The sequence below is a fragment of the Phodopus roborovskii genome, unplaced genomic scaffold (genome assembly GCF_943737965.1).
Source record: "Phodopus roborovskii unplaced genomic scaffold, PHOROB, whole genome shotgun sequence".
NCBI lineage: Eukaryota > Metazoa > Chordata > Mammalia > Rodentia > Cricetidae > Phodopus > Phodopus roborovskii.
In genome coordinates, this window is record NW_026126447.1 from 14477413 (window position 1) to 14549501 (window position 72089).

General features: G+C 35.2%; 2 pseudogenes; both read right to left on the reverse strand.

The window, feature by feature from the left end:
* Positions 1-12149: 12149 nt before the first annotated feature.
* LOC127224789 (heat shock protein HSP 90-alpha-like) lies at positions 12150-20215 on the reverse strand (annotated as a pseudogene).
* Positions 20216-40225: 20010 nt separating this feature from the next.
* On the reverse strand, positions 40226-45183 carry LOC127224790 (RNA-binding protein 8A-like; annotated as a pseudogene).
* Positions 45184-72089: the final 26906 nt, after the last annotated feature.

A 72089-nucleotide genomic window follows, 5' to 3' on the forward strand; every position in this document is an offset into this window, starting at 1 on the left:
CATGTAGATGGTATATGTACAACAGGGTCATAAATAAAAATATATTTAAAAATGGACATTTTGTGACTTATAGTTAGAGCTATCATTGAGATGATACCATTTGTCATTTGTCATGTCAGACAGTTGGTCTGCTTATATCCTACATAGTATTTGGAAATCCATAATCTACAACCTGCACTTCCAAACACATATCTGTAAGGAGTAAGGTTTTTCCTTCCGGCCGCCAGTCTTGTCCCGCCGCCAGTCTTGTCCTGCCGCCGTGCCAGCCCCAAATAACACACAGAGTTTCTGTATTTGATATAATGCTGTTGGCCAGGTAATAGTTTCTTATTGGCTAGCTCTGTCTTAATTATTAACCCATTTCTGCTGATCTATGTATTTTCACGTGGTCTTCTCTTACTGGTGAGCCGGCCCGCATTCTGCTTTCTCTAGACTCTCCATCTTGACTCCTCCTTACTACTTCCTCTTTCCTCCTTGTCTCTTAGTCCCTCCTATCTCCTTTCCTTTTGGACAACAGTGCTTTATTCATTAACCTTTATGAGAAACATATTTATAGAATGACATCTCCCATCACATAAGCTCAACAGAAACACCCTAGAGCCTCAGCTATAAGACATCAAGCAGGCTGAACAACCAGCAGCAGTGGGATTTCTTAATGACCCATTTTTTCCTGCCATTTTAAATCAGAGAAAAATCAGATAAGAACCTTGAAAAATCTGATCCTCCCAATGCAGAAGGCAGTAGTTCTCATATTTCAGTGTCATAATTATAGCTCAAAATTTATTCTAAAGATCGAATATAAAAGTTATCTCTTTTTGTGAATAAGACAATTACATAGCCTTTCTTTCTATTAGATTCAGAGTAAGTTTACCAAAATCCTGAATGATATTGCTAATTATGTGATTTTATCTCCTGGATTTTCAATTTAAGAAGAGAAATTTAACATAAAAAGTTTTGACAAGCAAGTGTGTATGTATACACAAATATTAACTTTAATAAAAATCATATTAATGTTTGTATATTAAGAATATTCATTTTTTAAAAAGAGGTAGTGGGGATGGGGGTGGCAAACACCTTTAATTCCAGCACACAGGAGGCAGAGGGAGGCAGACCTTTGCGAGTTCAAGGCTAGCCTGCTCCACACAGTGAGATACAGGACAGGCTCCAAAACTGCAGAGAAACCCTGTCTCAAAAACAAAACAAAGAGAGGGGGGGAGTGAGAGAGAGAGAAGAAACACTAGCAATAAATTAAAATAAACGTATTTTAAATGTATGCTTTTAAAATATACTTTTATTAACAAAGTATTTTTATTTGTTGATTTATTTGTGGATTTCACATCATACATCCCGGTATCAATAATCTCCCCACTGCCTTGCTTCTACTTTCTACGCTTGGAACCTCTCCCTAAAACAAAATTTAAAAGTAAATAAAAAAAACAAAGCAATGATAAAGAAAAATCTCACCGTGAAAGCTGTAGGGTAGCCCAATAAATCATACAGTATATCCTTTAATCTTTACACAACTTTACTAAGTGTTTGTTGCAGTGAATCATTGGTTTCATTTAGATCCTCTGGCTTCTGCTAGATGCTCAATTGTGCCGTCACTGGGATTCCTCTTGTATATCCTATCCTTGTGTCATGGAGATCCTAAAGCTTTGGATCTGCAGGTCTCAGCCCTTCACAAGCTCCAGCAGTTAACAGATGAGGTGAGTGTTGGGGTTAGGCCCCATAGCAGTCCTGGTTCTGGGCCTGAGTAGTAGATAGATTGACCATCCTGCCAGCTTTCCCTCATCATCACCATCCAGGCAAGCTCTCCAGGCTAGCTTACCCAACGGAGAAGAGAACAAGGAGTGGGGCAGTTCTCCTGCTCTCATGTCTTCAAGTTCAGTTCACCAGCTCTCATGCCACCAAGGCCAGCTCTGCCATTTAGCCCAGCTGAGGTGTAGGACACACTCTCTGGATTGTTGCTCTTTGTAAGGGGCAGGATTAGCTCTTCAGATTTTGTGCCAACAAGGTCAACTCTACCAACTATGGTCTAAGGCCCCTTTAGCCATTAAAAGAAATGTGAAGTCCCCGGATCTGGGCCCACATCTGGGGCCATGTGGGGGTTCGAGGGCCATGCTGCCATTGGCTCTATACTGATCTGAGTGACCCGCACTGTTAACCAGGATAATGGTGATCTCCCAGCCTGGGCTACTGCCATGAACCATATCTAGGTTCACTGTCCGTGTACAGCTGAAGTCTGTCCTGATGTCCATTGCCCATAGCACCACTAACAAAGTATTTTAAAATCTTGATTTTATTACTCATAAATGTGTTAAAATGTGAAATAAAATTTAATTTCTTCTAAATATCCATTTTCCTAAAAACACATATCACAATATATAGTCCATATTAATCTCTGGATTATTGCCACTTTATTTGGAACCTAGTAAATTTTCTTTGTAAGGTATTTTAGATGTTTATTGTCTCAGTAAAATAGTTGTTGTATATATACTCCCAATAATTCTTCAGCTGTTTTTTTTTTTTTTTTTTTTTTTTTTTTTTTTTGCTCTGTATGTACTGGATCTGTTAGGAGAGGCTTAACTCAGAGATGGGAATGAGAGTTTAGCAAGGTGAACATTTTGTAAACCAATAATTACTATGAAGAATAACAATATTCAAAAGATCACCAACTTAAAGAGCCACCCCTTAATAAAGTGATAATCAAAAGAAAAATATATTTGCCAATATCTCTTTATTCTATAATTTTTATCTTTCCTAAGATTTATTTACTATTACTCCAAGTAATATTTTAATATGTTTTTAAGAAGTTAGTGCACACTTGAACAAGATAGATTTATTAGGTTAAATCTATTTTTTAACTATGATAAATTAACATCATATTTTTAGTTGAAAAAGTTTTTAAGTCATTTTATTTCTTGTAAATCTTTCAACAAGAATAAATTTTGGTCTCATAAGATTGTATTATTACTTGAGAGGCTAAATCCAAGCCTTTATGGATGGGAGTTTGGTTTTTAAGTCAGAAGGAAATGGCACAATGAACTAGAAAGAAACAAATTCAGTGGCACAAAACATCAGTAAGTCATTGTTAATAGAGTAAAGGGGAAATATAAAGAAGGGCAAGAATCTGTTGCCATGATATACCCTAAGCCCTATGCCACATGATTTCTTGCTAGTGCAAGACCCAGAGCTTCAGGATTCTAGCCTGTCTCATGGTTTTCCAGATTCCATCGTTATCATGTCCATTTATATCCCTATGGCAACATGGGAATGGGACAACCAACACTAGACTCTATCTTTGTCACAAGGTGGCCTTGAATAATTCTTCGGATTCTCAGAAATCGCAGCAAGAACAATCTCTAGTACCTGCAGCACATCTCTGAGTGCTCTATTTCTGGTGAGCCTCAAAGGCCATCACAGACATCTTTCTGTTACAGTAAGTAATCCTGAGGAGCAGCTTGGAGCTCTCCTGGAGCCAGTGCTGGGAGAAGGCAAGACCCAAAATGGGCTGTGCCAACAGATTTGTACAGAATTTTGATTGACCTAATAAAGTTTTGTTTGTATGTGTATCTGTGTAGGGGTGGGTGCACAAATGAGATGAAGAACCTAAATGAAAAAAAAATCTAGAATAATTCTTCATCAGATTCATTGCTCTATCATTCTTACTGCCCAACCCCAAAATTAGAGCAGAAGCATAGACAGTCGAATGAGAATGACTGGAGACATGTCTTTCCGACTGTTAACCATTGCCTATTACGGGTTTGGGGCGTATGCAAAGTCCATGTCCATGACTAGCAATTTGGGTTCATCAAATTCAGCTGCCATTACTACCAGATTGTTGTCCTCATACTGCTATAACAACTATGATGTCCCAATTTCGGAGCCCTGAAGGGAGGATGTGAAGGAAGAGAGCAGATATAGACAAAGTGTTCTCAACCCAAGTAGGTTTGGGATATTGTGGGTTTTTGGGAGGGCCAGATATACTGTATACCTAGGGACACCCTGAGGCCCCCATAAATTTTTGGCTGCACCCTGCAAGTAGACATTGCTAACTATGATCAGCATTGCAAACTATCTTTGCCTAGCATGACTGCAATCTATCTTTGCCTAGCAGACAGATTATTTTGTCATAAGACAACACCACATTGTGGACTATGAGGTTTAAGGCCCCATGACTCTATAGGTACCATATGTGCCCAGATGTAGCAAGGGATTGTCCTTGCTTGTCTACAAAGATATGTCCCAGTTTAGCAGTTTATGTCAACACTGAAAAAAGTTAGAGAGACAGGGGAATGTTAACCATAACAGAAATAAAACTGCATCAGTTCAATCCAACAAGGAAAGTTACCCAACTCATTTGACTCCAGTTATTTATATAAGAAGGCCTCAAGGTCATGATAAAGCCTTGAAATGGGAAGAAAATATTAGACAGAAAAGAGGTAGTAGAGATTTCAACATCAAGAGGAACTAGAAGAAAGAAGTCTTACCCAAAGCCTGGAAAGGAGTGTTTCATTAAGAATGAGAAAACTGAGTTTCAAGATGTACAACTAACAGTTTAGAACTCCATGCCCTCTCTCTGGTAACATAATACCAAGTGGAAATACTTAGATTAATAGAAATGGATTAATATTTAAGACAGAGCTAGCCATTAAAAAATGGTAGTAACATCTTAACACCATTATATCAAAGAGAGAGAGAGAGAGAGAGAGAGAATGAGAATGAGAATGAGAATGAAATTGATCCAGGAAGTGAGAAATAACCACCAGTAGATACATATCAAGTAGGAGGCAAAGGAGCATCTTCACAGAGCATCCTTCAACTCTGGACCAAAACTGTGAGGAATATCACACTAATCCCTAAGGCAAAGAAGAGTCCTAATTGTTCTCATAATATTTTTAAGGGTGGCAGCAAGTTTCACATTATATGATTTTGATTCTCATAGCATAGATGACAAGGAGCATGGAGGAGATAGTCACCATAAATTGAGGCCTGTTTGGTAGTACCAGAATAATGCTTGACTCTTGTTTACAAAGAAAGATGTGTGAAACATTACCTGATTCACACTATGAGATTAAACTAAAAATACAAGCAGACCTTATTCTAAAAGCAGGGGGAAAGGGAGAAATAGAGTTACTAATTACAGAAGCTTACTTTTTAGGAACAAAGAGAAGAACAGCATCATAGGCTCTCTCAGGCAGCCATGGATTAGTTAGAAAGTTTGAAAAAGATTCAAAACAGAATTTTTACCTCCTGAAAAATCTTCCCAATAATTATAGGTGGAGACTTGTTTATTATGGATGGCTGCTTGGATTTTCAGGTTCATATGCCCCTGAGGAAAAAAAAAAAGGAATTATGCAGGAATACTTGTATAGTGTTAGAATCAGAGAAAATTGCTTAACAGAGAAATCATCCTCAAAAGGGAAGATGGGTTGTAGCCTAAGTCATTTGCATAGCTTTCTCTGGTTTTACACTGGTTTTACCAGTATGATCTAGGCAAAACAGCAAACATCTTATTCAAATATCTCACAACATCCTCAGTTTCATTCTTAAAAATACAGTCACTGCAGAAGGAAATTATCTGTGGAGTTTTGAAATAATCAGTTGCTTATTGAATTAGTCAAAATTGGTGGGAATGGCACAGTTTGATGAGAACTTTTGTTTATGTAATTGAATGGGTGTTACAAAATTATTTATTTATGCAATATATGTATATTGCATAATGTATATATATACATATGCATTGATATGTAACAATGTTTATATTATAGTAGCTATATATATGATATATACATGATATATATATACATATATATAATGTATATATATATATATATATATATATATATATATATATATGATAACTCAGGTTGAGGCTTCTATGAATTCGTACTAGACTTACAAAGACTTCTACTTTTTCTATGCAGCATTTCCTGCTTTATAAGAGATCTAAAAAGAGACAAAATAGAAGGCTTAATTATGAGCATAGTCAGAAACCAAACAAAATGAGAATAAACAAGGGAAGTTTTTAACAGCATCTTGTCTTTGGAAATGATAACTTTTAAGTGTAATATGTTGTACATATTCATTTTACAAAATCATTATGAAACCTAAAGAACTGAATTTATCACAATATTTCAAGACATCATTTGCATTTGGATTTGTGAGTCTCTAGTTTTCTATATTACTCTAATTAAATTGAATAGCTCCTTTTTTTCCATTTTGATTTAAAACTGTATTCAGAGGGGCTAGAGATAACTCAGGCCTTAAGAGCACTTGCTTCTCTTCCAGAGGACTTATGTTCAGTTCCCAGAGCCCACATTAGGCAGCCCACAGTTTGTAACTCCTGTTCCAAGGGATAAAATGCTTTCTTGCTTCTGAGGACACATGCACAGAGGTAGCATACACTCATTCTGGTGCACATACAAAAACATAAATAAATAATAAATCTTTAAAATAAATAAAATTAAAACTGCTCTCACCTAAACAGAACAGACTTGAAAGGAGATAAATACACATTGCTTGAGAATCATCTCTTGATGTGTAATGTTATTTCAGGACTCAACTAAGAATAACAGCGCAAAAACAGTAAGCAGTAAGTTAATAATAAATAAATAAATAGAGCTGTCTTTAGTCTGTGAATACTGACCCCAGGTTTATTGTGCCTCTGTGTATATCTGAAAGTTTAGTGATTCATCATTCCTTAGTCACTGACTAGCACGGGTTAAGGGGAAGGATTTTGCAGATGTTCAGAAACTTCACATAGTGCCACTACTTTCAAGCCTACTCTGTTGTGATACTCTGGCTGTATCATTATAGAAATGCATAGTCAAACTCTGAGGACCAGACATAGGTGCACTTGCCTGAATAAACATCTTGCCCGAGAAAACATTATTATACTACTTAAACAGATAGTCACATATTTTGAAACTGTAGTTATTGACATCCTTTGGCTATCCTTTAGGAGTGGGCTTCTCAGTCACTTCCAAACTGATGCCCTCCTTCCATCTCATATTTCTCACTCCTTGAACTTCTGAGTTGTGGTTTTCCCCTGCACACAAAATATTACATCTGGCCAGACCCAAAGATAGTAGGTAATATTTCTCAAAAACATCTCTTTAATTTCCTCAGAAATCTTTTTTGTGATGCATATTTTAGACTATCTTGCTTGACTTCATGATAAAAATATAGGATTTACTAAAGCTGCTGGCCACTAGACACTATAAGAAGGATGCTTTGATGATACTGTTCTCTGAACACAGGAGGCTCAACTTTGCACAGCCACAAAGGGGGATCATAATACAAATTGCAGGACCATCTGGAAGGCTTCCCTGGGGCTTCCTGGGAATTGTAGAAAAAGAGAATTAACTTTGAAAAGTTGTCCTCTGAACTTCACAGAGGTGCCACATGTCAAACGTAAATGTATGTGCATGTGCATATGCACATATGTGCCACACACACACACACACACACACACACACACACACACACACACACAAATAAATGTTTAAATCTATTTTTTCACAAAGGTCAGATCAGGTAACTTATTTTGTTGTGAGAAGTCTTCATTTGGATAGACCACCAGTTTCCATGACAGTTGCCTAACTACTTACTCTACACATTTCTTCATTTAGTGATTTGCATACAAGTGTGTTTGTGTGTGTGTGTGTGTGTGTGTGTGTGTGCGTGTGTGTGTGTTTAGGGATACATTGTTTATGATCTGATATACCTTGCCTGGAGAACAGAATGCAAAACTAGCTATAGCCTTAGAAACTTGGCAGTGGTAATACACATCTTTAATCCTAGGATTCAGGAGACAGAAACAGATGGTTCTCTGTGACTTCAAGGCTATCCTGGGCTACATGAGAGTGAATCAGTCTAAAAGAGAAACAGAGCTTGCTCCTTTAATCCCAAAACTAGAGAGATTACAAGGATCCCAATACAGTCTCAGGCAGTAGACTGTGATTTGGTGATGAGGAGTGAAGTCTGGAGATGCAATCTGAGGTTCAGTGAATCACTCCTTCATTATGAACATTGGTAGAGGTGAGAGCTCTCTGACGACTTTGCTACTTTGCTTTTCTGAACTTCAATTTAGACCCCAACATCTGGCTCTGGGTTTTTATAATTTTGCTGTGTGTGTGTGTGTGTGTGTGTGTGTGTGTGTGTGTGTGTTTTAAATGGTGTTTCAATTAGTAGTTCAGACTGACCTTGAACTCAAAATCCCTCTATTTTCACTGAACACATTACTTAAAATTGAATTAACACTTCTATAATACCAATAAAATTATTTAGATCTTCTAATAAATATAAGAAAAATGGTCTATATTCTGTGTGATTTATCATGCAATGTATTATGCACAGTTTTTGAATATGTGTATGCTTTTCAATAATTTTTTTTCTTTTTTATTATTTTTTTAGTTATGTTTCTTTGAGTACGGTCACATTAGTACAGTGTCAATGGAGGGCATCCAGAATTCCCTGGAGCTGGGGTTAAAGACCATTGTGAGCTTCCTGATGTGGATACTTAAAATAAAATTTTGTTCTCTGGAAGAACAATATGTTCTCTTAACCCTCGAGCCATCACTGAATATTCAAAAAATATTATCTTCTGTGAATTCAGGGACAGGCTGGTCTACATAGTGAGTTCCAAAATAATTACTACTGTTTCACAGAGAAACCCTGCTTCAAAAAAACAAACAAACAAACAAACATTTACATAGTGGAGTACTACTCAGCAGAAAACAAAACAAAACAAAACAAAACAATGGGATCTTGAAATCCACATGAAAATGGATGGAACTAGAAGAAAAGATCCTGAGTGAGGTGACCCAGTCACAAAAAGACAAACATAATATGTACTCACTCGAATATGGGTTTTAGACATAGAGCAAAGAATTATCAGCCTACAATCCACACCACCAGAAAAGCTAGGAAACAAGGAGGATCCTAAAAGAGACATATGTGGTCCCCTGGAGAAGGGGAAAGGGACAAGATTTCCCAAGGAAATTGGTACTATGGGAGGAAGGAAGAGGGAGTTAGAGGAAGAGGAAGGGAGAGGTGGGCATGATGGAGTAGGAAAATAATAGAAACAAGTGAAGAGACACCATAATAGAGGGAGCTATTATAGATTTTAAGAGAAATATAGCACTAGGGAAATATCCAGCGATCTACAAGCATGACCCCAACTAAAAATCTAAGCAATAGGTTACTTTAAATGGCCTTCCCAAATAATGAGATTGATAACCACCTTATATGCCATCCTTGAGCTTTCATCTAGTAGCTGATGGAAGCAGAAGCAGACACCTATAGCTAAACAATAAGCTGCACTCCTGGAATCCAGTTGCAAACAGGGAGGACTGATGAGCAAATGAGTCAAGACCAGGCTGGAGAAACCCACAAAACCTGCTGACCTGAACAAGATGGAGTTCAAGGACTCCAGTCTAATAACTGGGAAACCAGCATATGACCAACCCAGATCCCCTGATTGTGGGTGTAAGATAGGAGGACTAGGCAGTCTATGGGGCTCTGGTAGTAGATCAGTATTTATCTCTAGTATAGGAATAGATTTCAGAGCCCATCCCACACAGAGGGATACTCTTTCAGCCTAGATACATAGGAGAGGGCCTAGGCCCTGTTCCAAATGATATGACAGACTTTGAAGACTCCCCTTGGAAGGCCTCACTTTCCCTGGGGAGCAGAAAATGGATGGCATTGGAGTTGGTGTGGGGGACAAGGGTGGAACTCGGACTGACATTTAAAACAAGCTTGTTTCAAATTTAAATTTAAAAATATCAAATAAATAAGCAAATAAAAACATATTTCTCATATTAGAATTTTTCTTCAACACTTTGATGGCATTATAGTCTGTGTGAACAGTAAACATGTCAACAATAACAAAGAAAAGTGTGTTATCCTATCATCTGAGTAATGTTCAAGGTAACACCAGCACATGACTATCAAATTTAATGTTCATATTCCTACTGATAATCTTGTAAGTATATTTCATGTTTATTTTCAAAATATTCAAAGATACTGTAATCATGATATCTGTACTCCTCAAGAACTGAAACCAAATAATTGATGTTAGGCATGATTGCTTGTACTTTCAGGTTCTGAGGGTATTTATTTTTCATTTGTTATAATCATTCATACACTAAGACTTACGTGATTTTTTTGATATTTGAAAAGATTTAGATGTCAATCCTTTGCAATGTTATACCATGTACTAGTCGTGTAATAAATGGAAAGGTGAAATTTCAAATGACTTGAAAGTCTTAAAAACAAGATTTTTGTTTTTAATTAATAGCATCACAGATTTTATTTCTTTTTATTTTAAGGCTATTTTAAAAGATTATTTTTATTTTAGTTTGTATGTGTCTCCATGTAAATTTGGGCACAGTACTGAAGGGTCTTTAAAGGTCAGAAATGTGGGATATGTCTGGAGTTGTAAGACACTTCACAGTATATTTTGGGAAAAGAACATGGATCCTCCGGGAGAGCAGAGAGTTCTCTTAACAGCCAAATCATGTCTCCAAGCCCTATAATGCCATTACTTATTGTTCTGGGAGACAACTGATAGGAAGAACTTGAGATTCTGTTGTGCATCCTGGCACCGTATAATGTCAATTGAAAATTAATGCTGAATTCTATAACTCTTATACAGGCTTTGAAAAATATCTTAGGATCAAAGTATATACATATTTCAATATCATTCTCTAACAATTACTTGAGTAAAATATAAATTAAGATTAAAAGTCAGTAAATTATCTTACAGAACTCTAATTCTAATGTTTATCCATAACTTGCAACCTTGGTGGGCAATGACTGTATGTCCTCTTTTGGATTTATTAATTCTATGTCTCTTTTTCTCTCTTGTGATAAATAAGTATTCACTCATACTGAGGTTTTTATTATACTATTTAAAGACAGAGAAACACTTTCAATAACGATGCCCTTTTACATTTATTATTGAAGTTACTGTATCCATCATTCTACCATTAACTCCAGAAAAGCAAAAAAACCAAAACAATAACAACAAAACAACCTTGCAGTTTTCATGGCCTCCTGTTCTTATCTTACTTTAGTATTTAGTATTTAGTAAATCCTTTTGAATAAAACTTATGACAAACAATGGAAATAAATATTCTTAAATTTAACAGTTATTTATCTCATCAACAGATGGGTATAATTGTTCTTAAACTAAATTCCAAAAAATTTCTGCTCCTATTATTGGCTGACATCAATATATAACATATGTTATATATTTAGTCAACATATATATATTATGTAAAGTATAATATATATTATACATCTTAAATGTCTATCCATTTTCCTGTACTTATTCTAATTGCATTTTTTTAAGGCTGAACTAAATTTCACTGTGTATTTTTACTACATTCTCCCATTTAAAGCAGAATAAATCCAACTACAACCTGAGTGGCCTTTTGGCTACTTTTTTCTACTATAACCCCAACTGCCCTCATATAAGTTCCCCAAACTCATGCAAACAGTTGTTTTCTTCTTACTTTCTCAAGGATCTTGTACTTGCTTTCCCCTCTAAAACACTACTTGTTGCTAATCATCCTATGATTTTTTTTTTTAACTTTGTTTTTGTCTTAAAAGCACTTGAGAAACCTGCACCCAGTTTAAGTAGCCCTCATATCTTTCACAATTCCTTTATTCAATTCCATTGTTTTACTTTCCATTTAGAACCACATGCACTTTTCTTACCTGAGGTGTACATCACTTTCTTTTCTTCTCATTTAGAATCTCAGTGGTTACGCTACTCTGCAATAATGAAGCCACACCATTGGTTCTATAGGTTAAAGCAGTTAATTTTATGGTTTCAAAAGATGAAGCTATCTTAGAACACTTCCAAGTGAAAAATTATTTGTCTACTAAGCTAAACAGCTAAACGGTTCAACAGCTAAACACTTCAGACGAGAAAATTAATAGGTTGCATCTTACAACAAATGTCCTAGAATCTGTTAAATCAAACCCATAAATATCACAATATCACAAGTAGAAAGAATTTTTATCTTCCCCTTAGTTTTCATGCCACACAGATGTTTTAAATGTTAATGAAAATCCTCAATAATATATTTCAGAAGGAATGAAAGTAAGCATCAAACAGATTGCTCTGGTGAAGTTCAGTCTATTTCTTCCCTGAGTGATATGTCATCATCTCTTTCCAGGGGTGGCATTTCTTTAGTAACAGCAGCACTGGTATCATCCACAGTAGGATCATCTTCATCAGTACCAAGTCCAAGCTTGATTATCATGTAGATCCTATTAGCATGTGTCTGGGGATCCACCAGACTGAAACTAGAGCACAGTAGTGCAGTTTTATATAGCAAGATCACCAGATCCTTCACAGACTTGTCCTTCTTGTCAGCCTCTGCCTTTTGCCATATGGTTTCAATAATGGAGTGGTCAGGGTTTATCTCCAGGTGTTTCTTTACTGCCATGTAAGCCATTATTGGGTTGTCTCTGAGGGCTTGAGCTTTCATGATTTTCTCCATGTTTGCTGTCCACCCATTTGTGCTTGGGACTATACACTGTGGGAATGTCAACAATAAGTTTAATATAACCACCTTCTCAAACTTTTTCTTCAAAATATATTTCATAATTTTGCAGAGGTATTAAAATTTTGTCTTTTTCTCTTCCTGTTTCTTTTTCTCCTCTTCATCGTCTGGAAGTTCCAGTCTTTCTTTGGTAACAGACACCAAGGTATTGCCTTCCAACTCCTTCAGCTGTTGCACACAGCACTCATCAATGGGCTCAATCAAATAGATTACTTCCAAGCCATGCTTTCGGAGACACTCCGCAAAGGCCAAGTAAGAAACTTGCCCTTGGTCTCACCTGTGATGAAGTAGATGTGCTTCTGATTTTCTTTAATTCTCAAGCAATAGTCCATGAGAGAAAACATCTCACTTCAGAAGCAGATGTGTAGTATCACAACAGCCCCAAAAACTTCTTCTGATTTTGAGAGTCTTCATGAATTCCAAGATTTATCTTTCTTGAGAAATGTTTATAAAACTTTTTGTAGTTCTCTTTGTCTTCTGCCAGTTTAGTAAGCAGTTCTAAGCATTCTTGACCAAATTCTGATAAAATTTTTCTTTGATGCAGCATTTCACTTGAAATATTAAAGGAAGATACTCAGAATCTACCACTCCTCTAATGAAATTCAGAAATTCAGATATTCAGGGATTAACTCCACACAGTTATCCATGATGAAAAACTCTAGGCACATACAGCTTAATGTTGGTTTTTTTTTTTTTTCTTTTTTTTTCTCTATGTTTTCAAACATGTCAAAAGGAGCAAGTCTTGGGACAAAGAGAAGGTCCCAGGATTTCAATTGTCCTTCAACAGAAAGGTTCTTTAAGTGTATGACCAAATGTTCTTCCCAATTGTTGGTTAGGCTCTTGTAGAACTCTCAATGTTCTTCATTAGTACTGTCATCACGATATCAGGATTTCTTGTCGAAATAAGCTTTTTTTTTTTTTTTCCGGGTCAATGTACTTTTCTTTATCTTTATCTTCTTCTTCATGTCATCATAGTTCCTTCTTTTCTTATTCTGCTTCATCAGAACTGACATCTCCTATTTCTGGCTTGTTACCAGACTCCTTTTCTTTATTTTCCTTCTCTTCCTCTTTATCTTCTTCTTCAGCTTCATCATCACTGACTTCCTTATCTCATTCTTTTCCATGAAGAGACTAGTGGGATAGCCGATAAACTGAGAATGTTTCTTCATAATTTCCTTTATTTCAGTCTTCCAAATATTCACTCAGTTTGGTGTTCTTTCAGGTGTAAGATAACCTTTGTTTCACCATCCATTGGTTTAGCCATGTCAGTCTTCGCTGTGATTGAGCCCCTAGCTGATGACTCCCATGAATGCTGCTAGTCATCATTGTGTCTGGTTATGATAGTTACTTTCTCAGCAATCAAATATGCAAAGTAAAAACCAACACCAAACTGGCTAATCTTAGAGATAATCTGCACCAGCCTGCACTGCATTTATGAAGGCTTTGGTGCCAGACTTAGCAATGTTACCCAGGTTATTTATCAAGTCAGCCTTGGTCATTCCAATTCCATTATCCATAGAGTAAGGGTTAGATCTTATGTGTTGGGAAAAATATTAATGTGCAGCTCCTTCCCAGAGTCTAGTTTACTAGGGTCTGCCAGACTTTCATAGCTGATCTTGTCCAGAGCATCTGAATAGGAAGTGTTGATGATTAAGAACATAAATAAGGCAATTTCTGCCTGAAAGGAAAAGGTCTCCACCGCTTCCTCCTCCACTGGTTGGCCTTAGGTCTGGGTTTCCTCAGGTATCTTTGCAGAGTGACCATGCACAAAATGTGAGTAGCTACACTAGGACACGGAAGCAACTTACAGTTCATCTCTTACTCTGAACAATTTAATGTATCTGATGATGCTTCTTAGATTAAAGTCCCATGTAGTCACATTGAATGTTATTAAAAATTAGATATATACTTTACACTATTTGGATTCAAGCACACAAACTTCATTCCCTTTGGAATGTGTCACTTTGAGCAAGTCATTAGAACCTACTCTGATTGAATTCCTTTGTCACCAAAATATGGACCCAGGGATTAGTTCTCTCATGAAAAACTTGGAATTAAATTCTTGTGGTTAGTCATATAAGAATATATATATATATATTGGGTTTTTGTTTGTATGCTTGTTTTGCTGAAAGAATTAGACGAGTTTGGGTAGTCATTCTACTTCATTGTGAAACACATTAATTTATTGCATTTTAAAAAACAAAATAAACCTGCTCTATGAATTCAGAGTTGATTGATAATATATTTTTCTCATTTCTTCTCTTCCAAATAAATTCAGTGCAAAAGAAAATGCTGTGAACTATGTAGGTGTCACTTGATTTGTTGAGTTGACACAGTAAATAACAGTTGCAGAAGTGATGCTGAAAAAATATCAGATTATGAGTCATGCATTTGAAACCAAAAAAAAAAAAAAAACTAGGGCATGTAAGCTCACACGCATAGATGCTGCAACAAGGCAAGATGAACAAGTTTCCACACATAGGAAAATTCTAACTGAACAAAAACACTGCTGAGAAACAATCTATTATATCTGCTTGTGGCTTAATAGCTTATCCACTAGCAATTGTACTAAAAGTAATAACAGCTGTCCAGGGTTTATGCTTCCCACAAAATGTGTTATGTCCTCTTCTATCTAGAATCTAATATGTATATGTAACTCTCCCATACTTATGCCATACCATTGGTTTTATTGGTTAAAGAAGATAACCAGTTTTCTCTTCAAACCAATAATGGCTCCCTCTTTTATGTTCTCTCTCTGTCTCTCACTCTCTCTTACTCTCTCTCACTCTTGCTCACTTTCTCTCTCTCTTCTGTCTTCTATTCCTACCCTGACTCAATCTTCCTAGTCACACCTACTTTCCTCTCCTCCCCCTCTCTTTCTCCTATTTCTCTCTCTATTCAATGCCCCCCCACTTCCCCTTAAGGTTTAGAGATCTACAAGACTGCCGGCAACTAACAATTTGAGCAACCGTGGAAAGACTACCATAAATTCCCTTCCCTGATAGTGAGACCAAAAACTAACTTATCCATGGAGCCCTCATCTAATAACTGTTGGAAACATAAGCAAACACCCATACCTAAACACTGAGTCAAACTAGAATCCAGATATAGACAGAGAGGACAAGACCAGGTTGCAGAAACACATAGAGACAGATGACCTGAACAAGGAGGAGCTAACGGGCACCCAGAGGGATAGCTGGGAATCCAGCATGGGATTGACTCAGGCCCCATGAATATGGGTCTCAGCCAGAAGGTCTGAGCAGTCTAAGGGATCTCAGACAGTGGAGCCAGGATGTATCCCTGGTGCACAAAAGGACTTTGCGAACACATCTGCCATGGAGGGATACTGCCTTAACCTAGAGACAGGAGAGAAGTCCTATTCCCTACTTCAAATGACCTGGCAGATCTACATGACCCCACCTGGATGGCATTGCCCTACATGTGGAACTGGGGTAGGGGGACAGGAGGGGAGGGTGGTCAGGGTGCATGTGAGGGAGCAGAGAGGGTAAAAGGGAGGAAGGGAGGAAGGGAAGGAGAAGAAATTGGAATGGACATGTAAAAAAAATAAATTAAATTAAATAATTAAATAAACAAAAATAAAAAGAAGTTAATGTCAGGATTTAAATATAGATAAAGAAAATTTATTGAGCTAGACACTCTTGGTGTATTACAGTTTGTCTCTTATTCTGAGCCATTTAATGTACTTGATAATACATCTTGAATGAAAATCCCATATGATCATATATTGGAAGATAGTAGAAAGTATGATCATATATTGCACTGATAATACAACCCCAGTAATATTAGTTCCTAATCTGGATATTATTTTTATGTATGTGATTTTTTGCTGATACTTAGGAAATAGAGAATCAGGATAAGGAAAAATAAGTGTACAAAAAGGATTCCCTAGGGAAAGATGATTTCCTAGGGTGTAGACTTCCTCTACATCAGAATACTCCTTATAATGGTTCTTGCTTTACATTGTGATGGCAAAGGAAGTGAAAAGGAAGAAGGAGCTAGCAACCAAAAGGCATGATCACAAATGGAGATGTACTTGATAGAGCAAGGAAGAAAAGCACAATACAGTTTGAATACATTTCCATTATACAATCTCTTTAGCAACCTGAGTAATGGTTTATACTACTACTATTCAGAAGCTTCACTTACTCTCAAATGTGGTTAAGATCAAAGCAAAAACATTACTGATGTTCTAATAAAATTGTCTTTAAACACACATGAGAGAATTGTAATAAAGCTGTTTCTCAATATATATTAGCAAATATGTTAAGATAGGTTTTGAGAATTATTTGTTTCTATAAAAAAACTAAGGAAAAGAAATGCACTGAGCTTCAACCATACCTGCTGTAATAATGTCACAGTTTGACAAATGTGGTCTATAATTACCAGTTTCCAATCAACTACAGTGCAGTTAAACTGAAATGGACAAACTGAATAATAATTAGATCTCTGCATACTTTCTGGAATGAAAGAACTGACTAAATTTAAGATGTTGTTAATAATTGGCAACATTTATCTTGACAACATATGCATATGCATATATATATATATATATATACACATATATATGTCATAAAAATGTTTCTTGAGCAACTTATTATTTATAGGTTGTAAAACTTAACTTTTCACAAGAAGATTCATAGAATCCAGGAAAATAAGTATATTTTAATATTCCTATTTAAAGATAAGTAAATTACATTTAAAGAGTTGATGTAACTAAATTAAGTTGACAGAATGCTGTAAAACATAACTCCAAACTACGTCTTCCTGTTGCTGTGTATGAAAGACAAAAATGGAATTTGTTTGAACTCCAGAAGATTGAAGAATTATAATCACACCATTAATACACTGCAAACAAATCAGAGTGAATGTATCTATTTCAGACGTGGTGGGCAATCAGTTCTCAAGTTAGAAGTCTATAATGATATAGCCTGTCCTAAAAAAAGCAGAGGAAAATATCTTCTGTGCACAGCAAGGTCTACTGAAAATATTCAAAGGACAAAAATGACGTTTGCTTTTGGATTACTGAGCATATAATTTAAGGGGAAAATGCAGCTAGTTGGCCAGGTAAAATGAAGCGACCCCTGAAAATATCATGCTAGTTCAGAAACAGTAGCTATGAATGTGAATAGGATGCAGTAGGTTCCCCAGCTGAGCACATCATTCCATTCAGGGAGAGCTTGGTGGAGAGTCATGCTTTAATAATATTTTGTTGCCCTGCCACAGGCACTATGATAATCATTGACTTTGTAAAATACAGTTGAAAGTAAATTTTATGCCTGCTGTTTGGAGTTCATTTACAAGACAAATATAACCCTAAAACCCATGCTACTGAAAGGAGAAGATCTTTACCTAGAGTGTCTGAATTCAAATATGTTGAAAACTGATATTTAAGTCTATGTTGTCACTAACTTCTTGCTTAATATAATTTTATGACATCAATTATTTTTGTTAGGATGTTTTTTTAATTAAGTGAAAGACTATTAAGAATTTGATAAAATGTTTTGTGTGATGTAATATGTGGTTCTTGTATATAAACAGGCCAAGGATTTAGGTATCAGTTTCTGACATACAAGAATGGATCATTCTGTTATTCTACAATTCTCACCAAAATAGTTTTATGTACCCTAGCTTAGTATCATGTAGTTTTAGATTGCTGCTTTAGTTTAAGCCTGAATCCTCTTTTCAAGACAAGAAATACAGTGTAGAACCATGAGTTCTTTTGTTGAGTTATTCTTCTTCAAATGTCAAATAATTTTTTAGATTCCTCTAGCTGATTCTAGTGTTGCTGGAGGTACAATGGTTATATGGGTTACCTTTTCCTTTAAGGGAAATGATGAGAGTGTATGGTGTTGACTTATAGAGAGAGACAGATAAAATTAATTGGAGTTATAAATATTTGGATGAAAATTATAATAATCATTAATGCAATTCATCAGTTTTTTTTTGGCTTCCCTTCTCTCAGGACATTAGTTGATGTTATATTTATATATTCATTTGATGATAGGCACTATAACTTACTTAGTCAACGGAAATATAATCCATGAACTGTGTAAGTGTAAACATGGTTTTGACCTACACATTGCAACAATAGGAATAATTAGAAAACTATTGTTATTTTTCATCCACTTGCATAAATATTCCTGTGATATTGAGTTTTTTGAAGACCACAGTCAGAGTATGATAATACAACTACTAGAGGATAGCAGATGGAAACTTGTTTCATGTCATAGTCAATTTCTGGTAAAAAGGAGTTGCATGAAGGAAGGCAAGATATTAAGGAAGAAGCATCAGATGAACAAGACATGACAGCAACAGTAAGAAATTGTATGTGGGTTTTTGTGGGTTAACTTTGTTAAGGTATTTTAAGAGGGAGGCAAATGTGTAAAAGGTGTAAGATTACAGGCACAAATAGAAAGAGGTAATATTTGTAATTTTAGAATACATCTGACATACAGTTCAAAACCAAATAATAGAAGACAAATTTAAGAACTTTTTAGCAATAAAATCTAATTTAAAATCATCTATGAAAACCAAAAAAAAAAAAAAAAAATCTGCCATGTGTCGAGTGTAAATAAAACCTACAGATGTCAAATCCATACTGAAAAGTAGCTAAATTGATTCAGAGGGGGACACATAATAATAAAATAATAACAAAAACAGACTACTCAAGAAGACTAGGTAGCCCTTCCTGATCTTAGAAATGTGATTAATTTTCAAAGTGAAGCCAAAAGATAGAGCTGGATGAACAAATGAACAAGCCAGGTAAAATGGGTATTCAGCACCATTAGAGCATTCGGACTAGTAATGATCTCCGAGGTTTTTTGTTTTATTAATTAGCAGGATATTCTGTTCAGAGGAGTGAATTCTGAAATTCATGTTTTCTAAGATTTGAAAACAAAAACACAATGATTAGACAGAGGGTAGAAGCCTGACTAAAATGTAATTGGGGCAATGCAAATGGTAAGAAATGAGCAAGTGTAGAAATTACAGAACTATCCTTAGTTTATAGAGGGCAGGTAGAGTATATCCATCAACACTATTGGTGGTGAAGCTGTCAATATACTTTACAGAGGTGTGCTAGCTTTCATGTTGTTGGTGGTCTTAAAGGACTTTCTTCAGAAGAAGATGTGAAAGGAGAATCGGAGGGTTTTTTACTCTCTCATAAAGCAGTTACTGTTAATTGTTTAACATAGTAGTTTACCCACAATTTGTGACTTAAATGAGACAATGAGGATTGCAAGGCATTAGAAATGTTATTAGTAGTAGAGGAAAGCAGTGTTAATCAAGGAAGCTTTACAATTTGTTGCATTAATATTTTCAATGAAAACATAGATATGAGATGCTTTAGGAAATACAAACACAGTAACTCTGTATTATCACAAGAATGTCCTCTTGACATTCAGTGTCATGTCAAGAGCAAGACAATTGAGGAAATCTACTTGCTTGAGTTACTGAAGGACACACACACACACACACACACACAAACACACACGATAGTGAAGTATATATGACATGTATGCTACTAAAATAATAAGCACACATTAATGTCCATGAGATGCAGAAGTCTGGTTTATGCTTACCTTCCAAGTCTTCTTGGAGAGGAGCCCCATAAGAATCTCAATTAAAGCCTTATTTTAGGTTTTGGATTTGATATTTACAAGAAATACACCTTTTGTTTAATATGGAAATAACATGTTCCCACCCACACTGACAGGCAAGAAATTGAGTTTCTCCCTTATTTATTAAGTGATGATGTAAAACTCAGAGGTTATATTTGTGTTGCGGGGATCAAGTGGCCATCTAGATATCACCAGAGTACATCTAGACTGACAGATCAGCCAGAGAGAGAGAGAGAGAGAGAGAGAGAGAGAGAGAGAGAGAGAGAGAGAATAAAAGAGAGAGTCAATATTGGTTTGAAGATAAAATTGAACACAAAGAAAGGTCTAGAAAACTACAAGACTGCTGCCAATTAACAATTTGAGCAACCGTGGAAAGGCTACCATAAATGCCCTTACTGGAGAGTGAGATGAGCAAGTAACTTATCCATGGAGCCCTCAACTAATGCCTGTTGGAAACAGGAGCAAACACCCATACATAAACACTGAGTCAAAGAAGAACCCAGATGCAGATGGAGAGGAAAAGACCAGGCGGCAGAAACACATAGAGACAGCTTAACTGAACAAGGAGGAGCTAACGGGCCACCAGACTGATAGCTGGAAAGCCAGCATGGGACTGACTCAGGCCCCCCTGAAAATGGGTCTCAGCCAGAAGGACTGAGCAGTCTAAGGGATCTCAGACAGTGGAACCAGGATGTATCCCTGGAGCACAAAAGTTCCTTGCGAACACATCCCCCATAGAGGGATAACTGCCTTAATCTAGAGACAGGAGAGAAGCCCTAGTCCCTACTTCACATGACCCCAACTGGATGGCATTCTCCTACATATGGAATTGGGGTGGGGGGATGGGAGGGGAGGGTGGTTAGAGTGCAGGTGAGAGGGCAGAGAGGGTAAAAGGGAGGGAAGAAGTGAAGGAGGGAGGGAGAGGGAATTGGGATAGACATGTAAAATAATAAATTAAATAAAAAAATGCTTTGACTCCAAAATTTAAGTTCTAGGACAAGTTAATGGGGAAAAGGATTTCTAGTTTTGTTTCCACAGAAAATGAAAAGCTGTGGATTCCTTCCAGACTAATGTGGTCTCATTAAGTATTTTTTGGTTTCCAAGTACTTTCATTGTCTGTAGATCTTGGGCAGACAGACATACCATTATGCTCCCATGATTTCAACAGTTCTATCACATCTTTAACACAACATTTCCTGGCTTTCTTTCCCATATTCTGTCTTTTAAAATCCTTTTGTCCTTTTAAAATTTTCCATTTGTCATTGAATAGTTAGAAGTCACTTACTCTTAGCACGTTGACCTATTGTTATTTATCTCTGGAGTAACTATTTACCGCTATGGAAAGAAGTTTCTCTGACCCAACTTGCAATAGTCTAGGGGAATAACCATAAATATTTAGAAGGGAGTTTGACTACATGACTTTTAGAATAATGTAAATAGTACATTTCACACTAACACCTGATTTTTATGTTCTTCATTTAGTGGATTTGCTGTTAGAAAACGTTTAAAAACTTTTGTGCCTAGAATCACATCTGAACATTTTTAGGATACATGATGTGAGCACATTTATCAAATAGTTATTTTACGTATGAGAGTCAAAATTAAAGAGACAAATACAGCTCTGAGAAATCAAATACATTTGTAATTTTTATTCATGGTAGTTTCCATAAAGACTATGGTTTCCACAAATAATAAAACCATGAACTATCCCCAAAGCATACCTAACAGATGATTGTCTAATCTTTTGTGTAGCCTGAGAATAGAATGTTATGAGAGGCAAAACTTGTGAGACATCATATAATTTTGCAAAAGTCAAAAGTTTACATTCATTGAGTCTTGAAAATGATAATGGAATATCCAGTTTGTACAGTTTTTCTGAGTAGATAGAAGTCTACAATAATGACAACAACATCTGCATTTGCAAGGGGGAACTATGTAAAAAATGGTTGGGGGATTTGTTTGGATGCTTTAACTGTCTTTTCAGTGGGATGCAGAGAAAGATTAAATGATGGAGATTTTGTCAGAAGATGGTTGTGATGATATCTTGCTAGTACAATAAAGCTTTTCTGAAGATAAGAGGATAGAACTTCTCACTAGCTAACCATACAGATAGACAAATTTCACCACAGATGGTGATACGAGGAAAGAACAAAAATGTTTCAAAACAGATAAAGCTTAAATGCTCAGTTATATCTTTTATTAGCAGAAGGATCAGATCTACATGAAATAAATCAGGGTTAGAGGTAAAGACATATTAAAATTCACCTCTGTCTCTAATTTTGAAATTATCCTACTGCTTGCAATTATCCAGGATAAACTATAGTACAGAATCTAGGATGAAATCAAATTATTCAGTTGTCATGATTTTCATGTCTGGTGAGAAGCCTAAGGCGTGTTATTGTCCTTCTTTCAAACATATGGATAATTGGGAGTCTCTGAAGTAGTGGCGAGGAAGACTAAGGTCATTAGACCTTCAACTGCGACTGCATAATGTGTCTTATTATAGAAGTTCAGGTACAACCTCTTCCTTCATGTCATGTAAGAAAGATATTATGAGAAAAAATTTCATAACTCACATTCTGTAATATCTAGCCAGAACCCTGCAACCTCTTAGCTTAAACCTCCTCTTGTAATTAGGGAAATGTTGGTCTATTTATTATTATTAATATTATTATTATTAATTTGTTATATAATACATTGTAACAACAGTTTTTTGCTTTCTCCATTCCTCCCAGCACCCCTACCTCTACTGCTTCCCAGACCAACTCATCCAATTTTTCCTTTCATAAATGAGTAGCCATCTAAGAAATATCAACATAACAAGGCAAAAGAAGTTACAATAAAGCCAGGATTAAAACCTCATGTGAAGACTGGATGAGCTAGGTTATGAAATTGGCTTCATATGCATACAAGAGAATCATCATGTAAGTGAAATGTATGAGATGGTAGAATATTGAGAAGGAAGATTTTGCACAGTCAATGCTCATTTTACAAAGATTCAAATACAGCTATTTTCAGAGAAGCTATTTCTAGAGAGGTTTAACCATGAAGGGAAGATCCATCCTGAATGAGAGGTGGTACCATCCATCCACTAGTATCCCTAACTAGGTAAATAGTCTGTGTTTTAGTGGTGCACATATATGTATCCAAGTTCCCACTGGCCCAGCTGAAAGCCACCCCTCAATAGGTCAAAATAATAAATTTGAATTTTTCTTTATGTTGCTTCTTGTTAATTATTTCCACAGCAATGACAAAAAGCAAGGACTTTGGGTGAATTTGAGACCAAAGAAATTTAGGTTTTAGTTTTTAATTGAGGGTTGCAAGTGTCATACCATTTAGTAATCTTTTTTTGATTTTCTATTGGCTGTTTAGTCTTGTTTTAATGGATAATATTACTGTATTTAAGGGTTACACATAGAAATAGTGAGTTCTTTGTCTTGGGGTAATACAGCACTTAGAGACCTGTCATTGCTTCATTTGTTAGAAACAGTTGAAAGGGACATGAAGATGCTGGTCTTCACCTTGAGAACAGTACACTTTATAGATGTGCCTCACATCTGTGAGGATTGTGATGAACAGTTTTGAATGTGGAGATTTCCAAGTGCTGGGGAGTGGTGAGAAGGATACGACAATTGAGGTGAGTTAGCAAAGCTGTTAAGAAATAAAGGCAAGCCATAAAAAGTGATGGACTTCAGAGTTACAACTTTAGGTGAAAATAAAATCATAACCTTCTAACGAGAGAGTAAAAGCCCTATCCATCTAAAGGGGCTTTTAGATTTTAATCATGTGTCCTGTGAGAGATCACAGGACCCAAAAGAGATAGGAAATGGTTTAAAAATGGGAATAAAATATTAAATGCTTTAAGCCCATCTCATATTGGTAGACACTTATTAATCTTTGAATTTAAGGATTTCCCAAAGTTGAACTAAACTGGAAAAATACAAACCCCAGAAAGGTTCTTGTTCTTCTAAACTATACATTGTGAGATTTTGTCATTTGTAAAAACACTGTACTGAAAAAACATTGGATCATGGAAAAGAATGCACAGGGTTTTGCATAATCACAGAAACCTCACAAAGAAACTAGGAAAGTACCTACTAAGCAGATAATTGGAAGGAAAATGTCTGCTTAACAGAAGGTATTAAATCTGTATCCATATAATTCCAAGAGTATGCCCATCTAGAAATATTCTTGCACATAAATATTAAATCAATAAAGAATGCCTTTAAAACAACCAAAGTAACACCACTGATCATGGAGTTATCAGCCATGACAGCACATGGTTTCTAGTTTTCCCAGCTACTAACATTGCATAAGCTCAGAGAAATTGACCTGTACATCTTGGACATGGGATGTATGGACAGGGAAAAACTGATGAACCTAGCCTTAGTACCTTTCTCTATTTTCTGTTTCATTGAGATGCCAACAAACAGCCTTCTACTACCATTCCTCCCCAACTTTATAGACTGAACCTCTCAAATTGTAAGATGTACTTTTTCCTCCATTGAGTGACTTTCTGTCAGATATTTTGTCATAGTAACAGGGAAAGCAAGAAATACAGAAGGGTAATTGCAGCTAGCTGTAATTTTTTAAGGAAAAAGAGGACAAGTGATTTGAAGTGAGCAAATAGACAAATTATACAACTAGCTGGTATAGTGGGCATAGTCTGTATCCTAGAATTTTCAAAGAAAATAAGACAGTGATAAGGTATGTGTAGAGAGTATCAGATTCTTGGAGTTGATAAGGACAAAGATAGGTAAGAAAAATTGTGGCTTGGTCACAGAGTTAATTAAAGGATATGTTTCCATATTTTACATTTACAGGGGAATAGCACCATAACACTGTACCAGCTAGTCATACAATTTACCCATTAGCCTCCTTGTCATGTTCTTGGTCCTAGAGGAAAGTATCAGGTTAGTGGCTTAACTACTTTGGACTATAAGGAGTAAATTAAAGAATAATGCTCAGGTAGTAGAGGTTTAGAAAAGTTTAATATGATTAAATCAAAAAGAAATAGGGAAAATACGAAGCCCTAGGAAGTAGTCCAGAAGGGAGCATGTGCATCAAACTTACTGCTGTCTGTGTATCACAATTACCCTCTGGAATTTGATATTTTATACCATCCAATCTCATTTATAAATTATTTTACATATCTAGGATATGTTATTTCTTTTATTACAGTATTTATGAATCTCTTTAAATAACTTTATTTCAACATCTTTGATGAGATTTAGGATAGTAACCCATTATTTTTTGAAAATTTTATCTAATGCTTGATATGCTTACATTCAATATATGTAGGTTTTTTTGTTATTGTCTTTAACTTTCAGGGAAAAAATGTACTTCATGGAAAGTAATTTATATATGAAAAATCTCCCTCCATGCTATTTTCTTACACATATTTTCTGTAACAAAATGATAGGAAAGTAATCATGGAAACCTTTTTAATCACCCAAATTAAAGCCTTTACTTTAGAAATAATTTCATCACAGTTAACAATATTTAGTCTATTAACATTTAGCAAGATTTGAAGAAAATATTCCATCATCTATCCTATCTTTATGTCTAAAGTCTATGTAACACGTTTAATCCTAACTAGGGAAAACTATAACCATAACTATTTGTCTTCAACTCCCTCAAAGACCACAAAAGGATAATATATAAACTCTAGAAATGACAGAGACAACTCACTGCCTAGTCAGTCACCCGAAGTTCTTCTGTAATCTTCCATCTTCAGCCCATAGGCCATAGTTTGTCTGGCAGACTCTTCAGCAAAGTAGGAAAATACTTACAGAATGACATCTCCCATCAATTTTCAAAAAAAGAAACATAGCTTATAGAATATGAATTTCCCTTTAACAAACTCTTCAGTTTACAAAAGACTTTTAAAAATCAATTTGGGAAATTATGTTTTATGGTTTAACCTGTTGCAAAATGATAGGAAAGTAATCATTGAAACCTTTTTAATCACCCAAATTAAAGCCTTTATTTTAGAAATAATTTCATCAATATCCATCAAAATACTAACCAGAAAAACCTTGAGGCTACATGTTCATTTACAAATAGAAACGCCACAAATCTGTAGGAGTGGTTGGGCTCAGTAATTGCACTGTGGTCATTCATTATGTAACAACTTCTCCCTGAACAGACAATAAAGTAATCTACATTCTGTGCTACTTTTCTGACCCATGAGCACTAGGCTGGGTACAGAATTTAATTCCCAGAAGTGCACTGACACCTATAAATATAATCACGATGTAATATTTGCACCTCTGAGTTAAATTTATTCTAAGAATTTCTATAGCACTTTACACATGGCCTGAATTCCTGTGGATGTGTTTCTGTCAGTTCAAGCCTCTTGGTATCTTATGCATTTTTATATATCAATATGTAAAGCCTATATGTCAGGTAACAACCTTCCTCAAAGAAGCACTTTAAAATTTGGTTGTATTTCAGTAAATATGGTTTAGGCTGGGGGTAAAAGTTGTAAAAATGAAATGTGTAATATATTAATTGTTGCATCACATTAAAGTGTAATAAGAGGTTTATTGAGATTGCAAAATACAAAAACTATACACCTATCATCTTAAGATAAAATGTTATAAAAACAAATTAGAAGAAATTTTTTCCAAGTTAATATTTCCTTTTCAAAGCCTCTATCCTGTCTTAATCACTATGTTCATTTGTAACTGTAGTTTCAACTCTAACTTAGATTAAATTGCCTACATCTAAATGTGGTTATATTAGTGATTTTCCATAATTGTGTAGAGACATTCTTTCTCATATAGGAACACAAGTATTAAATCTTGCTATACAAATATTTTCAATTCATGATCTCTAACTATATAGAGGATGACCTCAATGCCTTAAACTAACATCATTGGAGAGTTAATCATACTTTATTCTAATCTGTGGAGACTAACACAAACAAACCACAGGTCTGAGACTTTATCCTTACATTAAACCAATGAAATCATATGGAGAGATACTCAGTTGTTCCTAGACTGAATGTTCTTTGCAGGACCTGGGTTCAGTTCCAAGCACCCAAATGGTATCTCAGACTAGCTATCATTCAAGTTCGAAGGAATCTGATGCCCTCTTCTGCCCCCCACCCCCGCCAGAGCACTAGGCATACACATGCTACATTTAAATACAGGCAGATAAAACACCTATAAAGAGAACAATATGAAGTTTATACTGAATAAATATTTTTAATTATTGAGGCTGTCTCTAACTCTCTTACCTGCTTTTGGGTTCCTTTCTCTCACTGGGTTGCATTGTCTAACCTTAATACAAGAGGAGGTACCTAGTCTTACTGCAGCATGATGTCCCATGATTGGCTGATATACATGGAAGGCTTACCTTTTCTGAAAAGAAAGCGAAAGGAGTGGATGGGGTTTGGGGAAGGGTGGAATTTTGGAATAACTGGAAGTAGAGGAGGGAGAGGGAAATGTATACAGGCTAGGAAAAATAATTACTTAACTAATAAAAGTATTTATTTTAAAGGCTCATATGATGTGTGGTAAATAAGAATCTGGGAAATGATAGTCTGACGGATGTTTATTTGGGGAGAAATCACGTATAACAGAAAGAGATGACCACTGTAGGTTCCAGTTCAAGGATGCCTCCAGATGCTCTCTGTCTCTGACCAGGAAGTAAGAGAGCAAGCTGGGGTCTGGTACCCCACGCCTAGCCCCACTAGGTCATGGCCATGCCTGTCTCTACACCCCCACTAGGCATGGTCAGTGCAACAGATACAGACAGGGTGAATATCTCACTACACTCATAAAATTGTATCAAATGAAAAATACAAAGTTAGGTGATAAATTGAAGGCCTATGCAAGCCAAAATCTCAGGGTAAAGTATGTTATATCCTTAGCATTGTCCAGAATAAATCAACCTCTGATATGGGGCTTCGATGATGATATACAATTGCAGTTTTTTTCTGCTTAATTAAATATTGAATATAAAAGTGAGTCCCTTTTCTTCTAACTCCCAGGGCTGATATTTTCTATATGGATTAAGGTGCAAGGATTAATTCCATAGGCTATCTTTAAATAAGTATTAAAACAGAAGGTATCTCTTAGGCCACCTAAATTATCAGCAAAGTAAAGAAATTACACTTATGCACTGTACACAATAGGCTCACAATTTGGTAAGTAAAATGCCAAAATTCCATGAAGAAATGGAATCAAATCAAAGCAAGAGGCAAATCAAGGTTGGATATGGGGGACAGTAGAAAACAAATAACATGATGGTTAATGACTATGTTAGAAAATCTTTTTTTATAAACAATGGAGGAATCTGTCAGAATTGCAATGAAGTCACAGTGGCCAGAGCAGTCTTTGAATGGAACCCCAGCACTTAATAGGCTAAAGAAGAACAATGACAAGTTTGAGGCCATCCCTGGCTTTATGCCAAGAACTTCTCAAACTGACAAGATGTTATTGCTTGTGCTAGGTCTTCCAGAAACTAAATGCAAGAGGCTAAGTAAGTTACACAAGTTAATCTGATATTATTGGAATGTGTTCTAATCTTGGTTCCTATTTGTATTTTTTTTTAAACTTTAATTGCAGAAACAAATATATTTCACACCAAGGTTAAGGTGTTTAAAAAAAGTGTAGAGAAATATATGAGCTTGGCTGGCAGAAAAACATATACACATAAAGACACACACACACAAACACACACTCTAAACAGACACGTGTGCTCCTCTATTTGGCTATCATATTACTGAAATAATAGAGTCTAAGAACTTATAATTTCCCCAGGAATTTCTTACTAGGGGAGGACAATAGCCAATATAAAGAGTATCAGGATGAGGAACTTGAATTAGAGCATGTCAAATAACTTGCTAAAAGACATGGAGATGATGCAGTAGTGGGCTCTGGCCCTACCTTGCTAGACTGTTATACACATCTCTTGCCTACCACTTAAACTCTCAAAAAATATCAAAATTTCTGAAAATAAGAATTTTAGTCTTATTCTTAATCAAATAGCATATGACAATGATGAGTATACATTAGAAATATCTTGTAAAAACTTAAAAGCTTCATAAAACAAAAAAAAATCTAAAAAATTTAGGTATTCAATGCTTCATGTTACTTACTATAACAATAACAGATTGCAAAATGTCCTCTACATTTCTTGATTATATTAGAATAAAGCATTCAATTTTTCCATAATGCTAAAATTCATTCCCTAAAAGACAGAAATGACTGTGGCTTTCAAACACACAAAATGTTGGGGATCTAATAATTAACCAGTTCTTACAAAATATTATTAAGAAATTCAATACCTGAAATAATGAGAAAGGAAGGTAAATTTGTCTACACAAAAATTAATTTCAAAAATATAATGCTTTACCTGTATAGCCTCTGAAATTCTGGGTAAATCTTAAATGGGCAAATTTTATACATATGAGGATTAATTTTAAGCTCCAACCTAGTCATTGAATATTCAAAGGAGGACTTTTATCGTAAGACTTTATTCTTCATGGCTGTTTTAGATTCACAGTAGAACTGAGAGAGATGAGAAAAGGTATCATACATCCTCTGCCCCTGCACATGCATAGATAGTTTCTCTTCTTATTAGCATCCCCCACAAAAATAATACATGTGTCACTGTTAGTCAATCTATACTGACATGTTTCATTTTAACTTTTATAAAATTTATATTAGGGACTAAAAAAAGATGTTTCTCCACATAATACTAATAGAATTTTTTGAAAGGTTGTTTTTTATTTTCCTCCTGAAAGCCAAGCCCTGGAGACAAGAGACAAGTTAGAGAAGGGATTGAAAATGGAAACTTGATATTGTGACAGTAAACTATACCTTCCTTCAGAAATTGATATAAAATTTTTAAAACCTATATAACTTAATAGTAACACCTTGTTGTTTCTTCAAGACCATTTATGTGATGGACAGTATGGCTTTTGACTTTGGGTTTCCAGTCTCAGCCCCGGTCTAGGCTGGCTGAATGATCCTGCAATACCACTTTTCTCCATTCTCAAAATCTATCAATGGCAAGGATACAGCCTCAAGAATTCAAATGATAACTTCAAAATATTTGGAAAATGCACACTGCTTTCTTTTAAAACTTTCTTATTATCTGTGTTTTCACATCATGCATCTCAATCCCATTCATCCCCTTGTCCCTTTGTCTGTTCTCTGTCCTTGCAACCATTCCCCACCAAAAATAAAATAAAATTTAAGAAAAACAACAAAATAATAATTTTTTAAAAATCTCATAAGTCTCATCATGAATATTGTAATATGGCACAGTGAGTCCATATATCTTTACTCGCAAGTGTTCATTGGTCTGGTTCGAGGCTTCTTGTTTCTGCTACATTATTGATGGTGGGTCCTAATTGGGGCTTTTTTTTTTTTTTTTGGATATCATGTTGTTGCTCTGTGTTATGGAGATCCTGCAACTTTGGATCTGCAAGACATGCCTCTTCTTGCACTTCAGCAAATCATAGATGGGGTGGATGTTTGTGTGGATGCTGAAGTGGACCGACTCTTATTCTTTTTGCTGTGCTGGGCTTGTTGCAGGGTTAGTCTTTGGTCACACTTGCTTTTATATTCATTTACAGAACTAATGAGTTCAATGCACATACTCTGTACCCTTACACTAACATTTTTCAAGAGCAAACTAGAATGCCACTAATTCATGTTGCACAAAATTGTCAGAACTAAAGCAAGGAATTTGCAACTACTTTCTTGTGCCTCAACAGGATGATTATATCCATGCGGTATACTTTCAATATTACTTTTGCAGTCTTTTAAAAAATTTTAACTTACAGAATAGAGTAGTGGTTACTAGAGGCTGAAAAGAGTCCAGACACAGTGTCATAGATACAGAAACTTCTGTTTTATGCTACTGCATGGTGAATGTAGTTAACAATATACATTGTATATGGTAAAATAAATAGTTGATTATGATTTAATGACTCTACATGAATGAAAGGAATTTACAGTGATGAGTATGTCTATTAACCTAATTTTGTTATTAAACAATACATACATTAATTAAAAACATTTCCCTCAAAATATTCATGTACTGTATGTCAATCAAAAATCACAACCTTGATAGAAATCTAAGCAACCAGATATATAGATTCAGATGTTATGCAATCTGACAATTTTCTTTATTTTAAAGAATTTACTAAAGATATGAGAAGTAAAAGTGGATGTGGCTATTGGGGGATGGAAAGCTGAGAACTGTTTGAGCAGACATATGAAATAGATTCAGGAGAAGATGGCATTAATTTAGTTACTTCACTTGGACAATGAAGGTCATAATTTTTGCTTCTTGTTCCTCCTGGGTGAGGCTGTTGGGTAATAGGATTTGAAAGTTTTCTCTGCTCACAGATTTCTCAGAAAGTCTTTACCCATTAATGTCACAGGACAGTTGAGGTAGTATTAGAAACTTGTTAATAACTTCAATGTCACCAAAATTGTATTGCCAAGAAAAAATATTAATGGGTAAATGCTATGTATAAAAATATACTACATAATTTGCTATCAGAGAAATGAAATTCATAAACAGAATTATCTATTACCTCAGTCTCGTCACAATGGCTAGATCCAGAAAGGCAAAGAATTACAGAAGCTTGGTGAGCAGTGTTTTTCCTAAAAGACATGGGTTATTAAAGGTTATTAAATGAATATCATAGTGAAAGGAATAGGACACTTACTTTTCTGTGAGTTATTAGTCTGGGAGGTCCTTGAGATTTTCAAAGCAACAGTCATTATTTTTAAGGAGGCTGATCCAAGGAGGGGAATTTTGTGCCTGGTTCTGCAATCTTGGCCAAAAACCCATGACAGTTAATGCTATAGACCTTGGGATAGAATGTGTTCTTCCCATTTTACTAAATTATCATTTTGTCAAATATTTATGTACATACATGTAGACCTGAGATTTCTCAACTTTGGTCAGAACAGGTTCTTTTTCACAGTTGTCAGCAGGTAATACAGAGATGCAAAGCTGTCCAAATCAAGAACTGAGTGCCCAACCCTAAACGGGACACACACACACACACACACACACACACACACACACACACACACCTTACCGTATACCAGAGAATATGTGGTAGAATGGATGCAAAAATAATGTAGAAGCTGGTAGAAGAATTGGAATACACAGGATGTGAATATAATCTAGAGTCTGGTAGAAAGAAAGCCATGAAATATTGTTTGCCATACATGTGTATCACATCAATATTTCCAACATAGACATGCATGAGATTAAGCCAGGAAAGATTACAGCAAAGAAGGCTGAGATACTATCTTATTTCCACATATTTCCACCAAAAAGCTATTGAAAGTTGAGAGCTGTTGGATGAGAGATAATGTTTGTGGGTGTTTCCACTAGTAGCTTTCTTATGCTCCAGTAATTGTCCCAACACCAATAGACACATAGTTAGACTTACTATATTATCAAGTGTAGAAGAAGAATGAGCAGGAAGAAGGAAGAGGAGGAAATGGATAGAAGAAGAGGAGTAAGAGAAGATGGGGGAAGAGGAATAAAAAGAGGAGCACAAACCTGGTGAATACACGAGGTTGAGAGGTGTAGAGAGGTGTCATGATTATGTTGCATTATGACCATGAATTAAATTCTAAATAATTAAGAATACTAAAAATTACAAATGTTGATGAATATTAAATGAAAGGCCACTTTAGATTTCTCTATTGAGAATTCTCTATTTAGTTCTATACCCCACTTTTTAATTGGATTGTTTGGTGTTTTGGTGACTAGATTCTTGAGTTCTTTGTATAATTTGAAAATCAGCCCTTGTCAGATGTGGGGTTGGTGAGTAACTTTTCCCAGTCTGTGGACTGCCGTTTTGACTTATTGATGCTGTCCTTTGCCTTACAGAAGCTTCTCTGTTTCAGGAGGTCCTATTTATTAATTGTTGATCTCAGTGTCTGTACAACTGGTGTCATGCTCTTGAAGCAGTCTTCTATACTAATTTGTTCAAGGGTGCCTCCCACTTTCTCTTCTAAGAGGTTCAGAGTGGCTAGATTTATGTTGAGGTCTTTGATCCATTTGGACTTACATTTTGTGGATGGTGATATGTAAGATCTTTTGGCAATCTTCTACATGTCAGCATCCAGATATGCCAGCAGCATTTGTTGAAGATTCTTTCTTTGTTCCATTATATAATTTTAGCTTCTTTGTCAAAAATCAAATTGTTCATAGTGTGTGAATTAACAATCAATGGGATCTTCTGAAACTGAAAAGCTTCTGTAAGGCAAAGAGCACTCAATAAGACAAAATGTCAGCCTATAGAATGGAAAAACATTTCGCCAATCCCTCATCAGACAGAGAGCTGACCTCCAAAATGTATAAAGAACTCAAAAAACTAAACATCAAAATGCAAAACAAACAAGTTGAAAAATGGGGTACAGAGCTAAACAGAGAATTTTTACCAAAAGAATCTAAAATGGCCAAAAGACATTTAAGGAAGTGTTCAACAGCCTTAATCATCAGGGAAATGGATATCAAAATAACTCTGAGATACCATCTTACACCTGCCAGAATGGTTAAGATAAAAAAAATCTTGAGGTCAGCTTATATTGGAGAGGATATAGAGTCAGGAGAACACTCCTCCACTGCTGGTGGGAGTTCAAACTTTTACAGCCTCTTTGGAAACCAGTGTGAAAGTTGCTAAGAAAATTGGGAATCAATCTGCCTCAAGACCCAGCAATACCACTCTTGGGCATTTACTCAAAGGAAATTCAATCATACAACAAGGATATTATTCTTAATAGTCAGAACCTGGAAACAAACTAGATTCCCCTCAATCAAAGAATGGATAAGAAAATGAGGTACATTTACACACTGGAGTACTACTCAGTAGTAAAATAGGATCACCTCACGAAATCTTCAGGCAAATGGATAGAATTGGGAAATAAAAACATCCTGAGTGAGGTAACCCAGATTCAGAAATAGAAACACTGCATATATTCACTCATAAGTGGATATTAGATGAAAATATGCTATTTATTCACTGTGTAATCTTATTCAGCCATAAAAAGGGTAAAACATTATTTGCAGGAAAATTGATGGGCCTTATGTTAAGCAAAATATGCCATGTACTGCAAAATAATTACCTAATGGCATCTCTTGTTTGTGAAAATTAATAGAATTAATTTAAAATGGAATAGAATAGTCATTAGAAGATGTTGAGAGGGTAAGGAGGAGAGACAGAGAGAAATTGAATGAAGGGATGCAGCATATAACTAACTCCTAGTGCAGCAGGATGGCTAGAGTTAACAACACCTCATCAAATAATCAATCAAGATGTATGAGTTTGTATGTCAAAAATGCAGAGAATGTTATATATGTATGTATACATGTATATATGTAAATATACATATATTTAATTCTTTGTTAAATAGTATTATACATGGCTTCAAATGTTATATTTCACTAAACAAGTATAAAAAACAAAACATCTTGATGGTAGAAAGTCTGTGGTCTTAGAAGAATGGTGACCTCCAGGCTAACCTGGGGTCAAAATTAGTCTCTGTCTAGATTAATGAATAAACAAACAAATAAATAAAATGAAAATAATTAGCATTATACAAACTTTATTTCTTCAGTTCCTATAGCCATTTACCTCATTCTAGAGACAAAATAACAATTTAAAAATTAATACAAATTACTTAAATAATAAGAAACAATACAAGAAAACTTTTATTTTCCTAAATTTTCTTAATCACCATTTAAAAAATTGATAATCCTTTGGAGATAGTTCATTTTCCATGGAGCCCTCAACTAATGCCTATTGGAAACATGAGCAAACACTCATACATAAACACTGAGTCGAAGTAAAACTCAGATGCAAATGGAGAGGACAAGACCAGGCGGCAGAAACACATAGAGACAGCTTACCTGAACAAGGAGGAGCTAACGGGCCACCAGACTGATAGCTAGGATGCCAGCATAGGACTGACTCAGGTCCCCCTGAATATGGGTCTCAGCCAGAAGGACTGAGCAGTCTAAGGGACCTCAGACAGTGGAGCCAGGATGTATCCCTGGTGCACAAAAGGACTTTGCGAACACATCCCCCATGGAGGGATAACTGCCTTAATCTAGAGACAGGAGAGAAGCCCTAGTCCCTACTTCACATGACCTGTCAGATCTACATGACCCCAACTGGATGGCATTCCCCTACATATGGAATTGTGGTGGGGGGATGGGAGGGGAGTGTGGTTAGAGTGCAGGTAAGAGGGCAGAGAAGGTAAAAGGGAGGGAAGGAGGGAGAAAGGAAGAGAGGAAGGGAGGGTAGCAGGGAGGGAGGGAGGGAGAGGGAACTGGGATTGACATGTAAAATAATAAATTAAATTTAAAAAAATGCTTTGACTCCAAAAAAAAAGAGATAGTTCATTTTCACACATGTATTGAACTACTTTTTAAAAAATTGTTTGCTTTAACCTATATTTCCACTTTTACATTCTGTATGCTATATAATAACACTTTTTTTATTCATTCAATTAATGAAGATTTCAAGTTCCCAAATAGTTAACATTGTTAGTCAAATTAATTATTCCTTAAACTGACAATCAAAGTCAAAATACAATAGTTGTCCATTAACATCTATTGAAGGGTAGGGTTTCATGCAGGACTGTGAGATGACACCTGAAAATATGCTTAAAAAGCTGCATAGAGGAGAGTTTCTAAATAAAAAAAAATTTTTTTTACAATTACTATTTTATTTATTTATTTAATTTTATATAACAAAGTCCAATTAAATGAAAACAAACATTTATACACAATATTTGGGAATTTGGGCGTCGTTCTTTCCAAACTACTTCCTGCCTAAATAAAAATTTTATAATATAGTTGAACCCAAATTCTGGTAAGTACATGTCCACTTGATAGTTCTACCAACAGCTCAAAGGCTGACAAATGAAGGAAATCCTGGGATGATGAACCAATGGGAGTCCTGCTAGATTACTATAAGGAGGCCATTGACAAGGTCAGTGTGAGACATACAGCAATAGCTTTCTTGGAGACATTAAGTTTACATTTTGAATGTAACATCTGAGTTGAATTAATGAAGCTGCTATCAATGTGATAACTCAAAAGGCTCAGAAGTCAAAGTTTTATTAGCATAATAATAAAGAAATGGAGATGATAATGTCAAATTGACATTTTCCTTCAGTGGTTTTCAATTTAGGTAATAATAATGCAGTAAATACAATGGCAATAGCACAAAACAGATGAAAATCATGAAAAATAAATTTAGGGAGTTAGAAGTAATGTGACAAGATGGAATGACACATCAAAGGATGATAGACAAATTTGATAATTGGGATGTTGTAAGTGGGGGGGGTGTGAATGCTCTCAGTTTGCGTGCCTTGGGGCAGGGATGGAGCAAAACCTGATGAATTTGAAATTATAATGTATTAAAATTGAAATTCCCTGGGAATCACTGAAAATCCAAGAAACGCAGACAGAATAATCTCCTAGAAGAATCCAGAATTCAAAATAAGTGTCCAAGGAACTTGGACACTTGAGAGTTGAGCCTATGAAGTTGACTGAAGTCCCTAATGAGACAATATTCCTGCAGATGTTACTTAAGTGATTTTGAAGAGAAAACCTCAGGAAGAGCTTTGTATTACATAATTCAGGAAAGGAAGTTTTTAAAAACGTACATGGCCAATTTCTAACCCACTATGATAGAGTAAAAGTGTGAAGAAAAGATAAGTTGATAATTTGAAAGGATTGCTGAAAGGAGGGTATGTTTACATGAGTCAGTAAATAAGGAACAATACATTCTTGAATGTTTGTGATGAAAGCATTAAATCCAACAAACATGTAATACTATTTTCTTTCATCTGAATTTGGACATGCCATTGAAGCCTAGTAGTTTACATTAGCCTAACACCAGATTACGCATGGAACAAGCACAAGAGAATAAAAGAATTCTCTTCTGCTGAGGTGACATCATACAGGGGGCAAGAGAGCAATGAGTACCCAAACTCTATGACAGGAGAGTGGCATGGCTTTAAGGAACATATGATGCATCTCACAGAAAGTGGCTGTTAAGGAAAATGTTTCTGAAAGCATGCATCTTCCAAATAAAGGGAGGTTTAAAAGGCAGGAGAGTAGGGGTTGGAACAGGGGAAGTTCCAGAGAAAGAACAAAAATACCCTCAAGCTAGTAAATCATACAGGTCAGAGTGACTGGATAGGAGATACTGTGCCAAGCTTAGAGAAAACCCATCAGTTATCAGAGCTGAAACCAAAAAAGCAAATCTTGTCTGGAGAACGTTGCTAAAAATTGTGTTTTCCTTTGGCTACAGTGAATACTGGGAGGGGGTGAGGGTCAATAACGACATTAACCTTACTGTGTTCAGCTTATAAAACAACCAAAAGATGAACAATGAGCAAAATCAATCAACAATCAAGGAAAACAACAATCTTGGATATTTCTTATATTTTTTTAAGTTAAATGCCTCAAATCATATACATGTGAACTGTATATATATATAAAAAGTTGGATATAATTACTACATAATTTCTTTTAAAAAGATAAAGAAACTGAATGGTCTCTAAATGACAAAATATGCATTGTTGAAAGAGGCCCAAATGATCATGGGTCTAAATGAGCCAAAGGGAACAGAATGGAGCTTTTCTGGATGGAAATGTCAGTTGGACTCTATTTCCTATACTTGCAAAATACAATCATTTCTCCATAGTAGTGAAAAAAAATTCTCTCACAACCAAATATCACAAATAATGTCACTTGAGAATCACTTGTCTTGACTCCATTATCTTTCCATTGAATTGTTTCATTTGCCACTGCTTTAGAGTTCTGAAAACACATCATTAGATCTTGTTCTTTAACAAGAATAGTAATATATGATGCATCTACAATATATATGTTTTGAATCTTAGACAACATAACAATATTCATCATTTTCCAGTGTTTTTATTTGGGTGAGTTGCAGTATGGGGAATCAGTTGTTGAGCAGAAAACAAATAACCATTGGTTTTTCTTAATTTTTGTTTGTTTGTTTATGGTCTTTAAATTACTGAAAATTACTAAGATCTGGTTATGAGCTTAGTAATTTTTTTCTCTAAATGATCACATTTGAAACTCATGACCCAATACCATTGATCTTTTCAGTTATGCTGCTGACTTCCACCAGCCTGGTATGTGGTGGGGGAGATGTTTTTTTAAAAACCTGTTTTTAACTTATGTAAAATAATTGGCTGCAATATAAATAGAGCAGAATTTTACCATTTGGATGACTTTATTAACTGAAAAGTCAGGTGTTAAAACAATTTTAAATCCTGTTATTCTGTTCTTTGCTGCTGTGATGTGGGAAGATTCTCACTTGCTAATTATATTGTGTAGGAAAAACAAGAAAATCACAACAGAAAGAAACAGAATATCCTGTAAATTTCTTCTTCTCTCTATGACCCACAAAGATATATGGTACTTGTTATCAAACCAACTTGTGCTGGACACAACTCTCCAAGAACATTTCATTTTTATGTTATTGTTCCTCATTACAAAACAATGCTTTCTGTAGTAAAGAAGGTAGGTACCTAATGATTGTACCATCTACACTCAACACAGGCAACTCATACTGATACCTACCCAGAAAAATCAGAACAAACATGGAGTCTTGTCATTATAAGTAAGCAACATTTGAAAACACTATATTAAAACTATTTAATCTATAGTTTCAGGCTTTAATTTTTTTATGCAGCTTGCTAGTTTTGATTTTTTTATGACATTAAATTATGTTTTCTGTTGTCTTTCTTTCTATCTACTTTACCTTACCATTAAACATTTTAATTAAGTTTATGAATTATTTTTGAAATTCATAATGATGTTTGCCTGTAGAAATGTTGATATTATAAAAATAGTGTATTCATTAAGTTCTTCAAATATAATAGCTATACAGAAATTTTGCTAGAAAATATTGTGAATTGAAACATGAAATAATGACAATAATTTTTATTTTATATGTCAGAAACTAAAAAAAAAGAATATGAAACATGACTATATATTTATGTACACAAAACCATGGTGTAACCAGATGATTATTATGAAACTTGATAATAGATCAATTCCTTAGTAAATGGAAAACCTAGCTAATTTATTAAAGTACATTTTTTAAAAAATGAAAATATTTGTGCTTTGATAAATAAATAACAATGAGAAAATGCAGAATAAATCGACAGTAAATAAAGAACTTTAAATTAGTGTAAAGAGTCTCTATGACAATATAAAATCAAATAAGAAAGAAAGCCAATGAAAATCTGAGAAGCTGGCATTTAACAATGAAGAGCTGCAGGAAGGACAGGTAAGGTAGCAGGAAAAAGGTCTACAGTTATTTTTGGCTACAAAGTATTACAGACTGGGGACACTGTCATCAATAAGGCAGATACTTCCACACAACCTAAAAGAGAAGCCAGGAAGAATCAAGCAAAACAAGACATCCATCATGTTTCCAATACCCCAAGACACTTAGCTATGAGTTACTTTTGTCTAAAGCTGAAAAGATAAAAAGTTTAACAGTCCTAGGAAGAAACAATACCACATGTGAAATAGTCATAGAAAGACCTCATTTATGGAAGATTTAAGACCTTGTAACTCACACAAACAATGGAAAGGGAAAGGCATAGGAGTTTAAGACTGCACACAATAGAATGTGGAAAATTCATGTTATTGTTGCATTGGAAAATATTAGGGGTTGGCTTTTTTCTAAAAGAAAATTAATATTTGCTATTGTGCACTAGGGAAACAGGAGTGTCTCAAGTCTGAGGCCAATGTGAGCCACATAGTGACCCACATAGACTTCAAAACAACAACAAAAATCACACAAAGTTACTACAGACATATCAAAAATAATTTTAACTAAATCTATGAGAAAGTGATAGCAATGCCATTTTTTATTGCTTTTTCTTTTTCATTTATTTATTTATTTATTTAGGGATTTTTCAAGACATGGCAACGGGTGATCTATTATTAACAACCTCTCCGGTCTGGACTCCTGCCTTGTCTTCCACCACCTTTCCTCTTGCCCTTTGGTGGACTCTGAACAAACCAGTTAATAATGATTGGCTGCCCTACCAAAACTTGACCATTGAGTTCCTCCATGGCAGCTTGAGCATCTTTGTATGTTTCATACTCAACTAGAGTATACCACCCTTTCAAGTATACTGTATGTCTATCCAAGTTAAAATGGACTTTTTTATTTCACCATATTCAACTAGTTTTTCATGGATATCTTTCTTCAGTGACTTCGTGGATTCTGACAAAGACAATCCAACCTTCAACATAGTGTTGTGGTCCAGGTTCATCACCATCCTGCTCCACACTCTCATAATCCTCTTGCTCTCTCCCTCAGAACTCCTCTTCAGAGCCAAAGCCACAGTCCCTCCGTTTCTTCACTTTCTCTTTTCGTTTATGGATGCTCTCATCCCCATCCTCATACATGGAGAAATCCTCACCCCCATCCTCATGAAGATCCAGCATGTCTGCCGTATTCACAACATGAGCAAGATTCCTGCCTTATTGAGTCAGTCTTCAAGACAATGCAACTAATAATGAAAACACTTAGATGATCTTTTATATATCAATATTTAAATAATTGTTATAACCCACAAAGCTCACTTTATATTGTTGATCAACTGTTGCATGGTTTTATCTCCTACCACTTTTCTTTCCACTCCTTCTATTCTAATTTGTAGACCATTTCACATTTCTTAGACACACTAAGAATACACTCTTCTAAGAAACTTGTGACTGTTCTTTCTGACCATATACTTGTCCTCCTCTCTACTTTCATAACTATATATTTATGTAACTTGATGGAAGAAATTCTTCTTGACCACTAAAAAATAAAGTAAATGATATGTAGAGTTCTTTTTGCCCCTTGAATTGGCTCCTTCATTCTTCCAAGATTTTTTGAGACTTACTTGAGAAATAATTAGTATATATGTGTAAGGTTATAAGAGGGTAGAGCAAAAATGAGTATAAAATATGACACTACTAACATAAGCTAATTATCATATCCATCTTTTCACATATTTCAAAATTATACTTTAAGTTTCTGTGTATGTCTGTGTACAGAAATATGCATACTACCTAGTACATGTGGACATGAAAGCACTCTTAGAGACAGTTCTCCTCCTACCTTGAGAGGTTCAGAGGTCAAACTCAGGTTATCCATATACAAGCACCTCAACTCAGCCATCTCACCAGACAATTACAACCTTTGCAAAAGAATGTTCAGTTTCTAATTATTTAACATTCAAATACACATTATAGACTGCTAATTCTAATCATAATGATGTGAGTTAGATCTTCAGAATTGAAAAAGGAAGAACTGAATCTTGGTAGCTTTTGAACATAGTGTCAACATTTTGGTTATCACCTACATGTAACCTGCTATCTAATGCTGATTAGTATATATTCCATGACTTTCCCCTTTCTTTACTTGGTATTGGTTTTATTCATCACAATACATATCCTATGATATTAAGACTACTTTTATCTTAAAGTTTTAATACCTTAGCTCCAGCACCTAATATTTTACTCAACATCTGAATGTAACTTTATTGCTTACATGAGTGAACTGATTAGTTAATGGAGAATTGTTGATAAAAAGATGAATGGATATGGGTAGGTATATGCAGTATATAAACTCACAGGCAAAAAAAAAGTGTTTTATATATTGCTTAATTTACATAAGCCAAGTTATTACTGTAAAGAACAAAAAGGAAATTAATGTTTGTAAAGAAATATAAAGCTTATATGTCTATAAAAATAAGATATACAAATATTTTAGCCATAAAATTGTAAATTGATGAATATTAATAAGTATCCTAGATAAGTCATCTATATAAGAATAAACTACATGCTTCTATTCAAATTGTAGTACTTTTATAAGTGTTTGTGTGTCCATGTATGTACAAAGACACATTAGGGCATTGCTATTTACTCTAGGCACAACATGACCATGATCAGCATGAAGCAATTAATTTTGTAGTAACCAATAGAATAAATTTGCCCTAAAAGTATGACAATTAACTAAACAAAACATCACACTGATAACTAGGGTGATGAACACAATAACGGAAACATCAGTATTACCTAGTAGAAGAGGAAGCATTTCATCTCAATTCCAGTTATTCATACTCATCTTTCCCTTAGCTGCATGCTAGAGGCATGTTTGAGTTACCAGAAGGTTGGAGACTTACTGAATGTGGAATTTCAGTAGCTCTATTTTTGTGAGGTATGACCAATGAGTCAGATAATGGAGCTGATTTTGAGTCAGACATGCTCCTGTAAGTAAGGCAAATAAACCTATATGCTTCCAAACTGGATTTGAACAGAAGAATTTTTTGGTCCGTTATCAGGCCCATAACTGGGGTGCACAGACATCTGTTCTTTTCTCCCCAAGAAAAGTAATACAACAAAAATATAAGCATGACAATTGGATTACTTTTCTGTAGAAAAAAAGAACCTATTGAGAAAAGGCAGGATAAGTTGGGATATAAATAAAATAAAAGCAATACTTGAATTTTAGCAGAGTATAATGAATTAACAGGTGGATAAAAAATTAGAAGCTTAGTAGTAGAGTAAAACAAAACAAAGTGACATAACTTAATCTGAACATCTTTAAACAGAATTGGCTGACTTGCACGGTAGGAGTCCTTGTGTCACATATAGTACTCTCAAGTACAAAGAGCATTGTAAAAGTCCAGAGAGTAAGTTAACAGTCAACACTATGGCCACTATAGTTCATTAGATTCTTGGGAAGACTGCCAGACCATTAAACAGTCAATAAAAGAGACTAAGTGACTATATTATAAAACCACATATTTGGACATTGGATGAGAGAAACCAAGAGACTTACAAACAATTGGGAAGTAGTATTAGGAATAGTTACAGAACCATATTTTTACTGCAAGATGAGTATAACTGGAAGCATGAAATGGAGCAAATCCATCATATGTATGTATTTCCAGAGCACAAAAGACTTGATTTCCTTGTGTGTGCCTGCACTGCCAAGCAATTAGTGAAACCTAAAAGCAATTTGCTTAGAGCTGGGCTTTCACTCAAATGCTGCAAATTTTGGCAGTTGAAGCTGCATTCACTCTGTTGCTAAGAAAAGAAGAAGAAACAAAAATGTGGAAGATGTTTCCAAGGTTTCCTTCCTTATGTTTCCTTTTGAAGCAGTCCTGTCATGCTGCTGCTGCTACTGCTGTCACAACTGCTTGGTTATTACTGTGTTTGCATGCAGATGCAGATAGGATTTTGGGGGGAGACACAAAACACATGCATCTAATACTGTGGTTTTAGATTAATGTTTGATTTTTCTCATAATAATCTATTCTGCTCTGTTTGTTTTTCCAATTTTATGGGGTTTTTTGTTTTTTGTTTTTGTTTTTTCTTTTAATTTGGAGGACTCCAAAACAAAATGAGGTAAGTAAAGTATTGGAACACCACTGCTTAGGGGTGGTGTTTTGGGTCACATGTCAAAAATGGCTCCCTATCCACCATATTCTTTTAAGGCTAGGATGATTCACCATTTCTGAAGACTTCTGATTACAATGTGAACTCAGATATTCTATAAAAGGTCTGTAATTATATGTCTCTTATTCATTTAGTTTCATGCAAGGTATAACTGTTTGATTTCCTATTAGTAACACTTACCTTTAATAATACTTAGACACTAAATGACTCATACTGATTACTGCAGCAATTAAGTTTTGGACAGCAAAATATAGTAGAGTATCAGAATTATGGTTCAACAGGTAAGGGCACTTATCAGCAAGTCTGATGACCTAAAATTTATACACATATTGCCTATGGTAGAAAGATAAAACTGACTCCTATAAGTTGTCCTCTAACCACCACGTTCAATCTGTGAACATTCATGTCTAAACAACATACACACACATACACAGAGAGAGGGGGGAGAGAGGGAGAGAGAAAGAGAGAGAAACACACACAAGGAGAGAAAGGGGAAACAAGATAAAGAGATGAGAGAGGGATAAAAATATTGCATACAAAATGTACACATAAATACAATGATTTATTTTTTTGGGTTTGGGCTTTGTTTTGCTTTGTTTTGTTTTGTTTTGAGAAAGTGTTTCCCTCTAGATGCCTGGCTGTCCTGGAACTTACTCTGTAGACCAGGCTGGCCCCTAAGTTAGAGATCCACCTGATTTCCCCCCTAAGTACTAGAATTAAAAGTATGTCAGCATTAATTTCCTGGCATTAATAATTTTCTTTTAAATACAATAGCTACGGTCTAAATTTAGTAATAAAGTAGGTTTGCATGAACAGCCTATATTAACCATTTATAATAAGTAGGTATATGCTTCAATAGCTTTATTAAGTAGTGTTTTCACTTGTAAACTACAGACACTATTGTATGAATTATTATGGTGTTAAGGTCAAAATAGTAGATGTCTCACAGTACTCTGTTACTATTCTTAAAGCACCCATAAAGCTTAGAGAACACACCTTAACAGTGAGATGTATTGCTCAATATTTTCCATCCTTGTGATTCCAATAAATATCAACACTTACATTATAGTTCTTAAAGTTTTTAATAGCTGTTTTGATAAGAAAGCTCATGGAAGTCTGCATTAATTGAGAAAAATCTATGAAGCATCAGTTCTTTGCAGGGATATGAAACTCATAGCTATCCCATTAGCAAATATTCACAAGGGCAATGGCTCAAAAGAGAGGAAAATAAGAAAGGGCTACACTGATTTCCTCTCTGCTTTGAGTTCAGAGCAGGCAGACCTGTTATGGAGAATCATGAGCACCACGGGGCTGGTCTGGCAGGGAAGCCGTTGCTATTTCTGAAGCATACATGTTTCTTTCAGTTTTTCATAAGCCAGAGGCTCTGCTCCTTGCCAACCCCTCTCCTTTGTTGAGCTCTGTAGGAAACTGATGTAGCCCATGCTCAAAGGTAGCCAATCAGAAGCCACAGTGCTACCAATGACTTCAAATCTCCACTGGAGAAAAAGGAAAATAGCTGCAGGATATCAGGCCAGCCTTAAAATGTTATATAAAATTATTACAAAGAGTCAGAATTCACCCTCTAAAATATATCCCTTGATAAGGGAACTGTGAGAGAATGGAATGTGTCATTGAGAAGGATAGTAGTCCATTCTTTTTTTCCCCCAAATCCCTTTATACATTTCCTGAAAGGTAATGTCATGAGATCTTTTGGCAGGGGTATGAGTTTTCTTTAGTAATTTCCTACCAACTATCCTTTTCTGAAAAAGAAGAGCATATGGGCTTCTATTAAAAAAAAAAGTCTGAGATGTATCTATTTTTACTGTTCCACGTAGGAAAGCTTGAAAGTAACAGAAACTCCAGGAAATCATTAGCACTTTACTGTGAAGAAATGTTATTGCTATGAGCCAAATCTCATCAAGGCACTATTCAGGAGCCCCTGGATTCTCCACTGAACTCTTTTCCTCCCATTTTGGAGGAACATACATCTACCAACTATGCTCTAGAAATCACTCTCTACTATGGTGTAGGAAAATCTGTGACAATAAAGAACTCCAAACTTAGTTTTTTTATTATTATAATTAATTTACTTTAACATATATATGCATATATATATATATATATATATATGTGTGTGTGTGTGTGTGTGTGTGTTTATATTTACAATAACATACAGGTTATTTTTACACATGACAGATTGTGTAGCGTCATTGGCAAAATAAATTTTCTCAACTAGTTATCTCTTTTTTTGTGAGGAAAACATTTAAAGGTGTTTTGGACTTTTTGGGAATATACATGCACTATCATTGTTTGTACTCAACCAATTGTACAAGACTACATTGTACAGTCTAACTAGAATCTTGAACTTTAATAATATTTAAAGTTATTTTTCTTTCTTAAAAGAACTCCCGAGTAAAGAGGCCACTTATTATTACATTTGTCATTTTCTTCTGCCTCAGGTGTCAGATGTCTCTTTTGCTGAAGCAAAAAGTACCTGTGCTTGGGTTATATTATCACAGAATGTGAGTTCAGTTATCTTCATCACATCATGTTGATGTTACCTTGCCCATACTACATGTGCCCTGACTTCATCACATTTCCTCATAATCTGGGAAGTCAATGTTCTGGTAGACAGTGGCACTCACAATAAATTTTGTTTAGGAGATAATAACAAAGCATCATATTTCTAAAAAGAAAATAGTTGGAGTGAAGATTGGGAGATAAATGTTCTTTTCTATGACTGTCCTGATAGAATTTTCCCAAGGAGGTACTGTGGTTCCATGGCAAATATTCATTAACATGAGTTGCCTTTGCCTTGAACACTGATGGAGGCAAATGTTTGGGTTACAGGGCTGACAGGTGATATAGCTTGAAATGATTCTAATGTTTCCTTTTAGTATGTACACAATCCCACAAAAACAAAAGTGAGTGCCAATGTCATTTAATAATGAAAATGAAATACCATGAATAACATTTTAATCAGATTTTACCTTATTGTATTTTTGAAGATGATCAAGTTAAAATAAATTCTCAAACTGTATACAACTTCTGTCTTAGGAAGCAAACACACACTCAAAAATTAAGTAGGGAAAAATTGTGTTGCATTAACGTAGTATCCTTAACTGTAATCTTAACAAACCATACTAGTTGCCAAACAAAGAAAAAAAAAAAGAAAACAAAATAAGGATTTTAACAAACCATCTGGATTTGGCATAACATAAGAAATATATCATGAAATGATGAGAAAATAGGCATCATTCTCTTACATGAACAGAAGTTACCATTTTATGTACTCAGAGCTTTCAGCTCTGCTCTAGCCTCTGTCAACAGCTCTTCTCTCACTTGCAATGGGGGATACTCTGACAACCTGCCTCACTGCATGGTGCAAGCATATGCATAGCTTCCTCACTCCCTTTAATGCTCACACATCTGAGGAAAGCACTATACAAGGTGTAGAGACAAGGCTTAGCACACTGAGAATGACAGTATTCGTGAACTGTAGTGTTGAAAAGAGAAAAACTTTAAATTACATCTAACTTTCTGGTTCAATCACAAATTCAGTAACTGAGATCTATTTCATACATAATAGCAGCATTAAACACAACTGGCAAATTGACCTATGAGTGAAGGGAGATTTCATTCTGTAAATATGTTTTCTCATATTGGTTCATGAACAAAGCACTGTTGGCCTATAGTAAATGATAGGTGGGACTAGGTGAGGTGGAGGGTCATGGGAAATGTGGTAGAGTAATGATGTGATCTTGGAAAGAGAAGACATGAGTCTGGCGTTCTTGGTAAGTTAAGAACATGTAGAAATACATGTATTAGTGATTATGGTTTAATATTTAAGAGATAGCTAGCCAAAAAGAAATGCTAGTAACCGGCCAATAGTTTCATACTTAATATAGTGTCTCTGCGTGTTATTTTGGGACTAATATGGCTGTGGGAAAGTTCTAGGAACATATGAGTATGGATGCTGTACCATCAGGTGACTCTCTTACTAGAATCAAGAAGGAACCAGTTGTTCATTAGTACCTCCATGGCTGTGTTTACAGAGAACAGATTTCTAGAATAAACTGATATTAAAAACAAAAATATAGGATCAGTAGACCTATGAATAGAAACTGCAGAAATGGGGAAAGGACTACATGATTTTTAAGTATATCCCTTTGAGCTACTCTTTAAAATATAGTTATGTAATAAAGAAAACTATGAATGAAAAGCAGAATTACAAAGGGAAGGAAGAAGAAATGGGGGAAATACGTAGCAAGGATTGTATAATGTATAACATTAATATACTCCTTAAAGGAGATAAAAATTTGAGGTGAATAAAAATGACTGAATACTTATACATACTTACAGTACTTATAAATACATAAGTAAAATTTAATGAAAATATATTATGAAACATGGAATTCAGGTATTACACGAAACTGAGATAAATCAGCTCAAAAGGAAGAAAATTGGGGGTAGAGAGATGACTCCATGGTTAAGTGCACTACTTGTTCTTTGAGAGGACACAGATTCAAATGCCTACCATATAAAAGGAAGTTCATAAGCATCAGTAACTATCAGTTCATCCAAGGGGATATGATGCCCTCTTCTGGCATCAGTGGTCACCAGGCATCCATATGCTACACAGACATACATGCCAACAAAACACACACACACATACACACACACACACACACACACACACACACACACACATACACACAATAAGTAAAGTTTAAAAAAATAAAATAGGGTAAGTTTATTTCAGCTCAAGGTATCAGAGGATTCAATCCATGTTTAATTGACCTGATGCTTTTGAGCATGCAAAGCAATACATTATGGTAGAATGTGATGTAGAGAAAACTACTTACTTGATATCCACCAGAGAGAAACACACACAGAGACAGATAGACCGAGACAGAGGCACAGACACAGAGAGATGCACCATTGTTTTTCAGGGAATGTCTCCAATATCCAAACATTGTCAAGCTAGACCTCATCCCTTAAAATTCTATCACTTTTCAATGGCATCTTGGCATGAGACTCAAGTGTTTATAGGTTTTGGGAAGATATTTCAGATTCAAACTACAGCTTCAGGGAAGGTAGGCAAAGTTTACTTTAAGAAAAAAAAAATGTAGCTTAATAGAAGTTATTTTTAAAAGTTAAATTGAGTGCTCAGAGACTGGAAGCTCATGTTCAAGATGTCGATGGAGGTGGCATGTGGTGTACTCCTGGCTCATTAATAGTATATGCTCACAGTATCATTATAATATGTCATAGAGATAGAGAGAGACCACAACTCACCTCCAAGACAGTGCAATTCATAGCTCATTAACCTGTTAAAGCACACTTTGACAACGCTACGCCAAGCATCATGTATCGGTGTGAATTTTAGAGGGAAAGCAAATGTTAAAACCACACAACAAAATAACTACCATTATCTCACAGAATCTCCAGAAATATAAATGCAGAAAACATCTCTACTTGTGGGACCATTGATTTGAAAAATACAGACACACAACACAATTTTATATAACCCATACGAGAGAAAGAAAACTTGCGTGGAATGACAAAGGTTATGTCTACTTTATGAAGCTCAATAAAACTTTGTTTCTAACATTTGAAAGGATTTGTGGTTCAGTAGAAAAAAATTAAGTAGCTAACTCTCTTGACTGAAATAAGTTCAAATATTAATTATTAACTAATTATATCATAATGAAAAATGATATATTTGTTAAATCTGAAGATTAATGAAATACTTTTAAAAGTAATATGTATAAATAAAAATATTCAACTCAAATTAATAAAAATTTTATAAACTAGACCTGTGATTTACCAGTTATATTAACTTAAAAAACAAGGAGGCTCTAGCAGAAGAAACAAAGCATAACATACCTTTTCTTTAGCCATTATGGAGATGAAGATGGGTTTCCACTTGACATATTAAAATGCATTTGTGACTAAATTTTCAAAATCGGATTTGTAATTTTCACATAAGTTATAGGAAATGCTCACAGCACTCCAAGAAAAGGTTAAAAGCAAGAAATAAATGCAAATTGAGGATTTCCAAGCAATTGTTAAATATTAAATTATACATGTAGATGCATATAATGGTCAGTATTAAACCATACATGTATATACACACAATGTTAAATATTAAACTGTGTATATAAATGGATGCAATGCTAAGCATTAAACGGTACTTGAATATGCACAAAGGGTAGGGATTTACTTGAGCCCTGAAGTACTGGAAAACCAATAGCTCATAATGCTATGGGCTGGAAGAGTTCACAGCCAGAACTACTTTCCCTCCACTGACATAAATAACACTTATCTATGAACACATATGTTAAGCACCCACAGATTGTCTTATAAATGACAAACTGTACCATGTGATTCTATAATACTAACTAGACATGGTGACAAACCTGTTCTGGTTGGCTCATCAAAGTATCCTGGATTGGAAAAAAGTCAAATCATTTTTTAAATGCTTCTTCCAGATAAGGTTTCTCCCTATTGCTTTGGAACCTGTCCTGGAATTCGCTCTATAGACCAAGCTGGCTTCGAACTCACAGAGACCCACCTGACACTGCCTCCTGAGCCCTGGGATTAAAGGCATGTGCCACCAATGCCTGGCTAGAAAAATAAAATAAAATCTGAAGTCTAGAAAGCAGCCTATTAAGAGCCTGCCCACCAATTTCTAAAACATCTGAGGACATGTTCCCATCTCAGATACTCACCTCCAGAGCTGGAATTGATTTCTGGTTCAGGTGCCTAAATAATACAAATTTTCCCACTCTTTTGTTTGATTCCACAGCTTATGTGGAAGCTGCATCTAGATCACATGTTCTTCCCTTGCTTATAGGGCTTCTGGGAATCACTGTGCTCCACACTCAGAATGACACTCTGTGCTCTCACTCCAGGCATGTCTCCAGAAAGGTTCTAAAGATTAGATTTTGCTTGTGTCTGGGCTACTTTGCTTGTTGTCAGCTTTTATTTAGATTTGGTAGTAAGAGCAATTGTAGCTCACTTTTGAGTCTTTCTAATCTTTATGGGTTATGTGTTTACCCCAGGGCAGCAGTTTATTTTTTATCATCTCCCTTTGACAGAAATTTGTTAAGGATGGTGTCTCTTATCAGTTCTTCATTTTCAACAAGCACATTCTTTCCATCCACTAAATCTCCCATGCACACAAATGACTTTTATTTTCACCATTAATTACATTTTTCTATCATCCTTTCAGTGTTTATTCATCTTTTCTACCCTCTTCTACTTACATTTTTCTGCCCTACCTTCTATCTAATATACTACTTTCGTGTGTTTTAAGGCATAAAACTGGTCTGGTCATGCCTTGTGATTTAAAAAAAAAATTCACCCACCTGTATTTTCAATCTTGTTATAACTCAGATGCACAGATGTACATGGTACTAACAAAGACTATCCAGGACCTTATGGGATTACAGAAGAATTTAAACATCAATTCAGACTAATCCTTTAGACCTATTCATCCAAGTTGGCTGATATCTATTCACTTACATAGCTCCTAGTGAGAACAAGAAAAAAAAAAAAAAACAAACTATGAAACAAATCAGAATACTTGTGATGCCGAAATGAACAGTATAACCACAGGAGAATACAACATCAACCAGAGAAAGAGTCAAGGTTTCAGAAAACAAAGATAAGAATCCAACTTTGATCATGCATTTAGATGCATTAGTTGAAAAACTCATGTGGATTTGTTTAACAACTGAGTCTCTCCTGCTGGCACTTATGATTTCAAGAGCTTTCAATAAAATTAGAAATATTTTCAACCACATCACATACACCAATGAAGTATCCATGTGGTTAAAATATAGTTATTACCTCAAAACCACAGGGTTTCTTTGCAAAACAAAACAAAAAATCAACACAATACAAGCTGATTCCTCATGATTTAAATAGGATAAAACATGTCAGGTCAATTTGTGCCCTATAAAATTTAGCAAAAGAACCTTTGGAGGGGGAAAGACCCCATATTCCTCTCTTCCATTATTAACCTTATGGAAAACATCCCCATTGTGTCTGTAACTAATACCTTATGTCAAAGGGGAAATAATCTTCCTAGAAGATTGTGTCTTCCTAGAAGAAAAGACCAACGTCTTCCAGTTTTCCTAAGTACTCCTGAAATATACAAACTATATTTAAAGTGGGACACAATGTATGCTATGAGTTAATTTTTCTTATATCCTTTGCCTACTAGGACTACTTGTCTCCCTCTCCATAAAATTTCCACCATCTTAAAAGTGCATCAAGCTGGCAACAATACCTTCAACACGTAGCCACGGAAAACTTATCTGACTCACCACCACTACATGTGTGATAAAGACTATTGGTTCTTTATATGAACTAAGGAATCAAAATTGTGGGATTAAAGCAATCTTTTATAACATTTGTATTCAATTATGTTTGTGTTGCGGGCACATGACATGGTACCTCTGGACAGTATTTTTATGTTTGATTTTAAAATCCCTTAAAGTACTTCTATCCTGATTGATTTACAAATAAAGTGAATATATTCTTAAACTTGCCATGAGTCAGGGAAATAATTTCTAATTTATTCTCAACAGGAAATAAAGGTATCCGTATAGATGCCAAAAATCCAAATGTTGAAATAATGCAGGTTCACAGTTTCAATGTATGTGAAATGAGTTGGCTAAGTCTTCTGAGTCATTATGATTATGGCATGTTTTCCTCTATTTGGGCAGATTTTCCCTTAATTTTAACTGGTTTAAGAACTTAACACCCAATATTACTATCTAAAGATAATGAGAAATGTAGATTTGCATTTGATCAGCTTGAATAATTATTCTGACAAACTTTACTTCAATAATGATTCTATTTTTGCACTCTATAATACATCTGAATTATCTCTAATGTTCTTGAATACTTCAAAAGTATAGGCTTATTCAAAATTAAGTAATTAGTAGGTAGTCACTAAATACGCACATTATTTCTAGCAAAGTAAAATAGCAAAGAATATTTGAAATTTAGAAAATTTCTACTCATCTTTAAGGTGGAAAGCCTATGTAGATATAGAACCAAAGAACATTATAACTCAGTGCGAAATGTATAATTTATGGTCTCTGGGGGTCTGTTACAAAAAGTTGGTCTGTGAAAGATAGCTCATAATTAGCTGCTTCCTAGCTTTCTGGGAAAAGAAGTTACTGGACTAAAATATATTCAATGTATGTGAAAGAAACTCTACCAGAATGGTGACATAACGGATCAGTTTATATGCATAGAGTGCAGGAAATTTGTTCAGTAAGGTGGAAGGGCAGCTTGCTTCTTAAGTTTCAAAGCTTATTTTCCACAGTGAAAATGAGTAAACTCTGAAAAATACCTAAATGAGTATAAAATGTTACAGAAAATTCCTTGGATGGAAATTTCATTTGACATGATCGAAATGGACAGAAGATTGGATTCATTTTTAAGTGGGCTGTATAAGAAAACAGGCTGAATGAGCTATCAAGAGCCAACCAGTAAGTAGGATTCCTCCACAAAAGCCCATACCTCTCTGCCTTCCTTCCCACAGCTTTCTGCCTCAATTGCAGTGATATTTCCTTTATTTCCCCGAGTGAAACCTAGTCAAAAGGCTCTTATTACTGAAGAAAAACCTTTGCTTTGCTGGAATAATTCATGCTTATTACCTGGGGCTGAAAAATTAACTATGATTGACATGAGTCCAGCATCACTCATATTAAATCTATTGAGAAGTATTTCTGTGGAATCAGCACATAGTAACTGTGGCCAGAAAGGACTAAGGCTGCATTTGCAACTGGAAGCCATACTAACCAATGTGTAAATGTCTTCTTTGTTTTGGTTTTGCAGCATGAATGGGGTCATGAAGAAAATCTGATGCTTAGAACTCTGGAAGTCCAGGACTAACCAATGGTAAAAATGAACTTTCATTAACAATGAAAACCACAGGAATGAAGAAGTTATCAAAAGGAGCTAAGACTTTGAACGCTTTGAGAGGCTCAATGTTCCTCAAGAGAGGCTGGAAGGCCATCTATAAAGATGAAGCCTCAGTTTAGTGCAGGCTCCAGGATTAAAGGATCATAAAAAAAATTAAAGCTTAACGTTTCAGGCTGTATTGGAATCCCTGAAGAAAACTGAGGAGATACCATTGGTGAAGGTGCAGACTGGGTTGGAGTGATAACCTCACTCAGCATACTGGAAATACCAGGATCATAAAGTAGTCGATGTCCACCAATAACAGCAGCAAATATAGAGTGGAGCCTACTATGAGATATGCTGTGTGTGGTTTGTGGTATAGTCACAAAATGGTGATTTAAAAAGCCATTTCTAGAAATCATAAATGAGTTCCTGATGTTGAGTACTGAGTTATTTACACTGTTGGAGTTTGATTTTCCTGTGATTTGATTTAGACTATATCCTGGTTCTTCCTTTTTGGAGTAGTAAAGTATTAAATTTATTTTAAATTTGTAGAAACCCATATTTGAGAGAATTTCAATATTAAAGACAACATTTGCATATTTTGAAAACACTGGAATTTTTAAAGTATTTGAAATTTTAAATATCAAGTAAGTTTTAAAGTTATACTATTATTTGTGATGTCGTAGTAATGGGATATTAGGGATTAAAAAAAGAAAGTATGAGATAGAATAATGGTATGTATTTGTATAAAGTTGACAATGGATCAGTTGTGCTGTTTTTTGTTTGTTTGCTTGTCTTTTAACTTGGCACATTTTGTTAACTTGGCACAAGACAGGATCATATATGAAAAAGGGACCTTCAATTGAGAGATTACTTCCATCAGATTGGCCTGTGGGTAAGTCTTGATTAATGTGATTAATGTTTATGTGTGTGGGCTTATCTCACTGTGGAAGGCACCATCACTTGGCAGATGGTCATAGGTTGTATAAAAAAGCAGTCTGAATGAACAATGGAAAACAAAGCAGCAAGAAGTATTCCTTCATGGTTTCTGTTTGTTTCTATCTACAGGTTCCTTCTTTGAGCTCCTTCCCTGGTTTCATTTACGAACTTTGACATGTTAGATACAATAAACCCTTTCTTCCCCCATGTTGTAAGGTCAGGTTTTTTTTTTTTTATCACAACAGCCAAAGCCAAAGTAGGACAGTTCTATTTAATTAAATATTCTAATATCCTTATAACTTTTGACATTGCAGGAACAAAATCAAATCTCAAATGATGTATTTTTCACCTAAAGTTGCACCTGGGAAATTACAAATAGTTTGTTCTTTCACTTTCTAAAGGCCATTGTACTAAAAGAATTATGTTTCCTTTGTGTGAATTGCATGGGGAAGCATTCAAATCTGTAAAGATGCTAAGTTTTCCCTAGTGAAAATTTATATGGGTAAAACAGCATTCTCATAAACTTTCTGTGCTGACTATGGAGTGTCAAGGTTACCCTCAATGCTCTTGCTGTCCATTTAAAATCTTATTATGAGAACTCTAATGCTGCCATGCCTGATGTTAGACTGAAGTATGGACTTTAGCCATCAGGATTCCAGTTATACCTTTTAAAATATAACGTAAAGCATAACTAAAATCATAAGGAGCATTAACAGAGCATGGAAAGAAAAAGAGTCCCGGACTTAGCTTGCTGGTTAACAATAAGGAATTTTGGAGCACATTCTCTGGTCTGCAAAAGCACTGTATTTTGTTTTCTGAGAAATATCTCAAAGAACATTGAATATTCTAATAAAGTAAACATAGGTCAAAAATGTCTTAAACACTTGGCATCTTACATTTTTAGCCTATTAGTACTTTATTTCTCATCTGTTAACTTTATAATCGTTTTGTTTGTTTGTTTGTTTATCTTTTGAAAAATATGCTTTAATTAAAAAAAAGAATTATACCAAATCTCACTTCCCATTCAGCTCCAGACCCTCCAAACCACCCATCCCTTGAACCTCTTCCGTAGCCTCTCAAATATATATAAAATCTGTTGAGTCCATTTTGTGGTTTGTTCTCTTTCTCATTGCAGTCCTTCATTGCTTGTTCCTAATTCTTTGTTTAGGCATGTTTTCCCCCCAAGACTCTTCCCTGTCCACATTAATATACCCATTGATATTGCCATTGTTCCAATTTTGTTTATGCAGCTACTTTTAGGTGAGATTGTTTCCCAGAAAACCTGGTATTTTGAAGTATTTCTGCTCTCTCTCCAGTAATGTTCCATGAGTAATAGATTCAAGAACTGTGATGTAGACATATTCACTGTAGATGAGCTCCTCATACACTGTTGATGTTCACATTGTGTCCAGTTGTGGTTCTCTGTAATGGTTTCCACTTGCTTTAAAGAGAGACTTCTTTGATGGGGGGTTGTATAGCAATACTTATCTGTGGGTATAAAGACAAAATTTAGAGCATGGTAAGAAATTACATTAGTCTAGCAAAAATGGCAATACTACATTCCTTTCCAGGGTTCATGACCTCACGACTTCAGGGAAACTGACTAAAATCCACAGTGCCAGATGTCATGTCCTTATTCCGTGGGCCCTAAATTGAATTAGACAGCTGCTGGTTGCCACTGACTTGTAAATGCTACTTATGTACCTTTACTCATATCTTGGCATGCTGATAATTGTTGTGTTTCACAGGTAGGACCATTTATTTACTTGCTTTTAATGGCTTCCAGTTGGTTAGCTTGCATACTGTTTTCAGTACCCATACAGGCTATAACACAGGAAAGTGGCTTTCATGTCAGGCCCCGCTTGAATCACTTAAGATCTCTGTATTTAGTGTGTGATATCTTCAGTATTATAGGCCCAACTCCAACCTCTTAGAGGCAATCAAGGACTAGCTATATTATCTGTATTTTTCATTAACTAAAACTCTTTAAATAAGGGAAATAAGTAAGCCAGCTAAATTGAGTTTGTATGTTTGTTTTTTATTTCAGGGATTGCTTGCTTTATAGTTTTACTCCATCTTTAAGTTTATGGCTTGCATTTTTGATCAATATAACCTCAACAATTACAAAATTCTCAGTATAGTTATGTGTACAGTCAGCTTAATGCCCATACTCTCATCCATTTACTTTAGTAAACCTATCTTTACTTAATAAACTTTACTTTACCTGAGCTGTACGGGATTTTTTTTTCTTTTGACCGAAGTCAAGATGCTAACTTGCACATGAGTGGAGATTCAGAATTCTTGAGTTTGAAATGCCAAATTACAGCTCCCATTTCTACAGAGAATGATTTGTTTGCAATATCACATTTATATTGCACTTTCTGGATTCTGGAGCTTTTCATTTATACTATTGATGCATTATTTTACAATAAAATATGTGTGTGCATGTGTATATGGAGGCCACAGTCAATGTCTCATGTCTTCTTTAGCTATCACACCTTTAATTTTTGAGAAAAGGTCTCTTAGCTGAACCTCAAGCTCACTAACTCGTGGATTCTGGCTGATCAGTAAAATGCAGGGACCTGTGTCTCCACTTTGGCCACCCAGTACTGAAATTACAGTTCCAGGCTTTTACATGGGTTCCAGGCTTCTGAATTTAGGACTTCATGTTTAGTGAACAATCCAAATCCCTAGCCCTAACTATGCCTATATAAATAAATTAAATGCTCATATTGTCAGTATCTTTCTTTCATGACTATGTGATACAATCATTTTTAAAAATCAATAAATCATTACCAACCAGATTAAGAGCTCATAAATGAGAAGACTAGCTGTGCAGCACTGGTTATAATCAAACAATTCATCTGAGAATCCTGCATGTTCATAATGTTGATAAGAAACTTTTGCAAAGCTACACAAATGACCTTAACTTCCTCTTAGCTGGTAAAGCTTTAAGAAGACTCTTTTCTGACTTTAGCTTTCACACTCCCTTACTCAAATACTTCATTAGAACATTTATATTTCTAAATTCTTTTCCTGTCCCCTTAACATGTAGGTAAATCTTTTCTTTAAAGCTCCTTTGCCACTTTTATAATCCAAGTATCTTTGCCACAGATCAGGTAGCAATTCCTTCAAAATGTTTACAAGTAAGAGAACAGTCCCTAAATTTAATTTCTATAGGAGAGGAAGTTACTGTCCCTGGCACCTTGCTCCAATTTGTAAAACTCTCTGTTGTCAGCAATACACAAGGATGATGACTTTTGCTTTGGGTAAAGACAGTTTGTTAAGGAGATGAGCTGTTCTTCCCTTTCTCCAGCATTTAAAAACTTTCTGGTTTTGATTCATTGAAGCTACATACACTGACCTTTCTGTTGTCATAACTTTCCTCTGTTACAATATCCTTAAATGGAGTCATCTTTTTTGCTTTACAGGAGATGAGATTACTTTTAGAAGCGATCCTAACAAAGTCCTAAGAAAACTAGCCTAATGCCTGAGCCCCAGGTTTCCTGGCTTTAAAATTCAAGGAAAGTTGTTGCCAGGGACAGACGTCTTAGAATATTTTGGAATATTCTAAGAGAAACTCATCCAATCTCATGCTTTTTTTAGATGAAAAGCAGAAGTTTCTATGCTTGGCTTTATAGTTGAATGAGATTTTTTTTTAAATCCAGTATGGCAAATTATTTGTGGTGTTTTTCTAAAGGATTTATCCACATCTAATCAGGCAAGCCAAACTTTATAATAAAAAAATTATATTAAATACTATGTTTAATCAGAACCAGAAGTGGCTATAGAAAAACAAAACAAAAAAACTACATGGATTTTAATAGAAGGTTAAGGCACATCATTTTAAAATCAAATTTTAATTACTTTCATTATTTCTATAATTTTTACATTTTCATAAAATGTAGGTCATTGATAAATTCATAATCTCAACATAATCTGCTAGATTTTACTGGCTTTCTTTTCAACTTGGAAAAGTCACAGTTTTATCTCCTACCTGCAAATACCTATCATATTGCAAGAACTTTCAACAGTGTAAAAACCAATAGAACAAGCAATGTGCTAACTATTGATTCATAGTGTGTAGCATAAAGGATAAGAGAAAGTCATTAGCATTTAATGGCCACACAGAGGTAGAAAAATCACCAGCAGTGGATTGAAGTTGGGAAACCAAGCTTCAGTTTTTCCTTGACTGAAGGCTGTTGGCACAGAAAAGCCATGGACAACATTAGTGGAAATAGGCCACCATATCATGCTTGTTGTCAGAAATACATATTTGCTATAATTTGGTTCTATGTAGATATCAAAGGCAAATACTGGGAATTCTTTCTAACCCAATGCAATTGTTTCAGGAGTATAAGGACTGGAGACTGAATCATCAAAATTAACACATGAAAGAAGCCAGCATGTAAAGAAGACCAGAAATCCTTTCTCCCCTGAGCTTCACATCAGTAATAGATAGCACACCAAACAATCTTGAGCTATATGGACTATGAAGAGAAAGCTGCTATATAAGTGTCCTGGGAGCATCATAGAACTTGTGACCCACTGTCTTAGTTAATATTTTGTTGCTGTGCTATGATGACCATGTAACTTGTATAAAGGAAAACAGAATGTCAAAGTCAACATGAGGTAGGAATTTAAATGCAAACATGCATGCAAATCTAAATTGTGAATATGATTTACTCTTAATGACATAATTTGAGAATCAAAATATAAATTCTGTTTAGGACATTGAGCTGTTTTCAATGATAGGTTTGGCTTTGGACAGGGTGACCCAAACAAAATAGCCCTTGAAATTTTTTTCTGATGATACTAAACAAGGGGACATTCATTTTAACCTAGGTTCTTTTTATAGTCTCATAATATATCATAGAAACAATAAAACAATTCCCTTGTATAGAGTTAGAAGTTGTCTGGGTTGTTACTTCATCAACCCACTGACCCTCATACATTGGTTGCGAGAAGCTTCAATACCCAACTCTCACCAACAGACATGCAATTCATACCAAAAAGTAAACAGTGAAATACAGGAGCTAACAGAGAAATATAAGAGCTCTACACAACGTATCATCCAAACACAAAAGAGTATGTTTTCTTCTCAGGATATCACAGAATCTGCTCCAAAATATAACACATATATAGTTATAAGGAAGTCTCAAAATATATAAGAAAATTAAAATAACTCCATGCATCTTTATAATACCAACATGGATTAAAGCTGGATTTCAACAACAGAAACAATAAAAAATCCTACAAACTCGTGGGAAAGAAGAAATATTTACTGAATGACTACTGGGTGAAGAAGGAATAAAGAAAGAAAGTAAAGACTTCCTAGAATTCCATGAAAATTAAAGGATAATATACCAAAAATTATGGGACACATGAAAGTGGTGCTAAGAGAAAAGTTCATATCACTGAGTGACTACATAAAGAAATTAGATCTCACAATAACAACTTAGCACACTTGAAAGTTCTAGAAGCAAGCACACCTAAGAAGAGTAGATGGCAGTAAATAATCAAACTGATGACTGATTTCAATAAAATAGAAACAGAGTTAGTGAGACAAATAGTTGGTTCTCTAAGAAAATTAACAAGATAGAAAAACACGTATCCAAACTAACTAAAAGACAGAGAGATATCCAAATTAGCAAAATCAAAAGCAAAATGTGGGCCCTAACAACACACACATTGAGAAAATCCAAGGAATTATTAGGACATAGTATAAAACCTGTGCTCCACAAAATTGAAAAATCTAAAATAAATGCATAATTTTCTCATGTGATACCACTTGCCACAGTTAAATCAAGGTCATATAAAGATTTTAAATATACCTATAACCCCTAAGAAAATAGAAGGCATCATTAAAACCCTCCCAACTAGAAAAAGCCCAGGGCCAGATAGCTTTAGGTCAGAATTCTACTGGTCTTTGAAAGAATAGCTAATTCCATTACTCTTCAAATTGTTCCATAAAGTAGAAACAGAAAGAATATTGTCCAACCCAATTGATTTTAGGATGCCACAGTGATGTTAATACTCAAGATATATAAATATTCAACAAAGAAAGAATATAGACCAATTTCCCTTATGACCCTACATGCAAAAGTACTGGAAAACTGAATCCAAAACACATTAAAAAAAAAAGCCACCAAGTAGGCTTTTTTGTTACTGTTAATCCTGAAACTTACAATGAAATAACTAGTTCTAAAATTTTGACTCAAATTCGAAGTATGCTTTAATTAAGTACTGACCACAAAAATGTATTCTAGTCTTGTATACTCCTTGTTTTCAAGTGACTGGCCACAAGTCACATTAATAGGGGCTTAAAAAGGGACAACCCATCAGGTCCAATCAAGGGCAAAGATATATAATGCCATATGTCCTTCCTACATATCTCACAAGTACATGTGATCAAGTGTATTTAGTTTAGTTGGTTCAAACAAATTTGTTGAGGGAAGTAAATAATGTGGCTTGAAATTTTCTGAGACCTGCAACTCCCAGAATTTCAGGAAATTACCTTGTCCTTGGGCAGGTAAGGTTTACAGATGAATTTGGTTCTTAAACCAGCCTGAACCCACAGGAATAGGTCAACATATAGAAATCAGTTAATGTAACCTATGACATAAATGAACTGAAAAAAATGGTCATTTCCTAAGAGGAGGGTGGTTGGGGTGTATGTGAGGGGGGAGAGAAGGAAATAGGGAGAGAGGTAGGGAGGGAGAGGGAACTGGGATCGATATGTAAAATAAAAATTTTTAAAAATTGATCATTCCATTATATGGTAAAAATGGCATTAACCAAATCTAAAATCCCTTCCTGATAAAAATCTTGTATACATACAAGGAACATACATCACCATAAAAAGTCAATTTACAGAAAGTCTATAGCCAACATCAAATTGAGGGGAAAGAAATTCAAAAGCAATCATACTAAAATAAGGAATAAGTCACCATTGTCTATTCTTTCTATATCTATTCAATACTGTACTTGAAATTCCTGCTAGAGCAATAAGATGACTAATAGAGATCAAGGGGATACAAATTGAAAAGGTGTAGGTTGAAGTTTCACTATTTGCATGTAATATGAATGATAATGTACATAAGTGATCCCTAAGTTTCCAGCAGGGAAATCCTACAGGTGATATACACCTTCAGCAAATTGTCTGTAAAAAAATCAAATTTAAAAAAATCTGTAGACTACCTAAATACAAGTGAAATAAGAAGAAAAAAGTAAAACAATGTAAAGTGTCTTGGGAACTCTAAACAATTAAGCAAAAAAAAAAATCTCAAGCTACATTAAAATACTAAATAACCATATATAACCATATTTAAAAATGGGATACAGAGCTAAACAGACTACAATCCCAGCTCCACAGAAGCTAGATAATAAGGAGAACCCTAAGAGGAATGGGAAGATGAAATAAAGACCTCCTGGGTAAACTTGAGACAGGGGAATTGAAGAAAGGGTGTGGAGAATGGGAACATAAGGGGACAGAATGGTCAAGTTGGGTGAGGGATGGAGTGGGAACCCAATGAAAGAGATATCTTCATAGAGGAAGCCATTATGTATTTAGGGAGAAACCTGGTGTTACAGAATTTCCTAGGAATCCACAAGGATGATTCCAGTTAAGACTCCTAGAAATAGTACAAAGGATACCTGATCTAGCCTTCCCCTATATTTGGATTGTTAACTACCCTTACTGTCATAAAACTTTCATCCAGTAATTGATGGAAGCAGATGAAAGAGATCCAGGAGAGGGAGAGGTATTACATGAACAAAGGGGGTAAGATCATGACAGGCAAATTCACAGAGGCAGCTGAGCTGAGCTCCTGGGAGCTCATGGATTCTAGACTGAAAACTGGGGCGTTTGAATGGGACCTAACTAGGCCCTCTTCATGTGAGTGACAGCTGTATAGCTTGGTCTGTTTGAGGAGTCCCTGGCAGTGGGACCAGGATCTATCCCTGGTACCTGAGCTGGCTTTTTAGAAACCATTCCTTATGATGGGATGTCTTACTGAGCCTTGGATCCTGTTCCACTTAATGTGCCAGAATTTGTTGCCTCCCCATGGGAAGCCTTACCCTTTCTGAGGAGTAGATAGATGTTGGGTGGGTTGGGAGGAAATGGGGGAGGGACAGGAAAAGAAGTGGAAGGGAGAAAAACAAAAACAAACAAACAAAAAACCCAAAAAACAACAAAAAAAGCAAACAAATAAACATCACAGATTTTGAGACTAAGTGTGCTTTTTAATATTATTATGAGCACTGCTACATATTTCTATAAGACCTTGACCAACATTTCACAGCATCAAAACTTATCAACATTTACAAAAATTAGGATATTGAGTACAGAATTAAACTAGAATTTCTTTGCAAATCACTTTACAATGCATCTGGGACAGTAAAGGACAAAATAAATGTTAGCATTTATCATTACTACACTCAAAAGATAAAAAAGAAACAATATAATGTTATTGCTCTGGAACAAGCACTATTCAAAGATTCATGCATACATAAGCATAAAACCTGCATCGTGAAAACAGAAATCATAACTTATTTTAATATAGCTCAGAGGCTCAGAAGTGTTTGTCACTATTGCTGTAAATGCCAGGCTCCATTGTGAGCATTAGAAAAATAATAATGATTCTATCAATATGCACTTGTACCAAATTTTCATTAAAATGTATTTAAAACATATAGAAACTTGGAGAATTATATATATATATATATACATATATACGTATATATATAATTTTCTGCAGAATATGGTTCTAAAACTCAAATATATCTTAGATACATCTATCATATTCTTTTCTATACCATATTTTCTCTCTAGCAATTATGGAACTATTTCATAGGAATTAATGAAAGTAGTTTAATGTGCAACTTAATATTCTGGCAATTTCTCCATTTATAATTTCCAAATGCTTGTTACTATTTAAGCTCCCGTTTAAAAATATTTTATAGTAGAAGTAGTTACTTGTATTATTTCTAATTAATCCTTTATACTTATGAATGATAGAAACTATTTTTAGACACATATTGTAGTTAAACAGATTTTAATAGTTTTAACAGAAATTAATTTCCCACTAGCATCAGTGAGAAAGTTTGAGTTCATATGTAGCTGCCCTCCCTGGGGAACACATTCATAAAAATATATTAGCTACAGTGCTAAGAATCAAAGAAGCAAACCCAGAAAGGAAAGTATTATACTTTAAAAATTAATTTTAATATTTTTAATCACAGTAAATAATTTCTCTAAAACATTTTAATGGTTTTTATCTTACCAAATGATTGTGCATATTTATAGTGGAGTATAATAGTTTGATAGGTATACAATGTACAATGATCAAATCAGTTAAATTCGCCTTTCCATCCTAAAAGCATTTATCATTTCTATTATGAGCTGAAGTCTGTTTTATTCAGTTCTGTAAAACCTTACAAAATTGCTCCCAAAATAGATAAAATGTGCTTGGCCTAAAGAACCCAGAACACTAGAACTTGTCTATTTACCGAACTTTTCTTTGATACCTGGAGTCATTCCTAGATTTCAGTAATCATTTTGTATTAGTCAACTTTCTGATGCTACATTAAAAAAACACTAGGTAAGCAACTTATAAGAGAAATGTTCAGTTTGTCTCATATGTGGAGATTTTTAAGCAGTGTCAATGGATTCTGTTGCTTCTTGGCCTGAGGCAATATGATATCTGACAATAGCTGCATGCTGTAAAACCTCTCACTTAGTGACTGGAAAGCAATAGAGTCGTGGGAGTAGGAGCTGGCCTCTCATTTCAACCTCTGAAGACACATTATTTAAAATCTCACACTACATCTGACTTACCTCATAAAGATTATTTTACCCTTCTCATGGGCTGCAAGCTGTGGACCTCTGCAAGCTGCAAGCCCTCAACAATTGGGTACTTCAGGGACATTTAAGACCCAAGCTATAGCATCTTGGTGGTGCCTCCTGCTTAAAAAATACAAATCTTAAAATGCAAATGATTTAATCCTATGTCTAAGTTTTCAAGTCTCACAGGTTTCAGTACTGCTCAAAGACTAAATCCAAACCTTTCCTGAGATTCAGGGCAAATTAAGGTATGAGCCTCATAATAAAAGTATAAGTTACATTCATGCCAAGCACAATGGCACAGGATAGACATTCAATTCTCCAAGGAAAGAATGGGCGAACAAGAAAAAGAAAGATGTAACCAAAAACAATACATAAGTCCAGTAGGGCAAATAAACCCCACAGCTCTATGTCTAGAAACCAGAGTACTAGGCACATCTTTACATACCAAACTCCATGTTTTCAAATCTTTCTGCTTAGTGTCTTTTCACCACGACTCCCCATTATAAATTTGATTAAAAGGAGCCATTAATCTCTGTGGATGATTTGAATGAGAAAATACCTTCACATGTTCATATATTTGAACAACTGTTCTAGTTGGCAAGTGTGCAGAGCTTCGTGAGGTAGTGGATGGCTGGAGGAGTTACGTCATCAGGAGATGACTTTGAGATTTTATAGACAGGCCCTGCTTCTTGTCTCTCCTCCTCTTTCCTCTCTCTCCTCCCTCACTTTCCTATTTAAGATTGAATGTGATCCTCCAGCTTTTTTCTCCAAAAGCTATGCATGCCTATTGTCAAACCTTACCTGCCATGATGGACTGCATCCTTTGTGGAACTACAAGCTAAAATAAAACTCTCACCCCACTCCAGGTTGCTTTTGACCATGCTGTCTTATCTCCTCAGCATACAAGTAACAATATAAATATCGTTCCCTAGATGTGGTCTATTTGAAATTTTCTAGAGCATAGAAACTAGCCCATTATCTTTCAATTCATTTCTGACAAACTCAAGGCTTAGACAAAGAGTGTCCAAATTCTTTGATATGGTTAAATGAAAGCAGACTGTAGTTTGGTTACCAATACAAATCTCAGCATATTTCTGAGTGAAACTTCACCAACATTGTCCATTCTGTGCTAGTCCCTATTAATATTCTGTCCTGAAATTGCACACAAAATGGCTGCTGGTTTCTTCTTATGGTACCTTGGTTTCATTTTCCTTGTTTTGTCTTCTAACCTTCTCTTAAAACTTCCTGTAAATCAACGTTAAAATCCTGTAAATCTCATTGTTAGGTACTCAGGGCCACAGTCCTACTCATTCTTATCAATATTCTGCATGTTCCCAATGCTCTATAACAAATACCTCATATAGTAAACTAATAACAACAAAGTATGTATATTTGTTTATAATTTTGATCTATGAGCATCAATTGGTATTGTACTTTATACCCTAAAGTCAAATGTTATATCATGGTAGCAGTATACAATAAAACTACTTACTTATAAGATGAGTAAATGATGGGTAAAGAAAGGACCAGAGACCTATCCCTATGACCTAAAACTTCTTTTGTGGCCTTATGTTTTAAGGTAGTTCTACCATAAAGACTTTTATAGATAAGCCCTGCTTCCTGCTTCTCCCTCCCTGTCCTCTCTCCCCTCCCTCCCTCATCTTATTTCAAGTTGAGATGCTCCAGATAGAAACTAAACTGTTCTACTTTCCCCTTATATGAGATTATTACTAAATCTTTCACATGAGTAAAACATGAGACATCTGCCTCCCACACAAAATGAAATGTTATTCAATTATTGAACAGTAAGAAAGAACAAAATCCTGACATTTGTAACAAAGTACATGGAACCAGAGCACGTAATATTAAGTCAAATTATCCATCTTAAAACTATTCCCAAGATAAAAAATAGCATATTAGGGGAAATTGACTGACGCAGACTGATATGACACATACACATATGCCTACAATTTATAGTATGTAATCTGTTTTCATCACTGTTAATTTTTCTGAGCATTATTTTGGTTCAAGAAAAAAATTAAGGGCAAGGTATGGAGATTTTGCACTTATCCTATGCCTTGATATACACAGAGCCTTCATCATTATAAGCGTAGCTCACCATAGTGATATTTTACTTGACCTAATTTTAGAACTTACAGATAAACCTGTTGTTTGCTTGTATTTTAAATGCCCTCCATAGGCATGTTTAAAGGGTCAATCACCAGGTTGCAGCACTACTGGGAGGCAGTAGACCCTAGGTAAAGTAAAAATCTCACTAAAGGTATGACCTTGAGTTTGACATTGTGGCCATGTTCTCTTACTATTGCTTCCTGGTTGCCCTGAAAAGAAGATACCACCATCACCACTACCATTTGTTCTGTTAGGAGTACTTTTGTGTTTTTACAGGCCCAAAGTAACAGGTCCAAGAAACAAACCTTTGTTCTTCATAAATTAGTATATCAAAGATATTTGCCCTAGCAATGCAAATCTGGTATATCTACATCATTCCATTGCTAACACTTAAAGCCCTAAATTTAAGTTGGTTAATCTTGGTATTGGAAGTTATATAAGATTAACACATACACAATGTAAGTCTGCATTTTGGTGTCACATAAACAAATTGTTTCTTCCCAAGACCTAATTTCCATTATATCATGCTTTCCTTGCCAATAGATTTCAAGAGTCTTTGATCTTTTCACTTTCATTGTAGTGTTGTTTTTCAAAAAGCCATGTAGATGAAATTATGCAATGCAGACTTAAATTGACTTTATGGCCTAGCAATGTGAATTTAAGTCTCCCTCAGATCATTTTGGAACTATAAAGGAAAATTAGACCACCAAATGTTAAGGGCTGCTAAGGGTTATTTTTTTATTAATTAATTAATTAATTTTCTACTGATTCTGATTCTATAAAAAGCTTGCTTTGCAGGAAAGGACTTTCTGTTTGCAGGAGAGCAAATTGTTGCTTTGTATTCTTTATCTGTATAAACCATTCACTGAGGTGGCCAGGCACTGAGTCTTGGGTATAGAGCTGGTCCCAGTGTCTGCATTAAATCCTCTGCTTTGTTAAAATTTATTAACACAGAATATTTGTGCAGGCATAAGTTTGCAGCACCTTTTTGTGAATACTTTAACACAGGATTGCTGGATCAAATGCTCGAACTGCATTTAATTTTGAGGCTGGGGAGATTCTTCAAACATCAAAAAGCTAGAGTTCAGTTCCTAGAACCTACACTTGGTTGGGAATCTCTTGTCTCTCTCTCTCTCTATATATATATATATATATATATATATATATATATATATATATATAATCATTCCTTTTTAAAATGTTGGAGAATCAGTATGTGTGGTGTGAGACAGAATCTTCTAAACATAATAGGCAAGTTGTACACATTGGATCTCAAAATTATTGTTAAATAAACAGGACTGGTGGGGGAGGTCCTTTTGTATTCTATGAATATATTTTTCTCTTATTGGTTGATAAGTAAAGCTTTTTTGGCCAGTGGACAGCAGGAAGTATAGGCAGAGCTACCAGACTAGAAGGCTGGGAAATAGAACACAGAAGGTCTCCCAGGAGACACTGCCTTGTGTGGTTTGAGGACCCTGAGAAAATTGAGATAATGGTCAAGTCCTGAGAGAGCTATCCATATCATTTGTTGTCCAGTCTCTGTGTAATGATAAAATTCAGTGGTTGTCTGAAGTCATGGCTAGAGTAGTCACCGAGTCTAGACCATCTTGGCTAAGCATTTTCAAGTTGTCCTGAGTAGTTTGTAGACCAATGCTGACCTTTGGGTGATGTTTGTCAGTTTAACTGCATTCTCATAATCCTGGTTAAATCATCCTTGGAGGCCCTGCTGGTCAGAGGATTTAGTCAAAGTTCTCTGAGCTCTGATCCCTCCTCACAGTGGAAGGCACTCTATTCTCTACCTGACCTTATTTGGAGACTGTCTCTAGGCACAGATGCCTGGTTTATCTTTATATGACCCTGGACAAAGTTCCCTGTAGAAGTTTTCCCCCTGCTTCCCACATGATAATTATACATATTGCTAGGAAGATTATGAAAAGTCTTTCTGCAGATGATAACTAAGACTTGTACTAGGAGCTTTATGATAGGACATGCTTTTTAATGAAAATTAAGTGATTTCCCAGCTACTGCCCCCAATTCTATGTATTTTCTGTACTCTGGAATAAAGCTAAATAGATTCATGAAACTGTCTCCTCAAGGACTGTCTCCATTGTGATTACAGGCCACACAAAGCTCTCTGTCATTGCTTCTGCCTCTTGTCCTCATGAACTGGTGACCAACAAGCCAAGAGAAAAAAGGGGATTCCATACAAATTATCTTTGTGGGGCCCCATCATCTTTTTGTAGACCTCCAAGGTCACTGTTGGGAATGTTCACAGTTCACTACAAAAACCTTCTACATTTTAATATCATATTCAGCAGATCTTGAATATGTTAAAGGAACACAATTTGCTAAATACATCCAGGGTACACAAACTAGGCTCCTAGTAACTTACTTCAGCATCAAGCCCAAAATCAGGTACAAGAAGCTGGTTTAAGCTTTATTTCTAGAACTGGTTACTACTCAATATGATCATTAATATCATGTCAGAAAGTTTGTGTATATAGATGTATGATGGTATAGATATGAATACTTAGTTTTGGAATGGATTTTCATTTATTGATACAAATTTAAGTTCAATTTCATTATAGTTCTCCTCTTGTTTAGGTATTATATTTATATAGCTCATTTAAAAATGTATAACTTAGTACAGATTATAGATCGTTACCTAAAATAGTCAAAACTTATAGTTAAATTACTTAGGATTTCTACATATACAGAGATGTATTTGAGATAAATAGGCATTCTTCAAATCTTTCAAAGACCTACCAAATATGGCATTTAAAATGGTTTAGGGTTTTTATTAACAGTGTGATGGGAGATGTCATTCTGTATATGTTTCTCATACTGGATAATGAATAAAGCACTGTTGGTCAAAAGGAAAGCAAGATAGGCAGGACTAGGAGACAAGGAGGAAATAGGAAGGAGGAAGGGAGAGCCAAGATGGAGAGCCTGGAGAGAACAGAACTGCCATTCCTCTGCTCTCGGTAAGACCACATGGAAATACGTAGAAATGGGTTAATAATTAAGACAGAGCTAGCCGATAAGAAACTAGCACCTGGCCAACAGCATAATATCAAATACAGAGTCTCTGTGAGTTATTTGGGGCTGGTGCGGTGGTGGGACAAGACCAGGCAGCAGGAGGAAAAACCCATACTTCTTACAACAGTGAGAGGCATACATGTTCCTGGCAACACCACCTGCATCTGAAAGGAAGATGGACCTTGAAGAAATGCGTTATGGAGTTTGCTTCCTATATTGGAAGACTAGCCATTTGGACAAGATGCTTTTGTCTGGACTGTTTGACTATATGCTGTATAAACTGGATATGCAGGACTCACAGAAAAGTGACTGCTGATACAAGATGGACATTGATACATGGTTCCTGCTTCATGGAAGTCTGCCAGACAGTCTGCAGGACACAGAGAAAAATGACTGACAAACTGCCAATGCAGGTGGACAGTTTAAACTTTCCTGCTTTGATGAAGAGTCTGCCAGATGCACTATGGCCTAAGGGCTGAAGACGGAAGATTACAGAAGAACTTCTGGTGACTGACTAGGCATTGAGTTGTCTCGGTCATTTCTAGAGTTTATATGCTATCCCTCTGTGGTCTTTGAAGGAGTTGAAGACAGATAGTTATGGTTATAGTTTTCCTTAGTTAGGATTAAAGATAAGTTACATATAGGACTTTAGAGTCACAAAGATAGGATAGATGATAGAATATTGTCTTAAATTTTGCTAAATGTTAATGGACTAAATATTGTTAATTGTGATTATTATTTTATAACTGTCATGTGATATATTTTGCTATGTTAAGGTTAAAACCCTTCCTTTTATTTAGAAAGAAAAGAGGAGATGATGTGAGATATCATGCTGTAAATATGTTCCTCTTACTGGTTAATGAATAAAGCACTATTGGCCAATAGGAAAACAAGATAGGCAGGGCTAGGAGACAAGGAGAATTCAAGAATTAGTAGGAAGAAATCAGCATGTAGAGACTGGAGAACAGAGGCCGGGGCCCACTCTCCAGTAAGAGGAGACCATGTGGAAATACTTAGAGTAATAAAATGGGTTAATAATTAAGACCTAGCTAGCTGATAATAAACTAGTAACTGGCCAATAGAATTATATCAAATCCACAGGCTCTGTGTGTTAATTGGGGCTGGCGCCATGGCTCTGGGCCCAGGCTGATGGCAGGAAAACCTACCTCTAACAGTCTGATAAGCTTAAAATTTTGAGATAATAGTTATACCTTAAAAAGTTTTAAGGAGTCAAAGAAAAATCAGAGGATTATAATACTGGTGACAATATAATAAGCCCGTAATTTTGGTTTTCTCCTGTCCCACACCAGGTGGTTCTTCTCACATTAGAAAGAGATTTTGAATTTTCATTTAACAAGCTTTTTTGAGTTTAAAGAAGGAGAGCCATACTCCAACTCCAAAGTCAACCTTGAGTGTTTTAATTGCATTGGGACCACAAAAACACCATTTGCCTTTTGTCTTGGAGAGAGCAGTAGAAACAAATATTTGAGAAGATTTATGAAATTTTGTCTTGTTGGATGTGTGCTACAAAATTAGTCCAACTTATATTTTTCTTGGGATAGTTTCTCTTGATGATTTCTCTTTCTTCTTAAGATGTCTCACTTGTCCTGTGTTCTCTGGATTCCTTAGTTGGATGCTTATTTTCTTCTAAAAAAAAAAAAAAAAAAAAAAAACCCTGTATCAACCCTAACATTTGAAAACAAAAAAGAAGAAAAGAATTATCTTCAATATTGAAAAAAGTATTTTTCATACCTGATGATATGAAAAGCATTTCTTAGTTTTATAAGTTAGTTTGGATTGAATGACCAAACTCTTTGATGAACTATCACCTCTCCTAATCAAGTGGTCTCTCTCTTCTGTATGAATCGAAACTTTATCATTCTTGATGGTATCCAAAGTTTTTCTTCTCCTATGGAAACAAAAGTAAAACTTCTTCTCCAATGGAACACACATACTGGTTTTATTCTGAGGTCAACACATCTCTAAAATATATAGGCTGATTTAATTTACCAGTTTTTTTCCCCTATTATCCAAGGTCTCTCCTTAGCTGTAGTTCCTTTTTCATTAGCATTTAAAATTTTTTAATTGTTATTAGATCTTTATTCTTTATATCACCGGGCAAGTTTCTCTATCATCCATCATAAATATTTGATCACATAATATTTCCCTGGGCATCCAGTATTTCTTCTGTTTCTGAGAGCATTCCGTGACGTCAATTTTTATTCAATTACTTTATGAAAAAATTCTGACTTGCACATCTTAAAAATTATTTGCTTTCTGAATTTACACACACACACACACACACACACACACACACACACACAAGAATTTAAAATTTTTAAAGTTAATAAATCACTTTGGATTTTTGTTTGTGTTTTTGTTTTTTTATTTAAATTTGAAACAACGTTGTTTTACATGTTAATCCAAGTTCCCTCACCCTCCCTTTCTTCCCTGTCATCCCTT